The sequence below is a fragment of the Mustela nivalis genome, assembly GCF_964662115.1.
Source record: "Mustela nivalis genome assembly, chromosome: 9".
Classification (NCBI taxonomy): domain Eukaryota; kingdom Metazoa; phylum Chordata; class Mammalia; order Carnivora; family Mustelidae; genus Mustela; species Mustela nivalis.
Window position 1 is genome coordinate 104,067,965 of NC_139028.1, and position 72,089 is coordinate 104,140,053.

The 72,089-nt window shown below is 35.7% G+C and overlaps 4 protein-coding genes and 1 pseudogene across 5 annotated transcripts; all 5 read left to right on the forward strand.

Annotated features, from left to right (window-relative positions):
• Positions 1-1,560: 1,560 nt before the first annotated feature.
• On the forward strand, positions 1,561-2,490 carry LOC309872942 (olfactory receptor 4A47-like; the record flags this gene model as incomplete). The annotated part of the gene is made up of 1 exon (XM_082747908.1): positions 1,561-2,490. The coding sequence occupies one exon, from the start codon at positions 1,561-1,563 to the stop codon at positions 2,488-2,490; it is 930 nt and encodes a 309-aa protein (XP_082604034.1).
• Positions 2,491-18,440: 15,950 nt separating this feature from the next.
• On the forward strand, positions 18,441-19,370 carry LOC309872934 (olfactory receptor 4A47-like; the record flags this gene model as incomplete). The annotated part of the gene is made up of 1 exon (XM_082747901.1): positions 18,441-19,370. One exon carries the CDS (start codon positions 18,441-18,443, stop codon positions 19,368-19,370), a length of 930 nt encoding a protein of 309 aa, XP_082604027.1.
• Positions 19,371-30,374: 11,004 nt separating this feature from the next.
• Positions 30,375-31,292, forward strand: LOC309872966 (olfactory receptor 4A15-like; the record flags this gene model as incomplete). The annotated part of the gene is made up of 1 exon (XM_082747932.1): positions 30,375-31,292. One exon carries the CDS (start codon positions 30,375-30,377, stop codon positions 31,290-31,292), a length of 918 nt encoding a protein of 305 aa, XP_082604058.1.
• Positions 31,293-47,469: 16,177 nt separating this feature from the next.
• On the forward strand, positions 47,470-48,389 carry LOC309872964 (olfactory receptor 4A47-like; annotated as a pseudogene). The gene has a single exon. The product of its transcript is annotated as an olfactory receptor 4A47-like (transcript).
• An 11,395-nt stretch (positions 48,390-59,784) lies between these two features.
• LOC309872968 (olfactory receptor 4A15-like) lies at positions 59,785-60,702 on the forward strand (the record flags this gene model as incomplete). The annotated part of the gene is made up of 1 exon (XM_082747934.1): positions 59,785-60,702. The coding sequence occupies one exon, from the start codon at positions 59,785-59,787 to the stop codon at positions 60,700-60,702; it is 918 nt and encodes a 305-aa protein (XP_082604060.1).
• Between the last annotated feature and the right edge of the window lie 11,387 nt (positions 60,703-72,089).

A 72,089-nucleotide genomic window follows, 5' to 3' on the forward strand; every position in this document is an offset into this window, starting at 1 on the left:
TGGGAAATGACTAGCTGTTCCCTTCTTGTGTAAGTATGGGGTTTACTTGTCTTTTTGATAAATTATCCTAATGTGCCAATTTTTTGTTTTTCTTTGCAGACCCTGGAATTCCTAGGAAGTATTCTACAATGTAAATAAAATCAACCTTTGAATAACTGGAAGGCTCCATGGAGTAAATAGCTGGAGAGTCGATTGAAATTAATATATCCTCAAGTAATAATGCAGTTTTTTTGCCCTCTCTTGTCAAACTGGATGATAGAAAGATCCCAGGGCCTTGCGAATGAGTAAAATGTGTTCCTTCAGATTGTGGATATGCCTACACAAGTTAAGACAAACAAAAAATGGCAGAGACCAGGCTTTGCATTGTATAACTTTTCTTTATTATGTAAATGTAGATTACTTTGTTATAAAGCCAAGTTGGATTCTAATCCTAGTTTTATCACTTAAAACTGTGTGACATTGGAGAAGTTAATAGGGATTACGGTTCCTGTCATTGTAATGTAAGATGTGATTCATTAAGTTGTGAGTGAGTGATTGGAATCCACCGTAGTATTGTGAGCAGTGGAGCGATACATCAGAATCAGATTTAAAAAGGACCATTTGGCTGCATCAGTACAACAAACTGAAGGAAGACAGAATGCCAGGTGAAAGATGCGGCAGGATCCAGCGTACAGTGAGAGAGAAGTGAGGGGAGAAGGGAAATGATTATGTTCGTGATATATTTTAAAGGGAGTAAAAAGGATTTGTTAAAGGTATCAGTATGTGATATCAGATCAAGAAATACATGAAAGACACTGTGATATTTCTTGTCTAAGCAATGATGTGGAAAGTGGTACCATTTCGTGAGCTGAAAACGCCTATGTTTATCATAGAAAATTAAAATTTAATTTCATAAGTCCTGGAACGATATCCAGTTGGAGATATTCGTAGGTAGAGATATCATATATATGAAGTTCAAAAATTAAGGGAGAGGCACAACATTGGCATGCTTTCCCATTTATTGGTCAGGAAGAGGAGACATATCCAACCAAAGACCATAAGAAGGAAATCTCAGTGTGGGATGAGACAGTCGAAGGCAGTGATCTTCCATTCCTAGTTGATCCATTCACTTTAAATATGTCAATTACCCTAAATGGGTCTCAAGTATTTCACTTTTGTAACTATGCACCTTTGTGTGGAATTCCTTTGCCTTCTTTTCTTGTTTTTCTTCTTTTCCTTTGAAACTCAGCTAAAGCGTTGCTTCTCTGGGAAGCCTTCCTTGACTGATGTTTGGTAATGTATTCCTACCCCTGATCTTTCATTGTGTGGTTATTTTTGTAATGGCACTTATTTCATTGGTGATTAATATGTATGCTATCACCAAGGGTTAGGAAACCATGGCTTGTTCAACTGGAAATTATAACGTCCATTACACACTTGACACAAACAGATATGCCTTCCACATTCTTTTAATTGAATGAGTCAATAGAAGATTAATCTTGTAATGCATTTAAAAGATTTCCCCCTTGTTTTGTAGATCACTTCCTTCTAATAGGAGAAGTCAGCTCCTATGCAGACTAGATGGAACCAAGAAACAATGTAACTTACTTTGTCCTCTTGGGCTTCACCCAGGATCCAAAGGAACAGAAGGTCCTTTTTGTTATGTTCTTGCTCTTCTATATTTTTTCTGTGGTAGGAAACATGCTCATTGTGGTGACTGTAAGTGTCAGTAAGACCTTGGGCTCACCTATGTATTTATTTCTTGCTAAATTATTATTTATGGATGTCATTTATTCATCTTCTGTTAGCCCTAGATTGATTTCAGACTTATTGTCTGGAGAAAATAGAATATCCTTCCATGCTTGTATGACTCAGCTATATACAGGGCATCTTTTTGGTGCAACAGAAATCTTTCTTCTGCTGGTGATGTCCTATGACCGCTATGTGGCCATCTGCAAGGCCTTGCATTATTTGGTGATCATGGGGCAGTGGGTATGTGTTGTGCTGCTGGTAGTGTCCTGGGTGGGAGGTTTTCTGCATTCAGTAATTCAGGTTAGTACTGTTTATGTGCTTCCATTTTGTGGTCTCAATATCACTGACCATTTTTCCTGTGACATGTACCCTTTATTGAAACTGGTCTATACTGACACGTATGTCATTGGCCTGTTAGTGGTGGCCAATGGAGGGCTGATATGCACTAATTTGTTTGCATTCTTGCTTATCTCTTATGGTGTCATCCTGCATTCTCTAAAGAACCTTAGTCTGGAAGGGAGGTGGAAAGCCCTCCAGACCTGTGGTTCCCACATCACTGTGGTGGTCTTCTTCTTTGTTCCTTGTATTTTCATGTATGCAAGACCTGCTAAGACCTTCCCCATTGACAAATCATTGAGTGTGTTCTACACAGTCATAACCCCCATGCTGAACCCACTGAACTACACTTTGAGAAATTCTGAGATGACAAATGCTATGAAGAAGCTCTGGAGAAGAAATATCATGTCTTTTATTCGATAAGTGTATCATCCACCACGAAGAGAATTATTTTACATTGGATCCCATTTTCAGAATATGTAAAAGTCTTCTTAAAATGACTAAGACTCTTTGTTTCAAGTGAATTAAGTTAAAGAATGGATAGGATGATTGTGCTATAATAACATTTCCCTTCTTGCTAGAATGTAAGGGCTATAGTGTCTTGTTGATCACTTTATTTATAAAGGTGTAATACCTTTTTCTCAAGGAGTTACCAATGGGTAATAAATTAGTGAGGAAATTTTTATATGATTACAATAATTTTTAATTAAGTTATGTTTTAAAATTTGTTTTCTGAGATGTGTTTCATTTTTCATTAGATTCTTGTCATTTAAGGTAATCTTTTTATTATACTCTTTATAATATTTAATAAAGTATGGACTATCTTGTATATTAAGTTTCTGCTGCCTTAGATATAAGTGTTTTTATAAGAAAAACTGAAGTGTAATGGATAATAAGGAGTACAAGAGTAGATCTCACACAATTGGAAACAATGTTGAATAAATTACCTACTTCTCTCTCAGTGTGGTCTCTATTCTTCCCCAGAGTTAGTCTTGATCTGTTAAAGACTCATGAGGTAAAAACTGCAAATGCATTTCGATTTAAATATATGTATGTAATTTTTTCTCTGTGTATTTAAATGTTTGCCCTTCTTTGAAAGTTTGGTAGAATTCCCCAGGGATTCAATCAGGTCCTGGGTTCTTGTTTTTTGGGAGGTTTTTGATCACCGCTTCAATCTTGTTACTAGATATTGGTCTATTCACTTTGTCAATTTCTTCCTGGTTCAATTTTGGGAGTTTACAGTTTTCCAGGAATGCATCCATTTCATCTAGGTTGCTTAGCTTATTGGCATATAACTGTTGATAATAACTTCTGATGATTGTTTCTACTTCCTTGGTGTTCGTTGTGATCTCTCCCTTTTCATTCATAATTTTATAAACTTGGCCTTTCTCTCTTTTCTTTTGGATTAGTCTCACCAGTGGTTTATCGATCTTATTGATTCTTTCAAAAAACCAGCTTCTAGTTTCATTGTTACGTTCTACTGTATCTCTCATTTCTACCTCATCCATCTCAGCTCTAATCTTGATTATTTCCCTTCTTATATGTGGAGTTGGTTTGATTTGTTGTTGATTCTCCAGTTCTTTAAGGTGTAGAGATAGCTGCTGTGTTCTGGATTTTTCAATTATTTTGCCCTTATTGTGCAACTTCTTTTGTAAACATAAACCTTTAAGTTGGCATAGTTTTGCTTATTTCTAAATTTTTAACTCAAGTATAGTTATCATACAACATTACAGTAGTTTCAGGAATATAGCATAGTAAGTCAACAATCATGTGCATTAGAGATGCTCATCATGATAAGGGTAGTTTTGATGTGTTACCATACAAAGTTGCTATGTTGTTTGTGTTTGTGTTTCCTATGCTGTCCTTTTCATTCTTGTGACATATTTATTTTATCACTGAAACTTTGTACCTTTCATCCCCCTCACCTATTTTTGCCTATCCCTTCATCCCCCTCTGTTTTGGCAATGACCAGTTTGTTCTCTGTATGTTTAAGTACATTTCTGGGTTTTGTTTGTTTCACTGTTTTTTTTTTTTTTTTAAATTCCACATATAAGTGAAATCTCTTGCAGCATTTTGAAGATATTTTGTACTAGTCCATAAGATCTCTTAGTTTTTCTTGTACTCCATATTACTCATTTATAAACATTTACTAAAATAAATGTATTCATTTCTTTTCATGTTTTTACTAACCTTTTCCTACAAAAATATATGTTTATGAACATGTGCAAGTATGCATTTCTATGAGTGGAATTGTTGATGTATGTATTTAAAACAATGATCAGATAGTTAAATGTCAGTATTCATAGTTATTATCAAACTGTCATGCTTGAGATTGTAGTATTAGCTAAACTGCTTCTCACAATCTGTGAGAATATTTGTGTCCACATTCTCAACAAGCTATATCTGATAAATATTCATGGCAGAAAATAATCTGATTAAAATGTAACCTTTTTTGTTTTATTGAGTTTATCTTTAATATGATTTATTTTCGTTTTTCTGTGAATCACCTATAAATGTTTTTACATATTTCATTCAATCGATCTTTTCCATAGTGATTTTTATAATTGATTAGATTCTGAGGAAAGGATCCTTTTATTGTTGTGTATGCAACAATTGTCTTTCTGGCTTGTGATGTGTTTTTAGCTTTTGTATAATTTGTAAAATCCTTTTGGCATGCAAAAAATGGTCATAAAAGAAGTTGCTGTGGCTGATATTGAAGAGATTACTGCCTGTGTTTTCCTCTAGGATTCTGATGGATTCCTGTCTCACGTTGAGGTCTTTTATCCATTTTGAGTTTATCTTTGTGTATGGTGTAAGAGAATGGTCGAATTTCATTCTTCTACATATAGCTGCCAAGTTTTCCCAGCTTATTGAAGAGACTGTCTTTTTTCCACTGCATATTTTTTCCTGCTTTGTCGATTCAATTTTGTTTTGGATTGTTATTTTGAAAGATTTTTCCACTTCACTTATACCAAAATATTCTTAAACTGTTTTTCAGGAGTTAATTTTTCTTGTTTCCTTTTTTAAAAAATTTCTTTTCAGTGTTCCAGAATTCAGCAGGTAATTTTTAAAGCATTTTTGAGGTTGTATATCTTACATTAAAACTTTAGACTCATCTGAAAATTTTTGGTGCAGGCATTGAAGAAGTATGGAGGAATAGTCAGTTTTATGAATTTTAGGTTTTCTTAAAAAAATTTGCATACTTTTCTTTTTGCCATTGATGTGAATCCTGAGTATTATATTCTAAAGTGTAATTTTTATTTGGATCCAAATCAGGACTCCTGTTTCATTCATCTCTTTGTTCATGTCCTCACTGATACACAACATTATTGCTTTCATATATAACATATTTGTGTTACACATAGGTTTGCAGATGACCACATGGATGCTCAGCAAAAACATAAATCACACACTTCCTGAAAAAGATGGTATCTTTTCACCATAACAGAATTCATTGTTTATGGTGCATAAACATGCAATACGTGCCCTCCATAATACCCACCACCTGGCTCCCCCTACCTCCCATCTTTCACCCCTTCAAAAACCTCAGATTGTTTTTCAGAGTCCATAGTCTCTCATGGTTCATCTCCTCTTCCAATTTCCCTCAACTCCTTTCTCTTGTCCATCTCCCCATGTCCTCCATGTTATTTGTTATGCTCCACAAATAAGTGAAACCATATGATAATTGACTCTCTCTGCTTGATTTATTTCACTCAGCATAATCTCTTCCAGTCCTGTCCGTGTTGCTACAAAAGTTGGATATTCGTCCTTTCTGATGGAGGCATAATACTTCATAGTGTATATGGACCACATCTTTCTTATCCATTCATCCGTTGAAGGACATCTTGGTTCTTTCCACAGTTTGGCAACTGTGGCCATTGCTGCTATAAACATTGGAGTATAGATGGCTCTTCTTTTCACTACATCTGTATCTTTGGGGTAAATACCCAGGAGTGCAATTGCAGGGTCATAGGGAAGTTCTATTTTTAATTTCTTGAGGAATCTCCACACTGTTCTCCAAAGAGGCTGCACCAACTTGCATTCCCACCCACAGTGGAAGAGGGTTCCTTTGTCCACATCCTCTCCAACACAGGTTGTTTCCTGTCTTGCTAATTTTGGCCATTCTAACTGGTGTAAGGTGGTGTCTCAATGTAGTTTTAATTTGCATCTCCCTGATGGCTAGTGATGATGAACATTTTTTCATGTGTCTGATAGCCATTTGGATGTCTTCATTGGAGGTATCTGTTCATGTCTTCTGCTCATTTTCTGACATGATTATCCGTTTTGTGTGTGTTGATTTTTAGAAGTTCTGTATAGATCCTGGATATCAGCCTTTTGTCTGTACTGTCATTTGCAAATATCTCCTACCATTCTGTGGGTTGCCTCTTTGTTTTGTTGACTATTTCCTATGCTGTGCAGAAGCTTTTGATCTTGATGAAGTCCCAAAAATTCATTTTTGTTTTTTTTTCCTTTGCCTTTGGAGACATATCTTGAAAGAAGTTGCTGTGGCTGATATCAAAAAGGTTACTGCCTATGTTCTCCTCTAGGATTCTGATGGATTCCTGTCTCACGTTGTGGTCTTTTATCTATTTTGAGTTTATCTTTGTGTGCAGTGTAATAGAATGGTTGAGTTCCATTCTTCTACATGTAGCTGTCCAATTTTCCCAGAACCATTTATTGAAGAGACTGTCTTTTTTCCACTGGATATTTTTTCCTGCTTTGTTGAAGATTATTTGACCATAGAGTTGAGGGTCCATATCTGGGCTCTCTACTATGTTCCACTGGTCTATGTATCTGTTTTTAGGCCAGTACCATGCTGTCTTGGTGATCACAGCTTTGTAGTAAAGCTTGAAATCAGGTAACGTGATCCCCCCAGTTTTGTTTTTCTTTATCAACATTTCCTTAGCAATTCGGGGTCTCTTCTGATTCCATACAAATTTTAGGATTATTTGCTCCAGCTCTTTGAAAAATTCCAGTGGAATTTTGATCGGAATAGCATTAAAAGTATAGATTGCTCTAGGCAGTATAGACATTTTAACAATGTTTATTCTTCTGATCCAAGAGCATGGAATAGTTTTCCATCTTTTTGTGTCTTCTTCAATTTCTTTCATGAGTGTTCTGTAGTTCCTCGAGTACAGATCCTTTACCTCTTTGGTTAGGTTTATTCCCAGGTATTATGGTTCTTGGTGCTATAGTAAATGGAATCAATTCTCTAATTTCCCTTTCTGTATTTTCATTGTTAGTGTATAAGAAAGTCACTTGGGGTGCCTGGGGGTTAAGCTTCTGCCTTCAGCTCAGGTCATGACCTCAGGGTTCTGGGATCGAGCCTTGCATCAGGCTCTCTGCTCAGCAGGAAGCCTGCTTCCCCCTCTCTCTGCCTGCCTCTCTCCCTACTTGTGATCTTTCTCTCTGTCAAATATGTCAAATAAATAAATACAATTTTTAAAAAAGCCACTAATTTCTGTACACTTACTTTGTATCCTGCCACATTACTGAATTGTTGTATGAGTTCTAGTGGTTTGGGGATGATTTTTCTTACAAAAAAATGCAAAGCAGCATTTCAGGGGGGACATAGATGAAGAACAGTAGATATCTAGAAGGCATAACTCTCACAGGCAGAAAATGGAAGCAGTACTGAAGTTCATGAAAGATGACTTGTTGAATGAAAAAAACCTGCTCGTGGATATCAGTTCTCAGTACTGGAAAACTTTAACTGTTTCTAAATTAATCTTCTTAAATTCAATCTTGTTAAAAATAATAACTGACTTTTGTTTTATATCTCAACTATTTTAAATTTACTTTAACTTATATATAACACATTTGTTTTATGTATGTTAACACATACTTCATGAGATGAGCACTCTTTCATTACTATTACTTTTCAGATTAATGCCTATTCTTCCATATTACCTTTCAAAAACAAGTCTAAAATAAAATAATACGTTTACATTGAAATATGATAATATGATAAGTAACTTGAAAAGAGGTTGATAAGTTAAAAGCAGATGAGAATAGTTTAGTCACAAAACAAGTCATATATTATTTTTAGGAGATGCACTTAAGGATTCATTTAGGAAGAGGTTTTTTTTTTTAAGGTTTATTTATTTTGAGGGAGAGAGAAAGAGAGAGATAGCTTGGGGGGAGGGGCAGACAGAGAGGGAGATGACGACTCTCCACTAGAGAGGGGAACCTGATGTGGGGCTCAGTTCCAGGGCCCTGGGATCACGACCTGAGTTAAAGGCAGATGTTTAACCGACTGAGCTACCCAGGCACCCCTAATTTAGGAAGCTTTCTAGTAATAAGAACTGTTATTCATGAGTGGGTCTTTTCATTCAACAAGTCATCTTTCATGACCTTGGGTACTGCTTCCATTTTCTGGCTGTGTAACTCATCCTTTCTAGTATCTGCTGTTCTTCATCCATGACCCTTAAAATGCTGTTTGGCACCTTTGTTGTAAGAAAAACCATCTCTTTCAGGAAGTATGTGACTGAAGTCTATGCTGAGCATCCATGTAGGCATCTGCAAACCCCTGTACAATGAAATCATAAAGAGTGGCAGGGATATGGCTTCCTCTTTCAGGTGACATGTACTAGAGGCTTTGTCCTTGCAACCATTCAGGTCCTCTTCACAGTGTGGCTACCTGTGTGTGGCTCCACTGTCATAGACCATTTGCGCATGACATAAATCTTTGGCTGAAACTCATCTGCATTCATACCCTTGGTGTCTCTGTTGCTGTCAAAAGTGGGTTCATCTGCTTGTGAAAATTTTCCTCTTGATTGTCTCCTAGTTGGTTATCATATGCTCATGGAAGACCTATAGTTTGGAGGGGAGACACAAAGCTGTGTCCACTTGTGTCTCTCACATCAGTGTGGTGGTTCTAATATTGCATCCTGAATATTTGTATATTTGCACCCAATCACCACGTTCTCCACTGATCAAGCTGTGACTCTGTTGTATAGCATGATAATTCCCTTGTTAAACTTAAACCTGCACACTCAGAAATTTGGAGGTGAAAATGCCATGAGGAAGTTCTGGGGTAGAAAAGGTAACTTTGAGAGATATCCACCACTTTATAAAATAAATTTGTATATTAAATAGAATAGAGAAAAGAAGATAATTGGTACATTATTTGTTCAAAGTATGTTTATTTTGACATATACACACTTTGAGGAAAGGTCCAGGGAGGAAATAATTTACCATTATACAAATATCCTATTTTGGTTTATGTATTATCCAGTTGATGGTCAAAGTTCAGTGTGCTGGGAGTATTAGTTAGAGTTCTTCTACAAAGCAGATTGTCAAGACACAGATCTGGAGATTTTAATTTACCAGTTTTGCTGTTAGATGACATACCTACTTTTTATACAGGTGTATGTTTAAAGCCAGTGATATGTGATATAGTGTAGCCATGGTGCTGTAGTTTATGCTGACAGCTTGCACTTATTAATAAAGTGAACTTAGTTTTTATTTCTATTTATTTTTATTTTTTTAAAGATTGTATTTATTTACTTTGTATTTATATCATTTGACAGAGATCACAAGTAGGCAGAGAGGCAGGAAGACAGAGAGGGAGAAGCAGGCCCCCTGCTGAGTAGAGAGCCCAATGTGGGACTCTATCCCAGGACCCTGGGATCATTACCTGAGCCAAAGCCAGAGGCTTAACCCACTGAGCCACCCAGGCCCCCCTCAACTTAGTTTTTAAATGTAGTTTTTAACTTGTAGTAAAATCCAAATAACAAAAATTGAAGTTTTAATCATTTGTATTTGCAAAGTGTCAGTGGCATTGAGTCAATTCACATTGATATGATGATTAAGTAAGTTATTTGACATTTGTAATGCAGACACCAATGCCATCTGTCACCAGAGCCTTTTCATCTTCCCAAAGTGAAATTCCACATTCATTGGACATTGATTTCACCTTCCTTCTCTTTGGGCCTTAGCAAACACTGTTCTTTTTTTTTTTTTTTTTTAATTTCTGTATCATTGATTTCTCCTCTAATCTTTATTATTTCTCTTCTCCTGCTGGCTTTAAGCTTTATTTGCTGTTGTTTCTAGTTCTTTTAGCTGTAAGGTTATGTTGTGTATTTGAGACTTCTCTTGCTCCTTCTAGAAGGGCTGTATTGCTACATACTTCCCTGTTAGGACCACCTTTGCTGCATCCCAAAGGGTTTTTTTTTTTTTAATATTTTATTTATTTATTTAACAGAGAGAGATTACAAGTAGGCAGAGAGAGAGAGGAGGAAGCAGGCTCCCTGCTGAGCAGAGAGCCCGATGCGGGACTCGATCCCAGGAGCCTGAGACCATAACCTGAGCCGAAGGCAGCGGCTTAACCCACTGAGCCACCCAGGCGTCCATCCCAAAGGTTTTGAACTGTTGTGTTTTCAGTTTCATTTGCTTCCATGTATTTTTTTAAATTCTTTTTCAATTTCCTGATAGTCCTATTTGTTCTTTAGTAGGATGCTCTTTTAACTCCATGTATTTGTGGTCTTTCCAAATTTCTACTTGTGATTGACTTCTAGTTTTCTAGCATTGTGGTCTGAAAATATGCATTGTATGACTTCAGTCTTATTGTATCAGTTGAGGCCTGATTTGTGACCCAGTATGTGATTTATTGTGGAAAATGATGCATATGCACTTGGAAGAATGTGTATTCTTCTGCTTTAAGATGGAATGCTCTGAATATATCTGTGATATCCATCTGGTCCAGTATGTCATTCAAGGCCCCTTTGTTTCCTTGTTGATCTTCTGCTTGGATGATATGTCCTTTGCTGTGAATGGGGTGCTAAATTCCCCTGTTATTACTGTATTATCATCAATGAGTTCTTTAATTTTGTTATTAATTTGTTTACATATTTGGCTTTTCCTAAGTTGGAGGCATAAATATTTAGAATCATTAAATCTTCTTGTTGGATGTACCCCTTTAGTATGGTATAGTGTCATTGTTGTTTGGTTAAAGTTTTTGGTTTAAAATCTATTTGCCTCATATAAAGGTGGTCACTTCAGCTTTCTTTTGATGTCCATTAGTATGTAAATAGTTCTCTGCCTCTTCACTTTGAATCTGGAGGTGACTTTTGGTCTAAGATGAGTCTCTTGTAAACAGTATATATATGGGTCTTATGGGGTGTTTTTTTGTTTGTTTGTTTTTAATCTATCTAACACTTTATATCTTTTGTTTGGAGCATTTACTCCATTTACCTTCAGAGTAATTTTTGATACATGTGTATTATGCTATTTTATTTCTTATTTTGTCATTGTTTATGGAATTTCTTCATTTCTCTAGTTTTTGTCTCTTTTGGTCTTTCTTTCCCAGTCAAAGTGTCTCCTTTAATATTTCTCACATGCTGGTTTAGTGGTCATTAACTGCTTTGGTGTTTGTCTGGGAAACTCTTTATCTCTTTTTCTGTTTTAAATGACTACCTTGCTGGATAGAGTATTCATGGCTGCAGATTTTCCCCATTCAGCATGGTGAATATAGCATTTCCATCTCTTCAGTCTTGCCAACTTTCTGTGGAGAGCACTGCTGTTAACCTTATTGCCCCTCCAATTGTCAGTAAGGGACCTCTTTTGTCTCATTGCTTTTAGGATTATTCTTTATCTCAATATTTTGCAAATATAACTGCAATATCTTGGTGTTGGCTTGCTTTTGTTTAGATGGAGGTTCTCTGTGCCTTCTGACTTTGGCTGTCTGTTTTGTTCTCTAGATTTGGGAACTTTTCAGCCATAACCTTCTCAAATAAACCTTCTGTTTCCTTTCTTTCTCTTCTTCTTCTGGGACTCATATGATATGAATGCTATGTTTGATGGAGTCTCTGAATTCCTTGTCTATGCTCATGATCCAAACATTTTTCTTTTTCTTTCTTTTATTGTTTCATTATCTTCCATAGTTCTGTCTTCTATATCATTTATTCATGTCTCCGCTTCTTCCATTCTTGTGGCCATTACATGCAGTCTGTTGTGAATCTCAGTTACTGTATTTTTCATTTCAGCCAGATGGTTAATTAGCTCTTTTATCTCTGTGGTAAGGGTCTCCCTGATGTCTCCTATGCTTTTTTCCAAGCCCAGCTAGTATACTTATGATTATTGCTTTAAACTCTCCATCAGGCCTATTACTTATATCTGTTTTGATTAGATTCACAGTTGTGATCTTTTCTTGTTCTTTCTTTTGGGATGCATTTCCCCATCTTGGCATTTTGAGTAGGTCTCTGCTTCTTCTTTGTGTTAGGAAAGTCTGTTATGTTTCCTGTTCCTGAGAGTAATGGCTTTAAGTAGAAGAGGTCAAATAACGGCGAGGGTCCAGTGCTTCAGGAAGTATTTTTGATGTGTGCTGCATGTACTCTGCTACTGTGTTTTGGCTGCTCTGTTTCTCAGGTCAATTGTATGTAAAGGTTCTATTTGCCTGCAGAGGGGACTGTTTGGTCCTTGTTCAGAGTTTGGTGAGTTTTAACTAGATAAGATTTGGTCTACTTGTTAAAGGAGACCTGATTATATTTTCACTATAAGTGAAGCTTTGAAGAACTCTGTGGTCAGTAGACATGGTGAATGCAGGGGTTTCTAAGGGTCTTCTGGGGAAGGGTCCTGCTGCACTAGTCCTTAGGTACACTTATCCAGGAAAAGTATTACTGGCAAGTACAGAAGAGGGAGACTTGGTGTAAGCAGTTTAGGCAGTCAGTGCTGGCAATGTGCTATTTACTGAAGCTGGTCAATGCTGAGAGGTGGGGGAGGGAAATGGCACTAGCAAGCTCTTTGCGCCTAGAGAGGGGAGTCCATGCTTGCTGCTCTCACAAAAGCACATTAAAAAGATCAAATAATTTTTCCCTCATGTGTCCCAGTGTTTTCTAGATCTCTCATTTCACACTGTCTCTGGGTTGCTTGCCTGCCTTGAGCAGCACAATTCACCTTAGGCTCTAGCCCAGCCAAGCTTTCGCATCTTTTAAAACTCTAAACTTTTAGAACCTGGAGTGAGAACCTTCACTTGTTTTCTGGAGGATGGTGTCAGTGTGCTGGGACTCTTGCAGGTTTGATCCAGAAGGGCAATCGTGACAGAATGCACGGGCATGGGACTTGGAGAAATGCAGGCTAAAGAGCCAATGTCCAGTGTAGCCACATCTAGCAGGTCTCTGTGCCTTTGCTGATGGGTGGAGTAAGGAAATGGAGGCTGCAGAGTCTTTTGTTCCCAGAAAAGCAATGCAACCTCTCAGAGATGTGCACTAAAAAGTAAAAATAGTCTCTCCCCATGCCCGTAGATGATCCTCAGATTGTGCTGTCTCGCCTGGTTACCTGCCTGCCTCTTCTCCAGGAGTTGGCCAACATACTCAGATACTGTCCTAGCCAAGCCCAGGGACCTCTGAAACTCCAGCGTTTGAGGCCCATTGGTTGCCAAAACTTACCAAAATCAGCCACTCTCATTTTCCTTACCAGTGGCTTTGGGGAAGTGTGTGTATTCCTGTGTGCTCTGCTCTCTCTCACCATTCCCTGCAACTAGCACTCCCTCCCCTCTGCAGCACCTGGGATCATTTTCAGCATGAAACATGTCTTCACACTTCCTGCCTTCCTTTATATGGCTTCTTTTCTCCCTTCAGCTGTGTATAATTTCTTCTATCAGTCCTCAGGTCAATTCTTGGGCATTCAGAATGATTTGAAGGTTATATGGATGTGTTCCATGGATGAAGCGAATTTAGGGTTCTCCTACTATTCTGCCACACCAGGTACTCCAACTTACAGTTTTAACCATTTGTAAGAGCATAGTTTAGTGACATTGAGTCAATTTACATCATCATGATGGTTATTACTTTAATTTAATTTAATTGACATTTGTGATGCAAGCACCAGTACCACCCACCTCCAGAGCCTTTTCATTTTCCCAAACTGAAATTCCACACTCATTAAACATTAACTCCCCAATCCCTCTCTCTGGGCTTTAGGCAGCCACTGTTCTGTTTTCTTATTTCTTATGAATTTGGCTACTTTAAGTACCTGTGTGTATGGAATCATACAATATTTGTCTTTTTGTGACTGTCTCATTTCACTTGGCAGAGTGAATTGCAGGATATCGATGTCTTAATATGTGTCAGAATTTCCTTCATTTTTAAGAATGAATAATAATCCATTCTGTGAATATACCTCATTCTGTTCATACATTTATCACATTTTGTACACACTTTGACTGCTTCTACTTTCTGGCTATCATGAAAAATACTGCCATGAAAATGGGTATAGAAATACCTATTTGAGACTATGATGTCCATTATTTTGTGTATATACCCCACAGTGGAATTGTGGATCATATGATTTTTTTTTTTTTTTTTTTTTTGCTTATCTTTTCAGGAAGTACAATAGCATTTTCCATAGCTGCTACATCATTTTGCATTCCCACCAGCGATGGAGAGTTGTTCTGATCTTTCCACTGTCTTACGTGTGTTACAATTTTTACATTTTGTAGTCATAACTCTCCTGTTGGGTGTGAAATAGTATTACATTATGGTTTTGAAATGCATTTCCCTCATGATTAGTGACATTGAGCATCTTTTTATGTGCTTATATGGCATCACATATCTTATTTGGAGAAATGCCTATTGAAGTCCTTTGCTCATTTTTAATCAGGGTGTTTTTTTTTTTTTCTTTTTTATGTGTGTTTTTGAGATGTGTGTTTGTTATGTATTCTGGATACCAGCATATTATCAAATAAATCAATTTCAGATATCTTATCTCATTTGTGGGATGTCTTTTCTCTCTGTTGATAGTGTGTTTTGATGTACAAAAGTTCTTAAATGTGATAAAGTGTAATTCATGTGTTTTTTTCTTTTCTTGTCTGTGGTTTTGGTGTCCTACCCAAGAAATCATTATCAAATCCAAAGTTATAAAGTTTTCTTCTAAGAGTTTCATAGTTCTAGGTAGTAGTTTAGGTCTCTGATCTATTTTGATTCAATTTTTGTGTATGGTGTATGTGATTAAGGGTTGAATTTCATTCTTTTGCAGGTGGATATCCAGTTTCATGGTACTATTTTTGGAATCATCTGTTCTTTCCCAATGAATGCTCTGTCACTTGTGAAAATCATTTGGACACACAGGCAAAGGTTTATTTCTAGGATCTGTATTTTATTCCATTGTTGTATCTGCTTTTTGATTCCCATACCTTTGTAGTTAGTTTTAGAACCAGGAAGCCCTCCAATTGTTTGTTTGTTACCCTAGGGTTATTTGGTTGCTTGGCATGCCTTGAGTTTCCACCTGAATTTTAGGATAGATTTTTCTATTTCTGCAAAAACATTTCTTTTTTATTTTAGTAGGAATTTCTTTGAATCTGTAGATTGCCTTAGCTAACACTACAACTTAGTACCATGAACCATATAAATTCATGAGTGTCTTTCCTCCCTTTAATTTGTGTCTTCTAGAATATCTTTCAACAACACTATGCAGTTTTTCAGTGTAGGAGAATTTTGGGTCCTTGTTTAAGCTTATTCTTAAGTATTTTGTCTTTTTGATGTTCTAGTAAAAGAAATTGTTTTCTTAATCCTCTAGGGATTATTAAATGGTCGCAGAGAAATTCAATTTATTTTCTTGATTAAAAAAAAAACTCAAAAAATTGGGTATGGAAGGAATGTACTTCAATACAATAATGGTAATATATGACAGAGCCACAACTAACATCGCACTCAGCAAAGAAAGGTTGACAGCTTTTCCACTATAATCAAGGAAAAGATAAGAGTGTCCCTGTTCACCAATCCATTTTACAATAACATTGGAATAAAATCCCTATGAAATTTTCAGTCTTTTCTACATATAGGTCGTGCCATCAGTGAAGTAAGAACACATTACTTAGAATGTTCACTTAATTTTACTACCTAAAATAGTGTTTCTGATGGTAGCTACTAACTTTATATCTCAGCTTTAACATGACCTTTGAAGAAAGGCCTTCCCTGGTCACCTTTTCCATAGCAGTAATCTCCCTGAGTATACTTTGTTTGCTCTGGTATTAGCCATAGTGAAGACTATATTTAGTTTAGTAAATTGTCCCCATATTTGCTGTCTGACTCTATTATAAGAATATAAGGTCCATGCATGAAGGAACTTTTACATAATTTTCCTATTTCTTTAGTTACCATTCATAGCACGGTTTCTGGAAGTAGATTGGAGCTCCAAATTAAATAAATTAATAGTTTAATAGTTATTTTATATATAAACACATATCTAGAACATCTAACCACACTTTAGGGCAGGATAAATTTACTATTAAATGAAAGAAAAGAAAAACTTACTATGACAAGTGGGAAAATATATGAAAATTTTTTTCCCTAACACAGTATGACTGGGTTAAAATTTTATTCTTGACTGGCAGTCATCTTACAATCATTCTAAAGCTATATTTTTATGTTACATCTTTCTGACCCTAATTATGTGATTTGGCCTCCTAGTATTTTTATAGAGATATTTTTTAGAGTTTTTCTGGAAATTCCCAGTGAATTTAATTAAGGAAGAATCAGTCTTGGACACTTTCCAATTCTAGGCCTAACGAGGAATGTGGTTAGAAGGGATAATATGCCCAGTGTTCTTTGCTCATATTGGGAAGAATATGCTATGCTCCTAAAAAGTGGTACACATTTTTGAGGAGGTTTCTGTTAGGTTTAAAGCATTATCTAATGAAAAACACAGGAATGTTTCTTAAAAATACCAGGTCTACCAATCTGAGCTAAAGCAAAAGGACAGAGTAAAGATGAATAAAGATTTGAATGTTATTTTCCTATTTAGAAATTAGTACGAAAGAAATTACTTGAGAAAAATCTCCGTTGGAAATGTCTGGTTGCTATCTTTTTATGTAAGGATAGGATTTCCTTGTCTTTTAGATAAATCATCCAAAGTTTTTGTGCTAAATTTTTGTTTTTCTCTGTGGAACCTGGAGTTCTTAGGAAGTAATCTACAATATAAATAAAAGCAATCTTCTGAATAACCGGAAGACTCCACGGAGAGAATGGACAGACAATTGAATGAAATAAAATAGGTCCTCAAGTAACAATGCAGCTTTCTGTCCACTCTTGTTAAACTGGATGACAAAAGATTTCTAGTTTCTTGTGAATGAGTAAAAAGTGTACCTTCAGATTGTGGACTTGTCTTCCTAAGGTAAGACTAACAGTAAAGTGGAAACCAGGCTTTGCAATTGTGTGAGTACCTTTATTATGTAAAAGTTAGATCACTTTGAATAAAGCACAATTGGGTTCTAACTCTAGTTTCACCACTTCAAAATGGGTGAACTTGGGAAAAATAGATGTTCAGAATCTCAGTTTGTTCAACTGTGGAATGGGGATTACAGTTTCTGTTACTGTAAATATGAAATGTGATTCATTAAATTGTGAGTGAGTGAGTAGAATCCACTGCCGATGTTGTGAGCAGTGGACTGATCAGATCAGTATCAGTGTTAGGAAAAAAAAAAATTGGTGGAGGCCAGAATGAAATGCAGATGTCTAGTGCAGTGGCCAGAAGTGGGAAGAGAAGGGAAATAACCAACTTGGTGATCTATTTCAATGGGTCTAATAAGATTTGTTAAAGTTATCAATATGTGATATGAGAGCAAGAAAGGCATGAAATGCATGGTGATATTTCTTGTTTGGAAAATGATTTGGAAGGTGGTACCATTTAGTCAGATGGTAAACACCTACATTTGTGACTGAAAATTAGAAGTTTAGTTTTATAATTTCTGAATAATATCCAATTGGAGATGTTCAGAGTTGGAGATGCTGCATATATGAAGTTTAAAAATTAAAGGAGAGACCCAACATTGGAAAGGTTCCACATTTACTGGTCAAGGAAAGAGGGTATATCCAACCAAAGAAGAAGTCTAAGAAAGAAGTCTCAGTGAGGGAAAAAAAAAATTCAGGGCAGCAACTTCTATTCCTAATTTGTTCCACTCACTTTGAATATGTCAGTTACCCTGAATGGGTCTCAAGTATTTCACTTTTGTGACTTTATAAACTGTGCACTCTTGCATGGATCCATTGCCCTCTTATCCTTCCACTTCTCCTTTAAATCTCAGGAAGGCGTGCTTCCTCTTGGAAGCCATCTTTGATTGCTGTTTTGTTGATATATTCTTACCCTTGACCTTTGCACTGTGTGACTACCTTTATATTGGCACTTATTTCATTGAATATTATTATATATGCTATCATTGAGTGTAGGAAACCATGACTTGTTCAACTTGGAAATCACACTGTCTGTGACACAAATAGGTACTCCTGACTATTTTTTTTTTTTTTTACAATCTTTTACACAATCTTTTAACTGAATGAATCAATAAAAGATTAACCTTATAACACATTTAAAGGCTTTCTCCCCTGTTTTGTAGATCACCTGATTCTAATACAAGAAGTCACTCCCATCCAGACTAGATGGACCCAAGAAACAATGTAACTTACTTTGTCCTCTTGGGTCTCACCCAGGATCCAAAGGAACAGAAGGTCCTTTTTGTTATGTTCTTGCTCTTCTATATTTTGACTGTGGTGGGCAATGTGCTCATTGTGGTGACTATAGCAGTCAGTAAGACCCTGGGCTCTCCTATGTACTTGTTTCTTGCTAATTTGTCTTTTATGGATGTCACTTATTCCTCTTGCATTTGCCCCAGATTGATTTCAGGTTTGTTGTTTGCAGAAAATACCATATCCTTCCAATCTTGTATGACTCAACTATTTACTGAACACCTTTTTGGTGGCTCAGAGGTCTTTCTTCTACTAGTGATGGCCTATGACCGTTATGTGGCCATCTGCAAGCCCTTGCATTATTTGGTGATCATGAGGCAATGGGTGTGTGTTGTGCTGCTGGTAGTGTCCTGGGTTGGAGGTTTTCTGCATTCAGTAATTCAGGTTAGCACTGTTTATGGGCTCCCATTCTGTGGTCCCAATGTCATTGATCATTTCATCTGTGAAATGTATCCCTTACTGGAACTCATCTGTACTGACACATATGTCATTGGCCTGTTAGTGGTGGCCAATGGAGGGATGATCTGCACTATTGTGTTTATGTTCTTGCTCATCTCTTATGGTTTTATATTGTACTCTCTAAAGAACCTTAGTTCAGAAGGGAGGCGAAAAGCCCTCCAGACCTGTGGTTCTCACATCACTGTGGTGGTCTTCTTCTTTGTTCCATGCATTTTCATGTATGTACGACCTGCTAAGACTTTCCCCATTGACAAGTCATTGAGTGTGTTTTTTACAGTCATAACCCCCATGCTGAACCCACTCATCTACACTCTGAGAAATTCTGAGATGACAAATGCTATGAAGAAGCTCTGGAGTAGAAATGTTATATCTTTTAGTAGATAAGTATATTATCTACCACAAGAAGAATCTCTTTACATTGGGTCCATTTTCTGAGAAAGCTGAAGTATTCCCAAAATGATTCTGAATTCCCTTTTTTTTTCAAAGTAATTAAGTTATTTATAATTAAAGATTGAACTGGATTATTGTGTTATAATAAATTTTCCTTCCTGCTAGAATGTCAGGCTCATAATACCTTGTAAGACTTCATTTAAGGGTGTAATGCCTTTATAGCAGGGATTCAACAATAGGTAATGAATTAGTGAGGAAGTTTTTATATGGTTATATTAAGTTTTAATAAGCCTGTATTTTTAATAGGCCTGTGACATGTACCCCTTTATGAAATTGGTTTGTACTGGCACATATGTCATTGACCCATTAGTGGTGGCCAATGGAGGGACGATTTGCACTATTTTGTTTGTGTTTTTGCTCATCTCTTACGGTGTCATCCTGCATTCTCTAAAGAACTTTAGTTCAGAAGGGAGGCAGAAAGTCCTCCAGACCTGTGGTTCCCACATCATTGTGGTGGTCTTATTCTTTGTTCCATGTATTTTCATGTATGTAAGACCTGCTAAGACCTTCCTCATTGACAAGTGTATATTTTAGAGTCATAACCCCAATGCTGAACTCACTGATCTAACACTGAGAAATTATGAGATGACAAATGCTGTGAAGTAAGTGCATCATCTATCATGAATGAAGCATTTTAACATTAGTGTCAATCTCCACAAATGTTAAAGTCCATTTTACTATAAATGCATTTACAGTCATAGTCAACAAATAATGTGCAGTGAAAGAGTCAAATATTTATAGAATTTTACTAATTCATAATTAATTGCTATGTTTACTTTTGTTACTTTTTGTCTCATTCATAATTCGATTTCTGGTCAGTATCTTGTTTTTTATCTTCTTTCTTTTCATTGTTAAAATATTTCTTTTATAGAGACTATCTTCTCTATTTAATTTCTTTTCATATGAAGTTTTTGTATAACATTTTACTTTTAAGATATACCTGAGCAAAAAATAGATAAAATAAATATTAAAAATAGAATCCTTACAAAGAGGAAATGGTATGGAATGAACATTTTATCTGTCCCTCACCAGTCTCCCTGTTCTTCTATATGCATCATTGTACTAAGATTGTTATTGGTCCTAAGATTATCCAATTAATAATCTTTGCTAATAAAAAATCACATTTTTATGTATGTGTTTATCTTTGTGTCTAACCTTTGTAATTACTACTTGGCCTCCTGAAGATCTTTCCATACCAGTGCACAGATAGAACTCATTATTAGATTCCTTCTACTGCCTAAAAATTCTTAATAAAGATATAGCTACATTAGTGTTTCCAGTACTTGTCCTGTTTTCCTGAATCTTTTCCTATGATAAAAAGCTTTGCAGTGAAGTCTTTTAGAGATTTTCTAATTATGAGTTTTTAGCAGTGCAATTGTTTGATCAATTGGTAGATATATTTAAAATTGCTGTTGTTCATAGTTATTGCCAAAGTGCCATCCATAAGCTTATACCAAACTATGCTACTTCCCTCAGTTTAGAGTTTGTGCACATTCTCAACAACAAGTTCTTGATGAATATTTTTAGTATTTGAGATTATGGTTGCTAAAAAAATTATATTTCATTTGTTTACTGTAATTGAAATTCAGTAAATATAATTGAATTTGATTCATGTATTTAAAATTACTTGTATTCATCTTTTGTGAATTATCTATTATTGACATTTACATGTTTTGTTTGATTGCTGCTCTTTTTTATATGAATTTTTATGACATAATCATGCACTAAAGACATTATCCCTTTCACCATTGTGTAAGTATTTTTCTAGTCTATGATTTAATTTGGATGTTATTATATTGTACAGAATATCTTTAGCCATGTAGAAATACTTTTATATATACATAATCAAATCTATTAATATGTTCTTTGACCTTGTATCTTTCTCAGAAAGACTTCCCTATTTCAATGTTAAAAAATATTCTTCCACATGATTTTCAACATTTAATTGTTCAATTGTTTTGTGGTGTTATATGCTGAATTTTTGATCCATCTACACTTTGATGTAAGTTCTCAATTAGGGATTAAATTTTCCTTATTTTTCTAGGTGGGCATTTGTAGAGATATATACTTATTTTGTCCTGCCATTTAAGACATAATGTAATTACACTTAATTTGGAAGGCACTTAGATATCTGATAAGCTTAGTACTCCTTCTTACCATTCCTTATCAGAGCCATATTTATTCTTTAAACATATTTATGTTTGAAAATAAAATTTTAATAGGACACTCTAGTAAAAGTTATGTTTAGTTTGTTTTCAGTATGAGTTGATTTAGGAATAGTTACTAGCTTTAGAGAATTAAAAATTCTCATCCAAAAACTGGGCAGTTCTTTTCATCTAACAAGATTTCTTTGGTGTTCATATAGACCCAGTATGTTTCTTTGTAAATTTAGTCTTTTTGAGTAAACTTATTTTATGTTGTTTGCCAATAGAATCTTATCTTCTACTTTCCAAGTGTCTGTTGTTTCAATGTGGAAAATCTGCCTTTTTTCACTATTATAAAAGATGTAATCTTCACAGTACATCATTCATCCTTTTTAGTCTAAGTTCTGTACATTTTGAGACATACAGTTATGTAACCACATCACAACCAATGTACAAACGTTTCATCACCCCAAATAATTCCCCATGCATCATTGTACTCCCCTTCTACCCTAGCCTCTAACCCTATGCTGACAAATGCTGATCCCTTTCTATTCCTATCATTCTATCTTTTCCAAAATGTTATATAAATTGAATCATACAGTATAAAATTCTTTTTTATTCTAGCTTTTTGAGGTATAATTGACTAATTGAAATTGTATATATTTAAGATGCAATATGTGATGATTTGATATATGTATTCATTGTGAAGTGGTTACCATTACCAAACTAATGAGAACATCTATTACCTCACATAATTTTTTTTTCTTCATGAAGGCCACTTAAAATGTACTCTTAGCAAATTTCAAGTAAACAATACAGTATTATTAAGGAGAGCCAACATGCTGTATATTAGAGCCTTAGAACTTTTTCATCTTTAAAAAAAATTATTTATTTGAGATAGTGAACACGAGAGAGAGAGAGAGCATGAGCAGGGGGTAGGTAGGGGCAGAGTGAGAGGGAGATGCAGACTTCACACTGAGCAGGGAGCTGATGAGGGGCTTGATCCCAGGACCCTGGGATGATGATCTGAGCCAAAGGCAGAGGCTTAACTGACAGCCACCCAGGTGCCTCAGAATTTATTTGTCTTATAACTGAATGTTGGTAGTTTTTGAACATTTCTCCAACCTCCAGTAACTGGTAATAATCATTCTCTTCCCTGCTTCTATGAATTTGACTTTTTTTTAAAACTACCACATATAACTGAGATCATGTAGTATTTGCCTTTCTGTATCTGGCTTATTTCACTTAACATTCTACTTCACTGATGTCTCAGAAAGCAAAATTTTCTTTTTTTATAGCCAAAGAATATTCCATTACTTATTAATGCCCCATTTTTTGGTCCATTCATCCATCAATAGATTTTTTTTTAAATATTTATTTATTTATTTATTTATTTATTTATTTATTTATTGTAATTTGTCTATTGCCCAATGTGGAGCTCGATCCCAGGACCCTGAGACTGTGACCTGAGCTGAAGGCAGATGCTTAACCCACTGAACCACCCAGGACCCCTATTGGGAAAAATACTCAAAGAACATTGGGTGCAGATATCTCTTCAAAATACTGCCATCGTTTCCTTTGGATATATGCCTAGATGTAGGATTGCTGTTTCATAGGATAGTTTTACTTTTAACTATTTTAGGAATTTCCACACTGTTTTTCCTAGTGGTCACATCAGTTTATGTTCCCACCAAAAGCATACAAGGGTAAACTTCTCTGTGTCTTCACTAAAACACTTCTTTTATAAGGGCATTTATTTCATGCCCTCATGATCTAATCATCTCCCAAAGGCACATCTCTTAATACCATTACATCAGACATTAGGATATGAAAATATTAATTTGGTGGTATGCAGACATTCAAACAGTAGCTCAGGTCCAATTTCACTCTTTTGCTTATTGATATCCGGTTTTCCAGCACAACAAAGTGACTTTCCTTTCTCCATAGTGTATTCTTGGTTCCCCTTTTCAGAGATTAGTTGACTGCATATACATGGGATTATTTCTGAGATTTCTAGTCTCTTCCATTGGTCTGCACACCTGTTTTTATGTCAGAATCATAACCTTTTGATTAGTCTACTTTTGAAACGTATTTTGTGATATTGCTAGCTTTATTCTTTTTCAAGATTGTTTTGGCTATTTGCGGTCTTTGTGGTTCCATATGAATTTTTTTTTCAGTGCCATTAAAGTTTTTTTTTTTTAATTTTTTATTTTTTATAAACATATATTTTTATCCCCAGGGGTACAGGTCTGTGAATCACCAGGTTTACACACTTCACAGCACTCACCAAATCACATACCCTCCCCAATGTCCATAATCCCACCCCCTTCTCCCAAACCCCCTCCCCCCAACAACCCTCAGTTTGTTTTGTGAGATTAAGAGTCACTTATGGTTTGTCTCCCTCCCAATCCCATCTTGTTTCATTTATTCTTATTCTACCCACTTAAGCCTCCATGTTGCATCACCACTTCCTCATATCAGGGAGATCATATGATAGTTGTCTTTCTCTGCTTGACTTAGGGATTTTATTGAAGCTGTAGATACTTTGGATAGTATGGAAACTTTAACAACTGTATTCTTTCAATCCATGAACACAGGTTATCTTTCCCTTTATTCATATCTTTAATATCATTCATCAATGTCATTTCATTTTAAGGGTGAAAATCTTTTATTTCCTTGGTTAAACTTATTCCTACATATTTTATTCTTTTTTATGGCATTGTAAATGAAATTATTTTCTTAACCTCTTTTCTGGATAGTTTGTCTATTATTATTATGTATAAATGCAACTGGTTTTTGTATGTTCATTTTGTATTTTGTAAGTTTGCTGAGTTTTTAAAAAATTAATTCTAGCAATTTTTGGTGGAGATTTTAGGGTTATTTATTTATAAGATCATGTCTAGTATGTAGTATTTTAAATCTGGGTTCTTTCTTTTACTATAATGCATTGGAGACTTATGTGTAATGTGTTTATCAATAGTTCATTCATTTTTATTGCTGAATATTATTCCATCCTATGGCTATATGAGAGGTTTATTTATCCCTTTTTCAATTAATAGGTAGTTTGGTTGTTTCCAGATACTTGAAATAATGAGCAAAACCACTATATACATTCAGTTAAAGGGTTTTTTTGCATGAACACAAGTTCCCATTACAATTAGGTAAATTCTTAGGAGTAGAAGAGATGGATTTTATGGTAGCTGTATGATTTCATAAAACAGCTTTAAACTATTTTTCTAAAGCATAGCATATTACCAGCATCAAATAACATTTCTAGGTTTTCTGTCAGAATGTGGCATTATCAAGTTTTTAATTTTGCCTTTTGAATAGTCAGTAGTGTTATCTTCTTGTGGTTTTAATTTGCATTTCCCAAATAGTTAATGATGTTGAACAATTTTCATGTGCATTTTTTGCCAATTGATGTATCTGTTCTGGTGAAATATCTGTTCAGTTCTTTTGACCATTGTATACTGAGTTGTTTATTATTATTGAAAGTTGAGAGTTAGTGTATTCTGAAGACAAGTCCTTTATCAGATATATAATTTGCAAATATTTTCTCACCATCAGTGTGTTATATTTCATTTAATAAAAATGTCCTTTAAAGAGAATCATTTTTGTGTTATGGAGTTCAAGATATCACTTTTTAAATTGACTATGCCTTTATTGTTATACCTAGACAATCTTTGTCTAATTCAAGGTCACAAAGATCTTCTCTTATGTTCTCATCGAGAGGTTTTATAGTTTTAGGTTTACATTTAGCTCTATGAACCATTTTGGATTAACTTTATTTATGACTTGAGGTATTGATCAAGGTTCACTCTTCTCAAATAGATACCCTTTTGTTGCAGCACCACTTGTTGAAATGGCTATCATTTCTCTATTGAATTGCCTCCATGCACTTATCATAAGTCATCAAATATGAGGGTCTGTCTCTAGACTATTTGATTTCATTGACCTACATATGTATCCTTTCTCCAATACTAAATAGTAAGTCTAGAAAGCAGGTAGTCTAACTTCTTCAACTTGTTCTTTTCAAAATTAAATTTGGCTATTCTATTATTTTACCTTTCTTTTAAAAAAATATTTTATTTACTTGTTTATTTTTGAGAGAGATCACAAGCTGGGGTGTGTGAGGAGGGACAGGCAGAGGGAGAAGCAGTCTTCCCACTGAGCAAGGGGCCTGAATCTGGACTTAATTCCAGGACCTTGGGATCATGACCTGAGCTGAAAGCAGAAGCTTAAGCAAACAGCCACACAGGAGTCCTGTTATTTTACCTTTTTAGATAAATTTTTGAATCAACATATTTTTATAATGTATAAACAATTAGTGGGATTTTGTTGAGAGTTGTGTTGAATCTATAGATCATTTAGAGAGGATATGATATTTTAGCAGTAAATAGCCTTCCAATTACTGACTGTGGTATATCTCTCCAAATACTTTTCCTTTGATATTTTGCATTAATATTTTGTAGTTTAAGCATATGACAGCATATATTTATGTATTTTATGCCTAAGGATGTCATGATTTTTATTATTAAAGTGACACATTAAAAAGTTTCAAATGTTTTTTGTTAGTTTATAGATACATGATTAAGTTTTTGGATCATGTATGTATCTTATGACCTTACTAAACTCACTAATTAATTCTAGTAACTCTCTTTGTAGATCCTTTGAGATTTTCTAGGTATGAAATTATTTTGTCTTTGAATAGGGAAATTTAAAAGATTAGTCTGATCATTTTTCTTGTGATGCTCTTGTTTCCAGGTGTAAGGGTTATGCTGGATGAATAAAATGAGTCAGGGAGTATTTTAATATCTCCTTATTCATGAACATATTTATGTAAGATTGGTACTACACTTTGATAAATTTTTATATAGGATAATTGATAAATTTGTATGGGGGTGAAATTTTTGTTTTAGGAGGGGAAGGATTTTAAAGAATTTATTTATTTAACAACATTAGATTATTCCAGTTCAGAAATATTATTATTATTATTTTTTAAGTAATCTCTATACCCAACATGAGGCTTGAATTCACGACCCTAAGATCAAGAATCACATGCTCTACTGATGAGCCAGCCAGAAACCCCAGTTTATTTTAGTTTTTAATTATTTTTCTGTGTCTATTTAGAAAGTTGTATCTTTCATAACAGAGCTCCACTTTCTTAGATGGCATAAATTCATTTATGATGCTCTGTTGTTGTCATTTTCAGATCAGCAGAATAGAGGGATGGAGCTTTCTTAATTCTTGATTCTTACCCTTTGGTTATAGTTCAATCCTAGCAATATGGTTCTATCCATTTTGCTAGGAATGTATCAGTTTTATGAATCTTTGAAAGAACAACTTCCTGGATTTATATATTTTGTATACTCTATGTTGTATTCCAGTTTCTATTCAACTAATTTCTCTTTCTATGGTTTCTATATTTTATTTAGTTTTTCCATTCTACCCAGTGTTCTCTGGGTTTATTTTGGTTTTCCTTTGCTCAGGTTCTTAAGATAGAGGCTTGACTTCATTTCATGTCTCTTGGTTCCTAATACTTCTATTTACCCCTATCCATTTCTTTCCAAGCACTCCTTTAACTGCACCCAGTGTACACACTCACACACACACACACATTTCGTTATCATTCTGTTGAAACTTCATTTTAAAAACTATTCACTGAGATGTCAGGGTTCCTCAGTCAGTTAAGCACCTGCCTTTGGTTCAGGTCATGATCTCAGGGTGCTGGGATCTAGTCCCTCACTGGGCTCCTTGTTCAGTGGGGATTCTGCTTCTACCTCTACCTGCTGCTCCCTCATGCTCTCTCTCTCTGGCAAATAAATAAATAAAATCTTACAAAAATAAAAATAAAAACTATTCACTGATATTTCTTCTTTAATTCATGGTAATTTAAATTTATGTTGTTTAATTTGTAAATAATTGGGAAACTGTTATATTTCTGTTGAATTTCATTATATATATTCTGTATGATTTAAGTCCTTTAAAATGCATTGCAATTTGTTTTTTGGCCAAGTGTAGTGTGTATTTTGGTGAACATTCTCTGAGCACTCTGAGGTAAGTAGAAACCTCCCACAGTGTTTTCTCCCTCCCCACTCCCATACTAACACAGGCTCTATCAACTTGTCTATGTGCCCTTATGTGACAAACTCAAAACTCTTCCCCTTAGGGGAGAATCTTGCTTTATCCACATTTTGGACAACTTTTAAATGGGTTAGACACAATTTACTTTTGTGATGCCATAGAAGTCAGTTTAGGTATCTGTGTACAAAGACATAGCTTAAGTGTAACCAGAAGAGCTATGCCTATTTTGAAAGTCATGCTTGAAAGAAGAGAGTTTTGGGCGCCTGGGTGGCTCAGTGCATTAAAGCCTCTGCCTTTGGCTCAGGTCATGATCCCAGGGTCCTGGGATCGAGTCCCACATCGGGCTCCCTGCTCAGTGGGGAGCCTGCTCCCTCCTCTCTCTCTGCCTGCCTCTCTGCCTACTTGTGATCTCTGTCTGTCCAATAAATAAATAAAAATCTTTTAAAAATATGAAAGAAAGAAGAGAGTTTTTACATATTTTATTTCTGTCCACACTGGACATTTCTCTTTTGGTGTTTCAATCTCAAGTTGTTCTTTTGTGATTTCTCCCCAAGAGGAAAAGTTTAAGTCCTGTTGTACATGGTTATTATCCTGGTGGCATCTCTGGAGATGCAGGTCTACACTCACAATTATGATGAAGGTCCCAATGAATTTAATTAGGGAAGAATCAGTCTTGGAGATGTACCAGTTCAATGACTGAACAATCTGTGTAGTAGTTCAAATGCAGGTAACGTGTCTACACACCATTGTCTTGATCTAGGAGTCTTTGGATCAGTGTTCAATGACCGGCTTTATCAGGAATTGAAAGGAAGGACTCAAAACATAATGAAGTATGTATATGCAATTATTCTCCATACAGGGAATCCAAGGTTTAACTATGCTTTGTGAAGACAGACCAGTATAACTGACCACATAACCACATAAACTTTTCTAACAATTCACAACTTTCTCTCCTGCAAAGTTAAACTTTTTTTAAAAAACGATTTTTTAAAAATTTGTTTGAGAGAGATCTAGTGGGTGAATGAGACAGAGAACTCACAAAGAGGGGGAGGGGGCAGAGGCAGAGAGAGAGAAAAAAAAAAAAACCTCCCTTTTGAACCAGGAGCCCTACTTAGGACTTCATCCCAGGACCATGGGATAATGACTTGAGCAGAAGAAAGACATGTAAGTGACTGAGCCGCCCAGGTGCCCACTTGACCACCTTCTTGTTCTTCTTCTTTAACTTAAAAATTTGGTTTAACATTCTTTTGTTATTGAGACAAATCTGCTATCAATGAAGATTTGGGGTCTTTTTGTTCACAACCAGTATTCAGACTTGTTTAGATTATACGGCCTTTGTATTCATTTGAAAACCCTAGAAATTTGAGGTAACGTTTTTCTGAAAGACTGAAGTGAATAAGACTTTCTGCAAACATAGAAAGCATTGTTCACATGGAAACAGTTCAAGATCCTGTGATGATGCATGTGTTTTCTTGATCTGTGTGCACAGAGATGGTATCAATGCACAAAAGAGAAGGGAGAAGGGATGCAACCTTGAATTGAAAGGTGTTTCAGCATGCAGGTATCCTAGGAAGTGTAATTAGATGTAAGACTCCAAAATAGACTTTATATTTTACATCTTGGTGGTGTTGGGATTCAGTCTTTTAAAAGTTCTGCTGAGTGAATCTGATAACAGCTATATTAGCGATTCTTTATAGTTATTAGAATATGTGGGAATTAGCTCAGTTCTGTAATACTCTTTTTTGGCTATTTTTATATATAAAGATACAGGATAAATGTATTTTCTCAAACAGTTATTTTTAGAAACTAGTTTCAGGCCTAGGGATATTTTAATGGGCAAGATATTTATAACTCTATAGATGCTTTCAATTGATATGTTCTCTGAGCATTGTTTGCTGATCTGTGGAAGTTAGAGGGTGGTGTAGCATCCACAAACTTGAATGAGTGATTTTGAAGAATCCCAGGTCACACTTTCATAATCAAGCTCTTATTTCAGTTCCTATGTTTCTGTTTACAGATATGTTTCAGCATATAGGATATACTTGTTGGTTATTCCTATAAATACTTCTTTAAGTGATTTACCCACTTGCCATTAGTTTCTTTGTCTTCTATATTTTATTTGCTTAAATCTATGCGTGTATTTTGATATTAACTCTGTGTATATCCTCTGAAATGCAAGTCCTTTCTCCCATCTACTTTTATCTATTGATGTCATGGTATCTTTAAAGTCCTTGAGATGTTCTGATATCATAAAATGTATCAATTTCATTTATGAGTTAAGAAGATTCCAGAAGTTAGAAAATCATCTCTTGTGTTAGCTGGGAAGTAAATACAAATCTTGCTGTAGTTTTTCATTAAATAAATACATTTAAAAATTTTTATATGAAGAATTCACTACATGTACAATTTTACTAGCTTCCAGTTGGAAAATTGGTTGTGCTCCTCCATTTATTTATACTGTGTCCTTTCTCCACAATGTTTCTAGTGACTTATCTCTGCTTGAATCAGCAAGAGTGGTGAGGTTAGGGAGAATGTTTTCATCCACCTTGTATTCTTATAATTTCTGAAAGTACTGGAGCATAAGAAACTGCAATGCTTATTAGGTAAATGAATAAACAGATTGTGTTAGATTTCAGGAAGTCAACAGTAATTATCACATTTATAGCTAATTTTTTCTTGAACTGTGAAATAAGGAGATGCAAAAGAACATATGGAACACAGGAACAATGTGACTGAGTTTGTCCTGTTGGGGCTCACCCAGAGCCTTCAAGGTCAGAAAATACTATTTGTCGTGTTCTTGATCATCTACATTGTGACGATGGTGGGCAACCTACGCATTGCGGTGACTGTGGTGGTCAGTCCATCCCTCGATGCCCCTATGTACTTCTTCCTTGGTTACTTATCATTTATGGATGCTGTTTATTCTACTACAGTTACTCCAAATATGATTATAGACTTACTCTATGAGAAGAAAACCATTTCATTCCAAGGTTGCATGTCCCAGCTCTTTATAGGGCACTTATTTGGTGGTGCTGAGATTTTGCTCCTGGTGGTCATGGCCTATGACCGCTATGTGGCCATCTGCAAACCTTTGCATTATTTGACAATCATGAATCAACGGGTGTGTATTTTGTTGTTGCTTTTGGCCTGGGTTGGAGGTTTTCTGCATGCTGTTGTTCAGCTTCTCTTTGTTTACAACCTTCCCTTCTGTGGTCCCAATGTCATCGACCACTTTATCTGTGACATGTATCCGTTATTAAAACTTGCGTGCACTGACACCTATGTTATTGGTCTCACTGTAGTTGCCAATGATGGAGCAATCTGTGTGGTCATCTTTACAGTGTTACTCATTTCGTATGGGGTCATTCTGCACTCCCTGAAGACCCATAGTCAGGAAGGGAGGCGCAAAGCCTTATCCACTTGTGGCTCTCACATTACAGTGGTGGTCCTCTTCTTTGTCCCTTGCATTTTTATGTATGTGAGACCTCCTTCTACTTTACCCATTGATAAATCCTTGACTGTGTTTTACACAGTTATCACCCCTATGTTAAACCCTCTGATCTATACTCTGAGAAATGGAGAAATGAAAAATGCCATGAAAAAGCTGTGGACCAGAAGAAGAAAATGATGCTGAAGAGAAATTATCACCTTTTTTCAATGAAGAGTTACTCCATCCAGGAAAGAATTATTTAATTATTTATTTGTAATGAATTTCTCCTCAGGTTTAATGAATTTGTGTATGATGAAAGCATTTAAGGTGTAAATATTGTAACGATCAAAAAAGATTTCTAAGATTTTCATAAATTGTTAGGAAAGTAGGTCTGTAGCCTTTGGGCATAAAATGTTTCTATTGAAACTATAGGTTTGTGTTCTATGTGATGAGTTTTGCTATAATAAATACTGTACCTTTATTTTCATTACTGGGCAATTTTCACATGCTTCTCTTTTATCCAATTGTTCTTTTTCAGAATTAATAGTGCTCATTATATATTTCAGAGAAAGATTTTAAGAATTGGGGCATAAACATTTGGTCATTCCTCTCATACAAAGACAACTCATAGTTAATACTTGAAGTATATATCTTATTTTTGTAACTGCAAGATGGTTAAGTATATAATTTTGTTCATATTACTTAACTGATAGGATTGAAAAGGAATTCTTCTTCCGTGTTATAATATTACTCATAAAGAAGTTATGGCAAGGAAAAAACCCAAACAAAAGACCTAGATATGATAAGTAAGATTTACTTATTTTTCTATGTGGCAAATCCTATTATCTCCTCATGTGGAGCACCTTTGTTCGGTGTTGTATTTTCATTGAGATGATCCATTAATCTTCCCTTGTAGTTTAGAATATTTGATAATATCTCTGCTATTTTTCAGTATCACCATCTGTACTTTTGCTTACAGCATTTCATTGCCTTCTTTAGGGACCTTGGCCCTTCCTTTCATTTATGGAATTAACATAATCCATAGTTTATGAGCTTTGGGTATGCAATACAGACCCTGACACCAGATATTTTGGGTGATATCATTTGTAAGAAAGATGTTGACAATATGGCATGCACTTTTACCTCTTCTCTTAATGGAATGCAGATTATTGAGTAATAAAGAGTTCATAATATGTATTGATTTCTTTAACAGAGATCCCTTTCATAAGTCTCCCTCTCTCTGAATGAAGTTTGAAAGAAAATGTTATCTGCCTCTAACAGTGTAGGAAGCATGTAATCAAAGAAACTCATGTTTCTGCCTCCCTTATTTAGTATGGATTTATGGGGTGCCCTGGCTATGGGGAATAGAGCATTTTCACTCATAAGTCACATTGTATGAGAAACTTTATATCCCAACTTATATCAATTATTATTACATGGAGATTTCTTATGTCATCTCAAATTCTTCCCAAATAAGATACTATCATTAAATAGTAGTAAACAGAAGTTTTATCATCAAGTTATCAGTTTTAGATGTGGCTATAGACTGAATATTTGTGTTCCCTCCAAAATTCATTAAATTCTTTATAATACATGATATTTGGAGGTGGGGTGTTTGGGAGCTGATTAGGTCATGAAGGTAGAGCTCTCATGAATGTGGTACTATCTCTTTAAAAAGAGATACCAGTCAACAAATCAAAGAGGCAATCCTTGGAATGGGATAAGATATTCACAAATGACACTACAGACAAAGGGCTGATATCCAAGATCCAAGATGGGGCTGATGTCCCATCCAATAATGGGCAGAAGACATGAACAGACACTTCTCCAAAGAAGACATACAAATGGCTAACAGACACATGAAGAAAATGTTTGTCATCATTAGCCATCAGAGAGATTCGAATCAAGACCCATTGAGATACCACCTTATACCAGTTAAATGGCCAAAATTTACAAGGGAGTAAACAACAAGTGTTGGAGAGGATGTGGAGAAGGAGAACTCTCTTACACTGTTGGTGGGAATGCATGGTGGTGCAGCCACTTTGGAGAACAGTGTGGAGATTCTTCAAAAAACTAAAAATAGAGCTACCCTATGACCCTGCAATTGCACTACTGGGTATTTATCCCACAGATACGGATGTAGTGAATAGAAGGGTCATCTGTACCCCAATGTTCATAGCAGCAATGGCCACAGTCCCATAACTGTGGAAGGAGCCAAGAAACCCTTCAACAGATGAATGAATAAGGAAGATATGGTCCATACAGACAATGGAGTATTCTGTCTCCCTCAGAGACCATGAGGTCTCTTGTAGCAACTTTTGTAGAAACACGGACAAGATTGGAAGAGATTATGCTGAGTGAAATAAGTCAAGCAGAAAGAGTCAATTATAATATGGTTTCACTTACTTATGGAGCATGAGGAATAACATGGAGGACATGGAGGAGAGGTGAAGGGGGTTCGGGGAAATTGGCGGTGGAGACGAACATGAGACACTGTGGAGTCTGAGAAACAAACTGAGAGTTTTGGGGGGGGATGGGGAGTTGGGTGAGCCTGGTGGTGGGTATTATGGAGGGCACATATTGCATGGAGCACTGGGTATGGTGCATAAACAATGAATTCTGGAACACTGAAAAGAAATAAAATAAAATGAAAAAAAAAAGAAAATCTATAGTAATTTCAACTTAAGCATATACTATGAATGATAAAACAAATTCACTGTTGAAGAACTGTATGATTCATTCTTATTCTAAATAAAAGCAACATTAATTACTTACAAAAAAAATGACACCATAGACCTCACTTGCTCTTTATGCAATGTGAATACACAGCAAAAACAGTTATCTATGAACTAGGATGCAAGATCTCACCAGATATGGAATCTGCAAACGTCTTGATCTTGGACTTCCCAGACCCCAGAACTGTGAGAAAGAAATGACTTTTGTTGAAGCCAATCAGTCTGTGGTATTCTGTTAAAGTGGCCCAAATGAATTTAGACATTTAGTTAATTTCCAAATGTGTACTGTTATTGCAAGTGATGAGATAAAAATCTTGATTAATTGTCTATGTTAATTATTCTATAAGTTCTTTTAAGCCACAAAAGTTACTTAACTGTCTTTATACTCTGTATTTGCACAATGTGTGACATAGAATCCACTCCATGAACTTTGTCAGTACTTGCATTCTTGAATTCTTGATCTCTTGAAGAGTTTTTACTGATGAATTTTCATGAACTCTTTCTACATTAAATATATACATTTGCTACAATAGTCTTTGATATTTGCTCAAAACATTTACCTTATTTATGTTGTAATTATGTGTGTTTTTCTATAATGATGTTCCCATATTCCTTAACTTTTGATTTCTTCTATCTCATCACTCTTGGAAAATTTCATTTACTTTCATTTAGTGAATTTATAAATTTTATCATCTGTTTAAAAAATAAAAATAACTCTCAAAAATGTTTTCTTTTCAAGTGATTCAGGGTTTATTTTTGCTTGTAATAAGGACAAATCTAAGCCTGTTTTCCTTAAACAGGAAAAATAATCTTCCAAGGTTATTATTAATTTTAGTAATAATTTAAAATTTTCTATTTAATATGTCAAATTTTATACAATTAGTGTGTTAATTTGTGGCCCATTTCCCCTCCTCCTGTGCTTCTCCCTCCTCCTCCTCCTTTTCCTTTGGTGTATTTCCCTACCACTAACATTCTATATCAGTAGTCAAGGATTTTAAGGTGTTTATACCTTGTAGGAATAATCTTCTTTAATTACTCAGCCTTTTCAAGTCTTTTGAAATTTCTCCATATTTATTTTTCCTGATAAACCTTAGGATTATTTTGTAAAGTTTGAAATCTTCCCATAACTCTATATTTAGAATTTCATGACTCACCACATTGATTTTGAGGAAAATGGCATGTTTTCATATCTTGTTTTCCCATCCAGAATGAGACATATATTGTGAAGGCTTGATCAATGTCTAAGTAAATTTGTAATCATTTCCATAGAATGTACATAAATCTTGGCTTTTGGTTTTATTAATTAGATAGTAGCTTGTCTTATTTACCTTTGATTAATATTTTCTTTTTTTAAATTTAAATTCAATTAGTTAACATAAAGTGCATCATTTATTTCAGATGTATTTATCAGTTGCATATAACACCCAGTGCTTTTCACATTCATGACCTCCTTAATGCCCATCTCCCAGTTACCACATCCCCCCAGTGACCTCCCCTTCCATAACCCTCAGTTTGTTCACATTTCCAATGAGCTGATCAGAAAGGGCTCAGTGTCTTTTGCACAATACTCAGAGGCATGTGTGTTTGTTTGCATTCAAAATTCATAGACCTACATTTGACAATACACAAGTAGGTATTCAACCACAGATATCTCTATCTGACCTCATGTAGCGCTGTATAATTACAGGTTATATATAGGTACATTGTTCAGTGATCTGTAGGTATATATCCAATTTCATAAATGTATCTATATGTGAACACAGAGAAGTCTGTTTCCAAAAACATATGGATAAGTATCTGACTACACATATGAATGCAGATGTATATACATAAATATTTGCTATATCACACACAGTGTATATGACTACACACAGGGATATATCTTGCCATGCAGAAGTCTTTGTCTAACCATATGCTAATTTTGGGAGCACACGACTGAATCATTCTGTTCCATGTGACATGGACTGAGGTTCCTCTCTGGTATTCAGCTGATTAGGGGCTTTTAGGGAGTGTTTAGGATGACTTTATTCATGTGAGCTGTGCCTTGGCAGAGATGGCTAGAAGGTTGGAATTTTCTACCTCCTTCTCCATGTAGCCTATCTCTCCAGTGAGTATGTCAGATTTGTAAAATGGCAGTTTCTGGCTCCCAGAAGAATGAAACAGAAGGGATTAGGCCAGTTCATATCGCCTTCCATCCTGATATGATCTTGAAGTTCAGGATTTCAAGTTCTAAATCCAGACTGCTTATGCACCAAAGGAAAAGGTAACCTATGGAATGAGATAAAATATTTGCAAGTCATATACCTCATAAGAGATTAATATCCAAAATGTAAGAGGAATTTATACAACTAAATAGCAAATGGAAATCAAAACAAAAATTGATTAAAAAATGAGCAATGTGCCTAACTTGATATTTTCCAAAGAAGACATACAGATGGAAGGTTGCTCAACATTACTAATCATAAGGGAAATGCAAATCAAAACCACAATGAGAAACCATCTTACATCAGTCAGAATGGCTAAAATTAAGAAGAGAGGGAACAAAAATTGTTGACAAGGAAGTGGAGAAAGGGCAACCCCCTGGGGACAACCTTCTGGGAAATAGAAATCAAAAGAACAGTACAACAGATCAACAAAAGTAGGAACTAGTTCTTTGAAAGAATTAATAAGATTGATAACCCCCTGGCCAGACTTATCAAGGAGAAAAGAGAAGGGACCCAAATAAATAAAATCATGAATGAAAGAGGAGCAATCACAACCAACACCAAAGAAATACAGTTTTAAGAACATATTTTGAGCAGAGATCAGAGATCTGCTGTGATCTTTCCTATTTCTCTTCTGTTGGGTTTAGGTTTTCTTCTCTGTTCTTTCTCCATCTCTTTAGGTGTAAAGTTAGGTTGTGTATTTGAGACCTCTCTTGTTTTTTGAGAAAGACTTGTATTGCTATATACTTCCTGAGGGTCGCCTTTGCTTCATCCCAAAGATTTTGAACAGTTGTGTTTTCAGTTTTATTAGTTGCCATGATATTTTTAAATTCTTCTTTAGTTTCCCGGTTGACCCATTCATTCCTTAATAGGTAGCTCTTTAGGTTCCATGTATTTGAATTCTTTCCAACTTTCTTCTAGTGATTGAGTTCTAGTTTCAAAGCACTGTGGTCTGAAAATATGCAGGGAATGATCCCAATCCTTTGGTACTGGTTGAAACCTGATTTGTGACCCAGGATGTGATCTATTCTGGAGAATGTTCCACGTGCACTAGAGAAGAATGTGTATTCTGTTGCTTTGGGATGGAATGTTCTCAATATATCTGTCCATCTTGTCCAGTGTGTCTTTTGTTTAGACGATCTGATCATTTCAGTGAGGGGTGTGTTAAAGTCCCCTACTCTTATTGTATTATTGTCGATGTGTTTCTTTGATTTGGTTATGAGTTGGTTTATATATTTGGCTGATCCCATATTAGGAGCATAGATATTTAAAATTGTTAGGTCTAATTGTTGCACAGACCCTTTAAGTATGATATAGTATCCTTCCTCATCTCTTATTGGAGCCTTTATTTTAAAATCTAGTTTAGCAGATATAAGGATTATCACCTCAGTTTTCTTTTGATGTCCACTAGATTTTAAATTGTTTTTCACTGTGTTACTTAAAATCTGGAGGTGTCTTTGGGTCTGAAATCAGTTTCTTGCAAATAGCATATCAATAGGTATTGTTTTTTAATGCTTTCTGATACCCTGTGACTGAGATGCCATTACCGCTATTTCTGCTTCTGTACCTTCGCTTGCTAACCCATGAGGAGATGGAAAAATACCAGCAGACTTTCTATAGACACTCTGTAACCACACATCCCCCTCCCAGAATTGAACCTGACAGAATGGCCCGGACCCCTCCCCCGGCTCTGGGCCAAGAGATAACAGCCATCTGACCAGAGAAACCCCCACCCGGAATTGGACACAGAATAACTGCTCAAGGACCCTCCCCCCCATCCGGCTCTGGGCTGAGAGCTAACAACCGTCTGGTGCCCTGCGGCTTGACAGGAAGACCCTGGTCAATCCTGAGCTGACACATACCCTAGTGGCGCCAACTCAGCAGTTTGAAGAATGACCCTTCGTTTGAAGAGCCCTTTGCCCTAACCAATAATCCGTTCCCAGCCTTTTCCCACTCTGTAGTGCGCCAATCATATTATAGAGTTCCTTTTTGATTTTCCCGCAGTATGTGGCGATTTGTTACAAGATACTATGATGTATGATAAGTCCCTGCCTCCCCAAAAATAGTGTATAAAAAGTGTGATCCTGAGCTTGGGACCTCTTAGCGTCACTGGCAACAAGTGCGCGGATATCTGGGTTTGAACTCGTAATAAACGACCCTTGCTGTTTGGCTTTGACTCTGGACTCTGGTGGTCATCTTTGGGGGGGGGTCTCAAAATTTGGGCACAATATGACTTTTGATTGGAGTCATTTAGCCCATTTACATATAGAGTAACTATTGAAAGATATGAATTTAGTGCCATTGTATATCCTGTAAGGTGACTGTTATTTTATATTGTCTATATTCTTTCTGGTCTATGTTACTTTTAGGCTGTCTCTTTGCTTAAAGAACCCCTTTCAATATATCCTGTAGGGCTGGTTTGGTGTTTACAAATTATTTTATTTTTTGTTTGTCTTGGAAGTGTGTTTGTTTGTTTTTTTTAAAATCTCTCCGTCTATTTTCAATGACAGCCTCATTGGGTATAGTATTCTTAGCTGCATATTTTTCTTATTTAGTGCTCTAAATATATCATACCAGTCCTTTCTGGCCTGTCAGGTCTCTGTGATTGGGTCTGTTGCCAATCTAATATTAGTACTGTTGTATTTTACAGACCTCTTGTCCCAATCTATTTTCAGTATTTTCTCTTTGTCACTGAGAGTTGTAAGTTTTACTATTAGATGATGTGTTGACCTATTTTTTTTTATTTTGAGGAAGATTCTCTGTGCCTCCTGTATTTTGATGCCTGCTTCCTTCCCCAAATTAAGGAAGTTCTCTGTTATAATCTGCTCCAATGTATCTTCTGCCTCTGTCTCTTTTCTTCTGTGATGTCAATTATTTTAATATTGTTTTGTCTTATGGTATTATTTATCTCTCGAATTATTCTGTAGTGACCCAGTAGTTGTTTATCTCTCTTTTTTCTCAGCTTCTTTATTCTCCATCATTTGGTCTTCTCAATCACTAATTCTCTCTTCTGCCTCATTTATCCTAATGATGAGAGCCTCCATTTTTTATTGCACCTCATTAATAGCCTTTTTGATTTCAACTTTTTAAGATTTTAGTTCTTTTATTTCTCCAAAAAGGGATTCTCTAGTATCTTCTATTCTTTTCTCAAGCCCAGCTAGTACTTTTATAGTCATCATTCTGAACCCTAGTTCCAACATCTTATTAAAGTCCATATTGATTAGGTCCCTGGCAGTAAGTATGGCCTCTTTGTCTTTTTTTTTTTTTTTTTTTTAGGTGAGTTTTTCTGTTTCACCATTTTGTCCAGAGAAGAATAGATGAATGAGAGAACAAAATGATAAAAGTGTAAGAATAACCCCAGAAAAATATACATTATACCAATCAGAAGAGACCTGCAACTGTGAGAAAAAGAAAGGAAAAAAAATGATAAGGCTGGTGAATAGAACAGAGCCACACACTAGATCTTGGGTTTATATTGGTCTGTTAGAAATAACTGCCTCCCAAAATTTTAAAGATATAAACCTTGTATGTATACACAAAAATAAGGGTAAATATGCTAAAGGGATGGAATATGACTATAAAGATGAACATTAAAAAAGTTTTTAAAAAAAGTAATTGTTGAGTTAAGAAGTTTGTTGATAAAAGAAGGAAAAAAATTAAAAAAGAAAAAAAAAAAGGAGAGAATGTGATCAGGCTGGAGACTAGAAGAAAACCATACACTAGTATTTTTGGGCATATTTGGTCTGTTAGAAGATACTGTATGCCAGAATTTTAAAGAAAGAAAAAGTTACATACAAAAATATATACTTGTATATTTATATTTTTGTATAAATGTAAGTATAAAACTCTGCTTATATAGTTATATATGAAAAATAAAGTTACATACAATGAAGGGATAGAAGATGAGTGTAAAAATGAAAATTTAAAAAATATTTAAAAAAGGAGTTGATAAGATGGTTAAAATAAGAAAGAAGAAAAAGAAAAAATAGAAACAGAAAAAAAGTAAAGAAAGTTAAAAAAAATTTACTTTGAAGGGCTTAAGAATCATGAGAAAAAAGTCATGAATTCTATATGCTGTATTCCCCTACAGCACATTGCTAGAGTTTAGCAGTTCTCATTGATTGGTAAACTTGGTCTTGGCTGGATGTTCTTGCTGATCTTATAGATGAGCAGCCTGTTGCAGTGACTTTCAAGTGTCTTTGCCCAAGGTGGAACTTCACCACTTTTTCCAGGGCCATGATAAGTATTGGGAATACTAATTCCCATGCTAAGAGAAGTATTAGTAAGTATTCCCATTCCCATTCTTCTCGGGTTTGCTCTCTGTAGCTTTTGTGCCCTGAAATCTCTCTGTATGGCTTTGGGGGTTAAGAATAAAAATGGCATCCTCCTAATCTCTGGGCCTGAAGGCCCCAAGAACTGGGTGCACCACTCCTCAGTTAGCCTGCAAAGAAAAGCAGTCAATATCTCCTATCTCTTTGGTCTCTAGCTGCACTGCATGCTCACTAGGCCTATAACCAAGCATTTCTCTTTCTGGCATATGTCCCCATTTAGAGTCTCCAAACCCTGCAGAGTCCTACAGTGCACTCATGTGCCATTCCTCTGGGGTAGGAAGGGGAGGCTCCCTGGATTGCCTGCTTTTGGGGTCTCTGCTCAAAGAGTAGTCGCCCAACTGTGCTGTGGATCATGGTTTATGGCAGCCCCAAGCTGAGAACCTCCTCCTGGGTTTGCAGCCAGTTTCTGGGTTCCAAAACTTGGGAGCTCTACCACACTCAGTCACTTCCAGTTGTTCTGTGACCGTGAGGGTTGTGAGACCACACTGTCCCAGAGAGGGTTCTATTCAATACTTAGCCACTGGAATGACATACCTCAGCAGAGCCTACTTGTAGAAGTTCCAATTTTGTTCTCCACTGCTCTGTCACTTGCTGGCAGCTGCCTCCCTCGTTGCAGTCTATCTTTCCAAATATCACCTTGGATTCACTTTTCCACACATCCTACCTTCCAGAAAGTGGTCACTTTTCTGTTCATTGAATAGCTGCTATTTTTTCTTTAATCTCTTGTTGAGTTTGTAGGTGTTCAGAATGGTTTGAAAATCATCTACCTGAATTCCTGGGACCAGGTGAAACTTAGGTCTCCTACTCCTCCACCATCTTGCTTCTCCTCCTCAAGTTATTTTTGAGTCTTTTTCAGAAGTTTGTGAAGAAATTATACCCATTTTATCTAAGGTATAAAATTTATTAGAATAATTATTTTTCCAGAAAAATCATTTATTAACCTTTCAAAGTCTGAAGCATCTGTATGAGTTTATTTCCTCTTTAATTTCTGATATTGGTATTTTATCTTGATCACTATTGCTAGAAATTTACCAGTTGTAGAATAATAGTACAAGTTTTGACTGTTGTAGTTTGTTCTCTTTAATGTTTTATATTGTAGTGATTTTTTTAAAATCTTTCCATTACATCTTTTTTTTTTTTTTAACTTTGACATTGGTTTAGTCCTCTATGTCTAACTTATGATAAGAGTTTAGTTCTTTAGGATTTTTTTTTAACACAGCATAAAACTATGCATACATTTATGTAAATTGAAAACAAGTAGCTTTTTGTGTGGCTTAGCACATCAAAAAGATCTTCAGCTGGTTCTTACAGGTACTTAATGATTTTTATCTATGATACTTATGACCTAGAAAATACAATATACAACCAAATGTGGAAATGAAGATGCTCAGTGGAGCTCATCATAAGCTGTGGGAAAATTAGTAAGAGTGGAAGCCTTCAGAGACTTGATTTAGAAACAGGCTCTTGTTGGAAAATAATTTGTTTCTTGTAGAAACAGTCACTCAATTGATACTGGACTGAAATTAAGGATTGAATTAATGAACTGAAAATTATTATGGTGTCAGTTGACATAGATTCAGGCCTTGGTCAACTGCATCCATCCCAACACAGAACTACAGAACTGTGACTACATATCTTTTTATGAATTGCAACTTCAACCTCAGTAACTTCCCTCATCCTAAGGCCTTCTGCATCTGAACTTCAGGGCCTCTTTGTAGTGATGCTAACAGCTAGAGATAGGACTTCCTTGGCTGAGGACATGACTGATAAGTGAAACTGAGACTGGTTATCCTTTCACTTTGGTGTCAATGTGATTTGCCTTATTTAAATTGTTTAGCCATAAGAAACTCACAGTTTATTATTTAATATATTTTTTCCTGTTCAAATTAGAGGCTTTTCACATATTTGGGTGTCTGCCACTATTTCTTGGCAAGAACCTAGTATTTTTTTTTCTCTAGTTATTGTTCTAGGGGAGAACACTGTGCAGAGGAGGATACTTTATTTGAATCTATTCCAAATATTCTAATCTAGTCTGTAATGGCCTTACAATTTCTTTCATTGAAAAACAATAGTGGTGTGGAAAGCCATAGGCTGTGTCTGTACATATAAATGGAAGGATTATTTTCCTCATCCAGTGGCCCAAGAGATTTCTGAGAATTCAAATGTCTGCCGAGTCTGGAGTTTCTCTTCACCCCCTAAATGTTTCCTTCATATATGTTCTTGTGTATAGACATCCCTCATTGCTTGTGCAATCATCTGGAGGGGCCCAATTCACTGAGATGAAGCTGGAAAAAGGTAGAAACCTGCCTTCTATTAGAGAAGAAGTGGCCTTAAGGATACATTTTGAATGACTGAACAGGTGAAAAGTTCTCCTACTATCTGAGAGATTGCTCAGTTATTGATTGTCCCAGAAGTTAAATTTCACCAACTTTCTTATTAGGACAATGTCCTGGGACAGGAATGCTATCCTAATGATATAAGTAAAAGACTTTTGGTTGCCTAATTGTATGGACCAAGGAAAGATACATTGAAATAACTAAATTGAGATTTTAAAAAAATAGGGCAAATAATAGCTTGTCCAAGTTAATTTCTATGAATTAGGCTAATTTTTATATAGTCATCTGAAGAAACTATACTTACTTTGTACAGCTGTCCTCATATTTATTGTGTCACTCTATGAGAAATAAGATCCATATGGGAAAGATTTTTCACATGATTTTTTCCCCCCATTTTCTTAACTATTGTGTCCTTACTCATAGTATGGTTCTTGGCATTAAATAGGTGCTCTAATATAAAACAATAATTAATAATTGAATAGTTATTACATCTATGTTGGTAAATAATTTTTTAGTATATCTATTCACATTTCAAGGTCATTAATAAAATGAATGTAAAATGAAACAAAAGAAAATCTTGTTATGGCAAGTGGGGAAATACATGATGATTCAATCGTCACTTGACTACAATGCCTTGGGTGGTATTTTATTCTTCACTGGCAATAGTCTCATAATTGATCCAAACCTATTTTTTTCCCCTCATGTTACATCCTTTAGACCTTAATAATGTGATTTGGTCTAGGAGTGCTAGTACACGTATTTGGGTGTCTGTCACTCTTTCTTGGCAAGAACATAGTCTTTTTTTCTCTAGTCATTCTTTTAGGGGAGAATACTGTCCAGAACAGTTTAATTTATTTGAATTAATTCAAAATATTATAATAAGCTAACCTGTAATGGCCATACATTCTCTTTCAGTGAAACTTGTAGTGATGTGGAAAGCCATAGGCTGTGTCTGCACATATAACTACAAGGTTTATTTTCCTGATACAATGGCCTAAGAGATCTCTGAGAATTCAAATGTCTGCCCATGTTAGAATTTCTCTTCATCCCCTAGATGTTTCCTTGATAATTTTCCTGTATATAGACATCCCTCATTGCTTGTACAAACATGTGGAAAGGTCTGATTTTCTGGGATGATGTTGGTGCAAAGTAGAACATCCCTTCAACTGGGTAGGAAGAGGCCTTAGGTATATGTTTTCTATTTAATTTAATTTTTATTTTTGTTACTTATTTGAATTCAATTAATTAACATAAAGTGCATTCTTGGTCTCTGAGGTAGAGTTCAGTGATTCATCATTGCATATAACACCCAGTGCTCATTACATCAGGTGCCCTCCTTAATGCCCATGACCCAGTTACCCCATTCCCCCACCATTTCCCCTCCAACAACCCTCAGTTTGTTTTCCTCCATATTGTTTCTTATATTTGACATATTAGTGAAGTCATATGGCAATTATTTTTCTCTGACTCATTTTGCTTAGCATAATACCCTCTAGTTTCATCTACATCATGATAAATGGTAAGATTTCATTTTTGATGGCTGTGCAATATTCCATTTATTCATATACCACATCTTCTGTACCCACTCATCTATTAATGGAAATCTGGGGTTTTCCCGTACTTTGGCTATGGTGGACTTTGCTTCTATAAACTTTGGGATGCATGTGTCCCTTTGCACTATGTTTGTATCCTTTGGGTAAATACCTACTAACACAAGTCAGGAAACCACAAACGTTGGTGAGGGTATGGGGAAAAGGTAATCCACTTACTAAGCTGGTGGGAATGCAATCTGGTACAGCCACTCTGGAAAACAATATGGAGTTTCCTCAAGAAGTTAAAAATAGAGCTACCCTATGACCCAGAAATTGCACTACTGGGGATATATTTTGAATGACTGAACAGGTAAAGATTTCTACTACCTGAGAGACTACTCAGTCATGGTCTTTCAGGAAGTTAAATTCCAGCATTTGTCTTAATAGGCAAAGAGAAGGTTAATGTCCAGGGACATGAATAGTAACCTAGTACTCTAAGTAAAGGACATTGTGGTTGCCGAAGTTTACTGAGTTTTATTTTTCATATTTTTAGGACAAGTAATATACTTGGCCATGTTAGTTTCTACTAATCAGGTTAGTTCTTAATAGTCATCTGAAGAAGACTACACTTATTTTATTAAATTGTTCTCTTATTTTTTCTGTGACTATATGAGAAATAAAATCCACGCAGGAAGGACTTTACATGTGTTTTATCCCTTGTTTATTAGTTGTTTTGCTCTCACTCATAGCATGGTTCCTTGCATTAAATATGTTCTCTAATATAAAAACAAAAATTAATAATTTAATATCTATTACACCCATATTGATAAATAAGTATTTAATATATCTATTCACACTTTAAGGCTGATAATAAAATGAGTGTTAAATAAAAAGAAAGGAGACCTTGGTATGACAAGTGGGGATATGGGGATATACATGATAAATTAATCTTCATTGGAATAAAATGCTTTGGCTGATATTTTATTTATGCCTGGCAATAGTAACATAATTTTTCCAAACCTATTTTTTTTTTCATGCTACATCCATTAGACTTTAATTATGTGATTTGGTCTAGTAGTACTATTATGTATAGATATTTAAAAAAAATCTATGGAAATATCCAGTGAATTTAATTAAGAAAGAATCAGCCTTGGGACACTTTCCAACTCTGACTTTATGACATATTTGGTCAGATGGGATGAAACGTCTCATGATCTCTTTCCCTATTGGGAAGAAGGTGTTACACTCTTAAGAGGTGACACATTTTTAGGAGGTTTTTGCTAGGCTGAAAGCACACTTCCCAAAAAAGTACAAAAACATCTCTTCTCCAATTTTGAACTCAATTGGTGTGGTCATACCAACAGGATAGAATGAAAGAATGAACCAAGTGAATGTTTTCTATTTTGAAGTGAGTAGGGAAGAAGTTACCCAAGAACAATCTCCTTGAAAATGGCTGGTTGCTATCTTCTTATGTAAAATTAGATTACTTGTCTTTTAGATAAATTATCCTAAGGTAGTAAAGTTTTATTTCCTGTGTGGACCAGGGAATTCTTTTTACATAACCTACCATGCAAATAAAAGCAATGTCCTGAATAATCAGGGTGGAAATGGACTGACAACTAAATGATATAAAATGTACCCCATGAAGAAAATGGACTGATAGCCAAGTGAAATAAAATATACTATCAGGTATTAATGAAGCTTTTTACTTTCTTTTGTTATACTGGATAAAGGAAAAATTCCAGTCCCAGGAATGAGTTAAAAAGTTTTCCTTCAGCTTGTGAACATACCGTCACAAGATAAGGCTAACAGTATATATGGGAACTAGGCTTCCAAGTGTGTGAATTTTTTTTTTTTTAATTTTTTTTTTTTAAAGATTTTATTTATTCATTTGTCAGAGAGAGAGCGAGCGAGAGCGAGCACAGGCAGACAGAGTGGAAGGCAGAGTCAGAGGGAGAAGCAGGCTCCCCGCAGAGCAAGGAGCCAGATGTGGGACTCGATCCCAGGACGCTGGGATCATGACCTGAGCCGAAGGCAGCTGCTTAACCAACTGAGCCACCCAGGCGTCCCTGTGTGAATTTTTTTTTATCATGTAAAAGTTAAATTACTTTGAAATAAAGGGAACTTAGATTTCCATTCCAGTTTAATCACTTAAAAATGGGTGACCTGGGAAAAAGAATTAGATGTTCTGAGCCTCAGTTTGTTCAACTATGAAATGAAGATTACAGTTCTTCATTACTGTAAAAATGAAATGTGATTCATTTAGTTGTGAGTGTGTGATTGGAATCCACTGTAGGCATTGTGAGCAGTGGAGTGATTCTAATCATCTTTATAAACAGATCATTTGAGCTGCCTTATGAGAATGAATTAATGGAGGCCAGAATGAAAGGGAAGAGATGTGGCAGGAAGCTAATTTAGGGGGCTGGAGAATTTGTGGTTGGAGGAAAATGATCAAGTTTGTGAACTATTTTAAATGGGAGTTAATCAGAATTGTTAAAAGTATCAATATGTGATATGAGAGCAAGAAAAGCATGAAAGACATCATGACATTTCTTGTCTGAGTAATGACTTGGAAGGTAGTACCATTTAGTGAGATGGGAAACACCTGTGTTTGTTGCTGAAAATTAAAAAATTTAGTCTTATTAGTTCTGAATTAATTTTGAATTAGAGAGGTTCAGAGTCAGAGATATTATATATGTGAAGTTCAAAAATTAAGGGAGAGACCCAACATTGGAAACATTCCACATTTTTGGTCAGGAAAAGGAGGCATATCCAGCCAGAGATCTCAAGAAAGAAGTCTCAGTGAGGGAAGAGACAATCCAGGGTGGTGATCTTTCACTCCTAATTTGAGCCACTCAGTTTGAAAATGTCAGTTACCTTTAATCAGTCTCAAGTATTTCCCTTTTGGAAGCATTTCTTCCTCTGGGAAGTCTTCTCTGATTGTTATTAGTTTGACATATTCCTACCCCTGAACTTTACATTGTGCAACTGTTTTTATACTGACACTTTTAACGTTGGTGATTATTAGGTATGCTATCACTGAATATAGGAAACCATGGCTAATTCAATTTGGGAATCACCTCTATGAAACATTGGACAAAAACAGGTACTCCTGCCACATTTTTTAATTGAATGAATCAATAAAAGGTTAATCTTATCATGTATTTAAAAGTTTTCTCCCTTGTTTTATAGATCAGCTTGGTTCTAATATGAGAAGTCATCTCCTATTCAGACTAGATGGAACCACCAAACAACGTAACTTACTTTGTCCTCTTGGGGCTCACTCAGGATCCAAAGGAACAGAAGATTCTTTTTGTTATGTTCTTACTCTTTTATATTTTGACTGTGGTGGGAAACCTGCTCATTGTGGTGACTGTAAGTAATACCTGGGGCTCACCTATGTACTTTTTTCTTGCTAACCTATCTTTTATGGATGTCATTTATTCCTCTTGTATTTTCCCCAGATTGATTTCAGAGGTTTTCTTTGGGAAAAGTACCATATCCTTTCAATCTTGTATGACCCAGCTCTTTATAAATCATCTTTTTGGTGGCTCAGAGGTCTTTCTTCTGCTAGTGATGGCCTATGACCACTATGTAGCCATCTGTAAGCCCTTGCATTGTCTGGTGATCATGAGGCAATGGGTGTGTGTTGTGCTGCTGGTAGTGTCCTGGGTTGGAGGTTTTCTGCATTCAGTAATTCACGTTAGCACAATTTATGGGCTCCCATTCTGTGGCCCCAATGTCATTGATCATTTTTTCTGTGACATGTATTCCCTATTGGAACTGGTCTGTGCTGATATGTATGTGGCTGGCCCGTTAGTGGTGGCCAATGGTGGAGTGATCTGCAGCATTGTGTTTGTGTTCTTGCTCATCTCCTATGGTGTCATCCTGCACTCTATAAAGAACCTTAGTGCAGAAGGGAGGCAGAAAGCCCTCCAGACCTGTGGTTCCCACATCACTGTGGTGGTCTTCTTCTTTGTTCCATGTATTTTCATGTATGCAAGACCTGCTAAGACCTTCCTATTGACAAATCATTGACTGTGTTTTCTACAGTCATAACCCCCATGTTGAACCCACTGATCTACACTCTGAGAAATTCTGAGATGGCAAATGCCATGAAGAAGCTCTGTAAAAGAAATATATCAAATAGCAAATAAATGCATCATCAAGATCATAGTTTATCATTAGAGCCAATTTCCTCAAATGTTAAAGTCCATTTTAGTGTAAATGCCTTTACATTCTGAGTCAATAATTTGTAATGAAGTAGTCAATGCAGTTTTATAGTTGCATGAATTGTTATTTATTTTTAAGTTTTTTATTCTGGTAAAATTAATATATAATGTTTTCTTATTGTCATATACACAATAGCATGATTTAACAGTTCTATACATAGTGGTCACCATGAGTAAACTCCTAATCTCCATATGGGCTGCATATTGATGAATTTTTGTAGTTACCTTAATTTAATTAATTGTTATGTTTAGTATTATTACTTATTTTCTCACTGTTATTTTCATATTTAGTTGGGTTCCTGTCTTTTTTTTTTTTTAACATAGAGTGCTTTATTAGCTTCATGTGTGCAATATTATAATTCAACAGTTCTATTCATCACCAAGTGCTTACAACAACAAGTGCACTCCTTTATCTCCATCACCTATTTAACCTATCCCCCCTTCTTCTCTGGTAGCCATCAGATTGTTCTCAATGATTAAGAGTCTGTTTCTTGATCTCTCTCTCTCTTCTACCTTTTCTCATTTATTTTGTTTCTTAAATTCCATATGTGTGAAGTCATATGGTATTTGTCTTTCTCTGACTGACTTATTTTGTTGGCACTATACTCACTAGCTTCTTCCATGTTGTTGCAAATGGCAAGATTTCCCTATTTTTTTATGTTAGATACACACACACACACACTCTCACACACACATATACATACACACTTGGAAGCTTCCATAATCTGGAAGATTTTAAAGAAATATGGTACAAATGTCAGGATAGATTTATCCTTTTAAATTAGTGTGTATTTGTGTATTCTTTGGGTAAATACCCAGTAGTGCTATTGTTTGATTGTTGCCTAATTTTATTTTTAAGTTTTCGAGGGACCTCCATACTGTTTTAAGATGGCTGTAGCAGTTTGATTTCCCAGCAGCAGTACATGAGTGTCCCTATTTCTCTACATCCTTGTCAACATCTGTTTCTTGTGTTGTTGATTTTAGACATTCCAATGTGTGAGGTGATATCTAATTTGTAGTTTTGACTTGCATTTCCCTGAAGGTAAGTGATAATGAACATCTTTTCCTGCTGGCCATCTGTATGTTTTTTTTAGAGAAATGTTCATTCGTGTAGTTTGCCCACTTTAAAACTGGATTATTTGTGTTTTGGGGGGTGTTGAGTTTTATAAGTTCTTATATATTTTGGATACTAGCCCTTTAGATCCCTGTTTTATTTTTGTTCTATTTATTGCACTAGTTAACATACTGAATGTTATGTAGACCATTATCTTTATTTTGTTTGCATGATATATGAAATTCTTAGTGTATTTTACCTTTTAAGTAAAAAATAAATTATAATAGATTATAATAAATACTAAAAAATGAATCTATACAAAGTGAGAAACATTGTAGAATAAACCTTTACCCATCCCTCACCAGAATCTCTATTCTAAGATTGTTCAATTAGTAACCTTTGGTAATAAAATATATGTGTGTTTTTGTCTAAATGTATAACTTTTGCATTTACCACTCAGTCTTCTGAAGATCTTTACATACTAGTCTATATAGATATAACTCATTCTCAACTTCCTCAATGTACTTAAATCTTCTTTATGAAGATACAGCAAAATTCATGTTTCCAGTCCTTTTCATGTTTTCCCCAATTTTATTTTGTTGTAGCCAATAACTAGGATAAAATTCTTTTGAAAAATTTTAAGTATGAGTTTTTGGTTCAAATAGTATTTAAATATTGTATTTAAGTATTTAAATATTGATGTTTGTAGTTATTGGTGATATTTCAAAAAGTCAAGAATGTTGTTTTTCCAGCAGTAATTTAGATGTTTACACTCTTTTTTCCTTAATATATTAATGTGATTATCTACATTGAAGGATTTTATTGTATGGGATTGTTATAGCATTTCTGCTTTATTTTTATAAATTAAATAGCCTATAGGTTCTGTTTTTGTGTAATACTTTCTAGGTTCGATATCAATTTATAAATAGAGCTTTATGAGGCCATCCTTTAGAAGCCATCCTAATGGCTCCTTACCCCCAGCCATTTCTCATCTCTCTGTTAGAATTAATGTTTTCTTTTATACTTATGGTAGCACTGTTGACCAGCTAATATTTTATCCATTTCACTTTAAAAATTTTGTTTCATTATTTGTTCTCCCACTAGAATGTATTAACAGCAGTGTTAGTGCTGGGCATGGTAAATAATTGAGTGAATGGTTTATAGAGAGAATTAGGAATCTGATTTTTTAAAACTGATTTTTAATCAGTTTAAGTAGCACTGGCATGATATTTTATTTGAAAACTTGTGAGTAAAATTGCACTTGGCATTTATCGTTCATCTTTTTTGTGGGAATTTTTTGTTAACACATTATGTGTGTTTATTCTCCTGTTCCTTATAGACACTATGAGGTTGATACTATACTTGGACCCATTTTGTGGTGTACAGTGGAGGTTCATTGGGGTTAAGTAGGTTCCCCATGGCCACCAACCTGTGAGAGTGTCGATGCCAAAGTCAATCCCCAGACTTAAGTCTATGTTACTAATCACATCTCTACAGCTGCTTTGTTGATGGAATTCTCCCACAAAGGCATCTCAGGTTGGTGTTTCCTTGATGGTTAGTTTTTCTGATCTGATTTTATTTATTTATCAACATGTAATATATCATTTGCTTCAGAGGTACAGGTCTTTCATCAGTCTTGCACAATTCACAGCACTCACCGTAGCACATCCCCTCCCCAATGTCCATAACCCAGCCATCCTATTCCCCCACCCCATGACCCAGAAACCCTCAGTTTATTTCCTGAGATTAAGAGTCTCTTTTGGTTTGTTTCCTTCCTGATCCCATCCTGTTTCATTTTTTCCCCTCTCTACCCACAAGACCTCTTGCCCTGCCTCTCAAATTCCTCATATCAGAGAGATCATATGATAATACGATAATTGTCTTTCCCTGATTGACTTAGTTCACTTAGCATAATATCCTCTAGTTCCATCCATGTCATTGCAAATGGCAAGATTTCATTTTTTGATGGCTTCATTATATATATATATATATATATATCACATCTTCTTTATCCATTTATCTGTTGATGGACATCTAGGTTCTTTCCATAGTTTGGCTATTGTGGGCATTGCCACTATAAACATTTGGGTGTGCATGCCCCTTCAAATAACTACATTTGTATCTTTAGGGCAAATATTCAGTAGTGCTATTGCTGGGTCATAGGGCAGCTCTATTTTTAACTTTTTCATTGAGTGTACTTGCTCTTTTTAAAATTTTTTTAAAAAAGATTTTATTTATTTATTTGACAGACAGAGATCACAAGTAGGCAGAGATGCAGGCAGAGAGAGAGAGGGAAACAGGCTCCCTGCTGAGCAGAGGGCTCAATGTGGGGCTAGATCCCAGGACCCTGGGATCATGACCTGAGCTGAAAGCAGAGGCTTTAACCTACTGAGCCACCCTTGTGCCCCTATTTTCAACTTTTTGAGGTTGTTTTCAACTGTTTTCCAGAGTGGCTGCATGAGCTTAATTTCCACCAACAGTGTAGTAGGGATCCCCTTTCTCCACATCCTTACCAACAGCTGTAATTTTCTGACTTGTTAATTTTAGCCATTCTAATTGGTATGAGGTGGTATCTCACTGTGTTTTGATTTGTATTTCCCTGATGTCGAGTGATGTTGAGCACTTTTTCATTTATCTGTTGGCCATTTGGATGGCTTCCTTGCAGAAATGTCTGTTCATGTCTTCTGCCCACTTCTTGATTGGATTATTTGTTCTTTGGATGTTGAGTTTGACAAGGTTTTTATAGATTTTGGATAGTAGCCCTTTATCTGATATGCCATTTGCAAATATCTTCTCCCATTCTGTTGGTTGTCTTTGGTTTTGTTGACTATTTCCTTTGCTGTGCGAAAGCTTTTGATCTTGATGAAGTCCCAATATTTCATTTTTGCCCTTGCTTCCCATGCCTTTGTTTCAACATCTGAAAATCAATCAATATGACAAAACACTAATAAAAGAAAGAACATGAACCATATGATACTCTTAATAGGTGCTGAAAAAACATTTGACAAAGTACAACATCCTTTCTTAATCAAGCCTCTTCATAGTATAGGGATAGAGCATACATACCTCAGTATCATCAAAGCCATCTATGAAAACCCACAGTGAATATCATTTTCAATGGGGAAAAGCTGAGTGTTTCCCCTAAGGTCAGGAACATGGCAGGACTGTCCACTATCACCACTGCAATTCAACATAGTATTAGGAGTCCTAGCCTCATCAAATTCTCACTCTTTGCAGATTATACGATATGTTATGTGGAATATCCAAAATACTCCACCCCAAAGCTACTAGAACTCAGACAGGAATTCAGTGAAGTGTCAGGATATAAAATCAATGCACAGAAATCAGTTGCATTTCTATACACCAATAATAGCAAGACAGAAGAAAGAGAAATTAAGGAGTTGATCCCATTTATAATTGCACCGAAAACCACAAGATACCTAGGAATATACCTCACCAAAGAAGCAAAGAATACATACTCAGAAAACTATAAAATGCTCATGGAAAAAATTGAGGAAGACACTAAGAAATGGAAAACTCTTTCATGCTTATGGATTGGAAGAATGAATATTTTGAATATGTCTATGCTACCTAAAGCAATCTACATGTTTAATGCAATCTCTATCAAAATCCCATCCATTTTTTCAAAGAAATGGAACAAATCATCCTACAATTTATATGGAACCAGAAAAGACCCTGAATAGTCAGAGGAATGTTGAAAAAGAAAGTCAACTTCGGTGGCATCACAATTCCAGACTTTAATCTCTATTACAAACCTGTAATCATCAAGACAGTATGGTACTGGGACAAAAACAGACACATAGATAAACAGAACAGAACAGAGAGCCCAGAAATGGACCTTCAACTCTATGGTCATCTAGCCTTCGACAAAATAGCAAAGACTATCCAATGGAAAAAAGATAGTCTCTTCAACACATGGTGTTGGAAAAATTGGACAGCCACATGCAGAAGAATGAAACTGGACCATTTCTTTATATCACACACAAAAATAGTCTCAAAATGTATGAAAGACCTCATTGTGAGATGATAATCCATCAAAATCCTTGAGGAGAACACAGGCAGCAACCTCGTCAACCTTAGCCACAGCAACTTCTTCCTAGAAACATCACCGATGGTTAGTTTTTCATCCATGTTACTTATTTCTCTTAAAGATATCAATCCATTGATATTTCTTTTTCTGTCATTGTTAGTTCCAGTAAATTATGTTTCCTTAGATAATTGTCCATTTCATTCAGGTTCTTGCCATTATTTGCATAAATTGAGTAATTAGTATCTGGTGATTCTTTTTTTTTTTTTTTTTTTTTTTTTTTACTGTGCTGTAGTGATATTTATAATTTTTAAAATTTATAAACAGTAAGTTAGCATAATTTCAAACTTATGTAGCCCTGATTATTCCAAAATATGAACAGGAAGTTTGTAAAGGGTCAGGGATTTTCAAATTTCGACAGCCAAGGTGTTACCTTTCTCTAGTTTCAACTGACATTTACCTCGAAAGAGTCAAATGTCCTCTTGAGCACTGTAAAATAACAGGACAGACAGTTGTGTGTACCATACACTTTGTGAGTGCTAGAAATTCTGGCAGAGATGTTGGCCAGAGAAGAGACAGGAGCCCTGCAGGAATTAAGAATGTGCCCCATCCTCACCTCCCACGGTGAAAGCAGTAACATCATGCTGACAGTCACAAGAATTCATCCGATAATCTTATTTTGGTTTTAAAGATGTATGTATGTATGTATGTATGTATTTGGGGCAAGTGTGGGGAGAGGTGGAGGGAGAGGGAAAGAGAGATTCCCAAGCAGATTTCACACTGAGCAAACCCGAGACAATGCTTGACCCCATGACCTTGAGATCATGATCTGGCGTGATATCAAGAGATGGACATTCTACCAACTGAGCCATCATGGTGCTCCCGATTCTGCTTCTTGGCTAGGATTCATGTCTTTTCTTCACTACTTTCAACTAGTCTCTACGTCAAGGGTCAGAGGTAGCCTTGAACATTCTTATTCTCACTGTATGTTGTATTTTGATTATACCATAAAGCATTACATAAAGAGGAAAATTCTGCTTTTAAAATCACCATGAGGGGCACCTGGGTGGCTCAGTGGGTTAAAGCCTCTGCCTTCCGCTCAGGTCATGATCCCAGGGTCCTGCGATCGAGCCCCTCGTCAGGCTCTCTGCTCAGTGGGGAGCCTGCTTTATTCTCTCTCTGCCTGCCTCTCTGCCTACTTGTAGTCTGTCAAATAAATAAATAAAAATCTTAAAAAAAAATCACCATGAAATAAGTGAGGTGGTTTAGGATTTCTTTATTCAGCATGATACTGATTTTGGATTTAAGACTTACATTTTTATTATATATTAGGAAATACCCATCTATGCTCATAATATAATAGTACATTTTGCTGGGTTTGGCCAGCAAACCCTGAAGCAGCAAATAAGATTGCTCCAGATACCTTAGTAGGAGAAAGGAGAGCGCCTGGAAGCAGACACTTTAGGGGCAAAGGTCCCAGGCCAGACTCTGCTTCTACTTTTATTGTGAATGTTATCAATCCAACAATGGAATAAGAAAAGAAGGAAGGTATGGGAGGCTGTAATACTCCAGACAGTGATTGGGAGCATTGTGTGAATAGAACAAGCTGTGCTCCTGATGGATATGCATGTAGGGAGTGCCTGGAGCATGTGACTTCCAAAGATAAGTGCTTCTCCTAAATCAAGCATTTATCTCTGGATGAGTGCATTGAGCCACAATGAGGATCTGGTTAGTTAGAGCCCCTGGAAAGCCCCTTTGCTTTTCTACTAGTCTGATCGAGGGACTCATGGGTTTATTAAATATTATCTAGCCAAACACTATGAATTCCCACATTTTTTGAAAGTGAGATAGAATTAACTATGTTTTAAGAGCTTAGAAATACAATCATGTGTTTTTTTTTTCCTTGACCTATTTTCATCTGATATAGGTAAATTTAAAAATATAAATTATCATTGTACTGGGAAGGTTCATTCAGCACAAGAAGGGGTAACAGGGTCTAAATTTACCCTTCTGCCTAAAACATCAAACAAGATGGAAAATATGCAAAATACTGGTTTTCAAGACTAGACATCAGAAGGAGTGATCACTGAGAGATGAGAAAAAAAACAAGTTGAGTCCTAGAATTGTCCCAGCTTTGCACTGAAAAGTTTTCATGCTGCAGCACAGACAGGAATATTTAGGAAATCCTGGACAGCCTTTGAGTTGAGGGCAAGGAACTGAGAGTCCTACAGCAAGGCACCAAGGGAGCTAGAATGCAGAGGGTGATATTCTGGAGAGGATAGAGCTAGCAAGGCAGAGAGACTGAGAGAGAGATAGAGAGAGACAGAGACAGAGAATGGAAGTAGAGTGAGTGGGAAGGAGAGGGAGGAATGAGAGAGAAGGGGGAAAAGGGAGAGTTAGAGGAAAGGAGGAGGAGGGAAGGGGAAAGGAGGAGGAATGGAGAGAGAGAGGACAGAGGAGGGAGGAAAAAAGGAGGGAGAAAGGGGAGAGAGAATAAGAGAGATAGAATATGAGAGGGTACTTGAGAGAGATGAGAGGGAACTTGAGAAGAGAGCATGAGAGATTAGTGAGACTATGTGAGAGACAACAGGAGAGAGAAAAAGAAAAGGAAAGAATCAGTGCTGGAGAGCTGCAAGGATCCTCCTAGATTGTTCATCAGAGTAGCGATCAGTGTGTGCATGTGCATTTGAGGAAACTGCTTGGGGCTGGGTGGTGATTTACCTGGCTGCATTAGGGAGGATTGTCCAGTGTTCCCTGGGTCAGTCACAGAGGCTGGTCTCTCAGCGGGACAACTTGGGCAGATTCTGGCTCATAGGGCGGGACACTGGCTGAGGTTTTAGGAAGATCTTGCGTCAGTAATGGGACACAATTGTCCCTAAACTGAGCACTGTTCCAAACCTGTCGAATAAACCATAACAATAAGAATAAAGAAAAAATCTCCAAGGAAAACATCCAAGAGAAACTAGTGTGTTTAGAATTTTATGTCTCTGATAACATGAGAGATTGGTCTGATTATTGTTCCTGTGATGCTCTTGTTTCATTCTGGTTTAAGGGTTATGCTGGGTGCCCAAAATGAGTCAGGAAGAATTTTAAGTTCTCCTCAGCCCTGAGCCATTTATATTAATCCTACATTTTGATTAATTCTTATATAGTATCATTGGTAATGTTATATGGGAGTAGAATTTTGTTTAGAGAGAAGAAAGGTATCAAATTGTTTATTTACTTTAAAGTATAGGTAATTCTAGGTTTTAATTATTTTTCTGTGTCTCTTCAGAAATCTACATCTTTCTTAACAGAGCTCCACTTTCTAAACAGGCAAGGATACTGTCATAAATTCATTGTTGATATTCTTTTATTATCTTTTTCAGATATGTAAGTATATTGATAACACCATCTTCATTCTTGATTCTGATCTTTTGTTCTTTCTATTAGTTTTTCTTCACTCATTTTGCTAGGAACATTAATTTTGTAAATCTTTCAAAGAGCCAATCTGGCTTTATGTATTTTCTCTTTTTTTCAATAAAATTAAATTTCAATGATTTCTGTCTTTTATTTACTACTTCCTTTCTACAATGTCCTCTCAGTTTATTTTGCTTTCTTGTTTTCAACTTCTTGAGATGAAATGTTAACTCATTTCTTACACTATCTCTTGTTTCCTAATACTTTTCATTAAAGCTACTTATTCCATTCTACACACCCCTTTAAATAATTGGGAAACACTGTTATATTTGTGTTGGATTTCACTATATATATTCTGTATGATTTAAGTCCTTTGAGATGCGTTGCAACTTGTTTTTTGTTTGTTTGTTTGTTTGTTTTTTGCTAAGTGGTGTCTGTTAGCACTCTGAGGTAAGTAGACTCCTCCCACAGTATTTTCACCCTCCCCACTCCCATACTAACACAGGTTCTATATACTTGCCTGTGTGTCCCTATGTGACAAATTCAAGATTCTTCCCCTTAGGTTAGAAACTTGCTTTATTACATTTGAGACAACACTTAAATGGATAGTATGAAATTTGCTCTCATGATATTCTGGAAGTCAGTTCTAGGTGTCCATGTGCAAAAACATAGCTTAAACCTAACTGAAATAACTTTGCCTATTGTGAAAGTCATGTTTGAAAGAAGAAAGGTTTTACATATTTTGTCTACACTGGACATTTCTCCTTTGGTGATTCAATCTTAAGTTGTTCTTTGGAGATTCTACATCCCCCCCCAAACAGCCCCCAGAGGACATATTTCTTCAAGTCCTGTTGTACATGGTAATTATCCTGGTGGCATCTCTGGAGATCCAGGTCTACCCACAAAATTATGATGAGAGTCCCAATGAATTTAATTAGGGAAGAATGACTCATGGAGATGCACCAATGGAACGACTCAATAGCGCTTGCTGTGGTTCAAATGAAGTTAAAGTGTTTACAGACCTTTATCTTGATCTCAAAGGGTATTTGGATCCATGTTCATATGACTGGCTTTTTCAGGAATCAAATGATGGAATCAGAACTTAGTAAAGTGTCTAGGTGAACTTATTCTCCATCATTCAGGGAATCCAAACTTTAACTATGTTTGTGCAGACAGACCAGTATAAATTATTAAGTGACTGTCATAAAGGCTATTTCACTATTTTACTTATATTGACAATGAAAAAAAATCTTTATTTAAGCAATTCACAATTTTCTCTCCCACAAAGGTGTTTGTTTGTTTTTTGTTTCTTTGGTGTTTTTTTTTTTTTTTTTTCTGGTCATGAAGATGTTGGTTTAACATTTGTTATTATGGCAAATTAGGCTAACAAAGATTTTAGTTCTCTTTGTTCACAGCCAATGTTCAGACCTTTTTAGATTACAGGGACTTTTTATTCATTTTGAAAATCCCAGAAATTTAAGAAGTAACCTTTATCTGAAAAACTGAAAAGACTTTCTGCAAACATAGAAAGTATTGTTCACATGGAAACAATTCATGATCCTGTGATGATGAATGTGTTTTCTTGGTCTGTGTGCTCAGAGATGATATTAGTGCACAAAAGAGAAGGGACAAGGGACTGCAACCTTGAATTGAAAGGAGTTTCAGCATGCAGGTAACCCAGGAAGTGTAACTAGTTGTAAGATTCCAAAGTAGACTTTATATTTTACATCTTGGTGGTGCTGGGATTCAGTCTTTTAAAATTCCTGCTGTGTGAATCTCATAATCAGCCATATTAGTGATTCTTTATGATTATTAGAATATATGGGAATTAGCTCAGGTCTGTAATACCACTTTTGGCTATTTTCATATATAAAGATACAGAATAAATGTACTTTCTCCAACTTCTCTAACATCAGTATTTTTAGAAACTAGTTTCAGGCTTAGGGATATTTTTAATGGGCCAAATATTTCTAACTCTATAGGTGGTCCAAATTGATATGTTCTCTGAGCATTGTTTGCTGATCTGTGGAAGTTTAGAGGATGGTGTAGCATGCTCAGACTTGAATGAGTGATTATAAGGAATCCAAGGTCACATTTTCATAATCAAGCTCTTACTTCACTTCCTATTTTTTTGTTTACAGTATCATAGCATATGTCTGTTGGCTATTCCTATAAATGCTTCTTTACATGATTTACCCACTTGACATTGGTTTCTTTGTCGTCTATATTTTATTTGCTTAAAGCTCTGTGTGTATTTTGATATTAACTCTGTGTATGTCCTCTAAAATGCAAGTCCATCTACTTTTATCTATTGATGTCATGGTATCTTTTTAAAGTTCTTGAGATGTTCTGATATCATAAAATATATCAATTTCATTTATGAGTTAAGAGGATTCCAGAAGTTAGAAAGTCATGTCTTGTGTTAGCTGGGAAGTAAATACAAACCTTGCTGTAGTTTTTCATTAAATCAATGCATTTAAAAATTTGTATATGAAGAGTTCATTACATGTACAATTTTACTAGCTTCCAGTTGGAAAGTTGGTTGTGCCCCTCCATTTATTTATTACTGTGTCCTTTCCCCACAGTGTTTTTAGTGACTTATCTCTGCCTGAATCAGCAAGAGTGGTGAGGTTAGGGAAAATGTTTCCATCCATCTTTTATTCTTATAATTTCTGAAAGTACTAGAATGTAAGAAACTACAATGCCTATTAGGTAAATGAATAAACAGATTGTGTTATATTTCAGGAAGTCAACAGTAATTATCACATTAATAGCTACTTTTTTCTTGAACTGTGAAATAAGGAGATGCAAAAGAACATATGGAACACAGGAACAATGTGACTGAGTTTGTCCTGTTGGGGCTCACCCAGAGCCTTCAAGGTCAGAAAATACTATTTGTCGTGTTCTTGATCATCTACATTGTGACGATGGTGGACAACCTACTCATTGTGGTGACTGTGGTGGTAAGCCCATCCCTGGATACCCCTATGTACTTCTTCCTTGGCTACTTATCATTTATGGATGCTGTTTATTCTACTACAGTTACTCCAAATATGATTATAGACTTACTCTATGAGAAGAAAACCATTTCCTTCCAAGGTTGCATGTCCCAGCTCTTTATAGAGCACTTATTTGGTGGTGCTGAGATTTTGCTCCTGGTGGTCATGGCCTATGACCGCTACGTGGCCATCTGCAAACCTTTGCATTATTTGACAATCATGAATCAACGGGTGTGTGTTCTATTGCTGCTGTTGGCCTGGGTTGGAGGTTTTCTGCATGCTGTCGTTAAACTTCTCTCAGTTTACAACCTTCCCTTCTGTGGTCCCAATGTCATTGACCACTTCGTCTGTGACATGTATCCATTATTAAAACTTGCATGCACTGACACCTACATTATTGGCCTCACTGTGATTGCCAATGATGGAACAATCTGTGTGGGCATCTTTACAGTCTTACTCATTTCCTATGGGGTCATTCTGCACTCCCTGAAGACTCTTAGTCAGGAAGGGAGGCACAAAGCCTTATCCACTTGTGGCTCTCACATTACAGTGGTGGTCCTCTTCTTTGTCCCTTGCATTTTTATGTATGTGAGACCTCCTTTCACCTTACCCATTGATAAATTCTTGACTGTGTTTTACACAGTCATCACCCCTATGTTAAACCCTCTGATCTATACTCTGAGAAACGGAGAGATGAAAAATGCCATGAAAAAGCTGTGGACCCGAAGAAGAAAATGATGCTGAAAAGAAATTTTCACCTTTTTTCAATGAAGAGTTGCTCCATCCAGGAAAGGATTATTTATTTGTAATGAATTTCTCCTCAGGTTTAATGAACTTGTGTATGATGAAAGCACTTAAGGTGTAAATATTGTAATGATCAAAAAGGTTTCTAAGATTTTCATAAATTGTTAGTAAAATAGGTCTGTAGCTTTGGGTATAAAATGTCTTTGTTGACACTATGAGTTTCTGTTCTATGTGATAAGTTATGCTATAGTTAATACTATACCTTTATTTTCATTACTGGACAATTTTCACTTGCTTCTCTTTTGCCCAATTATTCTTTTTCAGAATTAATAGTGCTCATTACATATTTCTGAGAAGCATTTTAAGAATGGGACCTTAGCACTTGGTTCACTCCTTCCTTACAAAGACAACTCCTATTAATACTTGAGGTATATGTCTTATTTTTGTATTTGCAAGATATTTGATTGTATAATTTTGTTCATTGCTTAGTGCATAAGATTGAAAGGGAATGCTGTTTCCAAATTATAATATAAATCATAAAGAAGTTAAGTGAAGAAAAAATATGAACAAAATACGTAGATATAATAAGTTAGATTCACTTATTTTTCTGAGAAGGGAATCCTATTATTTCCTCATGTGGAGAAGCTTTGTTTGGTGTTATATTTTCACTGGGATGACCCATTAACATTCCCTGATCATTTGGAATATCTGATAATATCTCTGTCATTTTTTTAGTATCCCCATCTCTTCTTCTGCTTACAGTGTTTCATCGTCTTTTTTAGGGAACTAGGCCCTTCCTTTCATATGTGGAATTACCATAATGCATAATTCATGACCTTCAAATATGCAATATGGAACCTGACAGTAGATATTTTGGATAATATCATTGTAAGAAAGATGCTGACAACATGGCAAACCATTCTTACCTCTGTTGTGGATGGAATGCAGATTATTTGGCAATAAAGAGGCCATAATATATATTGATTTCCTTAATGGATACCTCTTTCTTAAGCTTCACTCTCTCTGAATGAGGTTTGAAAGAAAATATTATCAGCTTCTAAAAGTGTAGGAAGCATGTGGACAATGAAACTCCTGGTTTTGCCCCCTTATTTAGTCTGGATTCATGAGGTACTCAGGCTTTGGGGAATGGAGCCTTTCACTGTTAAGTCACAGTGTATGAAAAACTCTATATCCCTGTTTTAGCTCAGTTAGTATTACCTAGAGATACTTTATGTCATCTCAAAGTCTTCCCAAACATGACGTTATTCCTTCATTGATAGTAAAAATTTGATTTTATCATCTTTTGGGTGTTGCTGTAAGCTCAATATATGTGTTCCCCCTAAAATTCACGAGAAAAATCCTATATACTACATGGTATTTAGAGATGGAGGGTTTGGCAGGTGATTAAGCTATGAAGGCAGGCTCTCATGAATGGGTCTAGTGTCTCCTTAAAAAAAGATACCACAGGAATACCTGGGTGGCTCAGTCTGTTAAGGGTCTGCCTTCAGCTTAGATCCTGACTTAAGGGCCCTGGGACTGAGTCCCTCATGGAACTCCCTTCTTTTCTTCTCTCTCTGCCCCTTTCTTTGTCTCTCATAAATAAATAAATAAAATCTTAAAAAAAAAAAAAGGATAAAAAGAGATACCCTGGGGTGCCTGGGTGGTTCAGTGGGTTAATCTTCTGCCTTTGGCCCAGGCCATGATCCCAGGCTGGGTTTGAGCCCCACATCAGCGGGGGAGCCTCCTTTTCTGTCTACCTGCTGTTCTTGCTGCTTATTCTCTCTCTCTTTTTCTCTCTCAAACATATAAGTAAAATCTTTAAAAAATAAGTAAAAAGAGACAGCACAGACTTCACTTGCTTTTTTTTTTTTTTTTTTTTTTTTTTGCCATGTGAGAAAACAGAAAAAAAGAAAGTAATCTATGAACTAGGAAGCAGGCTCTCACCAGATGGTAGAATCTGCAAGTGTCTTGATCTTGGACTTCAAGACACTTGCAAACCCCAGAACCATGAGAAATAAATGAGGCTGAAGCCAGTCTATGGTATTCTGCTATAGCAACCCAAATGGACTTAAATAGACATTTAGTTAATTTCCAAATTTTTAGTGTTATTTCAAGTATTGAGATAAAAAATCCTAGTTAACTGTCTATGTTCATTGGTCTGTAAGTTCCCGTAAGGCAGAGAACATTACTTAATTGTCTTTGTACTCTGTATTTGCACAATGTCTGGGACATTGAATCCACTCATGAACTTTGTCAGTTACTTGCATTCTCAAATTGTGGAACTACTGGAGTGAGAATTTTGAGTCTTTTTTTTTTCATTATATACATTTGCAACAAACATTTCATCTTCTTTGATATTTGCTACAGTATGTTGTTTTATTATAATTATGGGTGTTTTAAATAAGGATGTCATCTTTTAATATTCTTTTACTTTGATTTCTTCTAGCACATCACTTGGGAAATGTCATTTACTGTCATTCAATGAAATTATAAGTTTTAATATCTTTTTAAAAAATAACTCCCCCAAAAGTTTTCTTTTCAAATGATCTAGGATTTATTTTGGTTTGTGATGAGGATATATCTAAGCTTGTTTTCCTCTAACAGGAAAAATAATCTGCCAAAGTTATTAATTTCATAATAATTTAAAATTTTTCTATTTAATATGTCAAATTTTATACATTAAGTATGTTTGATTTGGGGCCCATTTCCTCTCCTCCTCTTCTGCTGTCTCTCCCTCTCCTCCTCTTCTTCTTTCTTTTCCTTTGGTGTGTTTTCCTATGACTAACATTCTATGTCAATAGCCAAGGATTTTAACGTGTATTATACTGGGTAGGGATAATATCCCTTAATTTCTCAGCCTTTTCAAGTCTTTTGCAATTTCTAAATATTAATTTTTCCTGATAAACTTTAGGATTATTTTGTGAAGTTTGATCTTCCCATAAATGTATATTTAGTTTTATATGACACTCTGCATTGATTTTAAGGAAACTGGCATGTTTTCATATCTTATTTTCCCATTCAGAATAAGACATAAATTGTGAAGCCTTGATCAATGTCTCAATAAAAATTGCAATAATTTCCATAAGTATATAAATCTTGCCTGTTGATTTCCTTATTTAAGAAGGAGCTTGTCTTATTTACATTTGAGTCAATTTTCAATGAGCTAATTAGAAAGGGTTCCATGTCTTTGCTGGAATGAGAGCACAGATTTTATAGGCACTGGTGTTTGTTTGTATGCAAATGGTCATAAGCCTACACTCACCAATACACAAGTATGTATCCAACCACAGAAATCTGTATCTGATCTTATGTAGCTCTGTATAACCACATGTAGTCAATGATCTGTAGTTCTGTATCCCACTTCATATATGTGTCTACATGTAAACATACAGAGACCTATATCTAACAACAAAAGTGGGAGTATTTGACGACCCATAGGAATACATGTCTTATATATGTGTCTGTGTGTGTGTGTATTATTTGATATGATCATACACAGGTCTATATCTATCTACACACAGGGCTATTTTTACACACAGGTCTGTATCTGACTGATATGAATTTGTTGAGGACTTGATTGAACAATTCTTCAGTTCTGTGTAGCATGGACTGAAGTTATTCTCTGGTATTCAGCTGATTAGGGTGTTAGGAAGTGTTTAAGATGACTTTACTCATGTTAGCTGTGCCTTGGCAGGATGGAGAGAAGGCTGGTATATTCTGGCTCCTTCTCTTTCCCCATGTAGTCTGTCTTTCCAGTAAGTATGTGAGACTTGTAAAATAGCAGTTCAGGGTTTCCTGAGGGAAGACACAGAAGGGATTAGGCCAGTTAAGATCTCACCCCATCCTGACATGATCTTGAAGTTCAGGATCTCAAGTTCTAAAACCACACTGCTTCTGCACCAAAAGGAAGGCAATCTGTGGAATGGAAGAAAGTATTTTCAAGTCATTTATTTTATAAGGAGTTAATATCCAAAATGTATGAAAAATTTATACAACTAAATAGGAAAAAAGCAAATAAAAACAAGAAACTGGTCAAAAAATTGACAAAGGGTCTGAATAGATATTTTTTAAAGAAGACATACAAATAGTCAAGCAGAACATGAGAAGGTGCTCAATGTTACTAATCATCAGAGAAATGCAAATCAAAACCACAATGAGATATACCTGTTAGGATGGATGTTACAAACAATTACAAGATAATGTGCTGGAGAGGATGTAGATAGAAGGGAACCCTAGTTCACTGTTGTTGGGTATGTAAAGTTTTTCAGCCACTGTGCATAATGGCATGGAGATTCTTCAATAAAGTGAAATAAAACCACAATATGGTCCAGAAATGCCCCTTCTGTGAGTATATCCAAGAATATGAAATCAGCATCTCAAGGAGATATCTGCACTCCTAAGTTCATGGTAGTATTACTCACAATAGCCAATATTGGAGCAATCTAACCGTCCACTGATGGATGAATGGAAAAAGAAAATGTATATACAAGAGAATATAAGAGAAAGTCATTCAGCTATCAAAAAGAAGACAGTCCTACCAACTTCAGCACCATGAGAGACATTGAGATCTCTCTTTCTCTTTGCTTTCTCTTGAAGTGAAATTGTCAGACAGAGAAAGACAAATACTCCATGATCTCATTTATGTGTGGAATTTAAAAATCCAATGTATAGGAGGCAAGAACTGAAGGGTAGAGGAAAATGGGAAATATTTGTCAAAGAGTACTAGCTATAAGATGAGTAAGTTCTGGGGAGCTAACATATAGCGGGGTTCAGTACTTAACAACAGTTTATTATAGAAATAGTTGCTGAGAGAGTGAATCTTAAGTGCTTTCATTCCACCTAAAAATTTTGGTTGTGAGGTGCTGTTGTATCAACCAACCTTATTGTGGTAATCATTTTGCAATATATGCATATATCAGATCATTATGTTGTACATCATAACCTTATACAATGTTATATATCAATCATATTTTAATAAAGGTGAGAAAACATAAATAAAGAAGCACCTAAATGATAAACAAATGAACAATAACATTTTATTTTATTACTTTAAAAAAGAAACTCTATAAACTAGAAACATGCTATTTCTTCCATATGCCCTACATAGAATTTGAGGGTGGACAATGTAACCAAGGGTATTGGTCTACAAGGAAAGGCCATATGCTTCCTTTTGTGCAATTATCATAAAAATATCTATATGTTTTTATTAAAGTTTATATAAGGGTCTCACCCAGAAATACTTGGAGACCGGTTCCTCTCAGGTTTGGGCTGAAAGAAGTCCATGGGATAACACCCTTATATATTAGACATTTTTTTAATGGTTAAGAGACTATTAGACATACCTTAAATCTTTCTGAAGTGTTCACTAGGGTCTTATATCGACAACTTTGAGATTATATTTATTTTGGTACCGTTTCTCGCTTTCAGAGCTTTTTGTTTTTTTGGAGAGGCTGGGAATGAGACTCAAGAACTACTTGAATCCAGTAGTTCTGGTCTCCCTTCATGTTTTTCCTGAATTCTGCTTGAGAACTTAACAGGTCCTCTTTTAATTCATCTCTCTTTATCTATTCTTCAACATACCATACGCTGCTGAGAAAACAGCTGGCACTTCAGTATTCTATTTGGAAATGTTAGTCAAATCCACCTGCTTATTCAGGGATATTTCCCATTTTCCGCACTCTTATGGGTGAACGATAGTCACCTTTTGTGGCACGTGGTAACACAAGTCACTTTTTCTTCAATGTCCAAACACAGTTCTTCCCGTATTTTAAGATTTGCCTTACAGAAGCCTTGACACCTTTCCAGCTTCCATCACTTCTGGTGCCAAAACCAACACCACATGCTTTACATTTTGTTATGGAAGCACCATACTTTCAGGTTCCACTGTTTGTTTTGGTTATCTTTTGCTACATGGCATATGACTCCAAAGTTTTATGACATAAAATAAAAGCTATTTTAATTTCCCTCAAAATTTTGTGGAGCAGCAATACAGGCAGAGGTTGGCTGGGTATTTTTTCTGGCTTCACGTGTCATGAGCTGAAGTCACTCTATGGTATTCAGCTGGTAACGGAGTGGTCTGCAGGATTTGGCACAGTTTTACTCATGTTCAAAGTGTCTTGGAAATGAGGACTAGAAGGAACTCACAGAGTCCTTCTCCCTATCCAGTTAGAAACAGTACTACAAGTAGGACAGTCAGACTTTTTACAAAGTGCTCTGAGATCTCAGTTGTAGAAAGCGAAAGGAGTCAAGCCAGTTACAGGCTACCTCCAAAAGGAGCATCATGTCACTTTCACCATTTTCTACTGGTCATGGAAGGGGCATAACCTGCCCAGATTTGAGGTGATGGAGAATTAGGTGATGATGCTTGGTGGGGAAGTCCACAATTGAGGGCAAAGACATATTACAGAAGGGCATGTGGGATGGAGGATATTGTATCTATTGTTGTGAAACACAACTGTCCACATCTCTAAAAGGGCATGCTGGGAGTTTCACATAGATTGTGTTGAATCTACAGATCACTTTGAGTGCATAACATTTTAAAAATATTGAATTTTCTAGTTCTTGAACACAAGGTATTAATTTATTGGAATGTTCACAAAATGTTGTTTTGTTAATATTTATAATTTTTAGTGGAGGGATGTTGTTTATATTTTCCTAAGAAAATTTGTTTTCAGATACTGATGTTAAAGGTTTTTAACATTTTGTAATTTTTCAATTTTTATGAATACATAGAAATGTAATTTAATATTTTATTTTGATCTTGTGTCCTAAAAACTGACTAAATTCACTTGTTAATTCTAGTAATCTGTGTAGATTCCTTAGGGTTTTCTATGGCACAATCCCATTTACAAAAATAGGACAGGGACAACTGGGTGGCTCAGTGGGTTAAAGCCTCTACCTTTGGCTCAGGTCATGATCCCAGGGTCCTGGGATAGAGCCCCATATTGGGCTCTCTGCTCAGCAGGGAGCCTGCTTCCTCCTTTCTCTCTGCCTGCCTCTCTGCCTACTTGTGATCTCTGCCTGTCAAATAAATAAATAAAATCTTCAAAAATAGGACAGTCAATTTCTTGGAAAGATACAAGAGTATTTAGCTTTTTGATTTAGTTTTTAGTCTTTTTACAGAAGCTTGTATTTTTTCTTTATTTTACCCATTTTCTTAAGGTATCAAATTTATTACAATAATGTTTTTCATAAGAACCATTTATTACCATGTCAAAAACTAAAGCATATGTATAATTTCATCTGCTTTTTAATTGTTGATATTGGTAATTTTCTCTTGATCACTTTTGCTAGAAATTTATCATTGTAATATGAAAGTATCAATTTTTGCTTATTTTGATTATTTTATGTTTTCTATTGTATTGATTTTTTAAAATTTATTTATTTTTTTCAGCATAAGAGTATTCATTGTTTTTGCACCACACCCAGTGCTCCATGCAATACGTGCCCTCTCTAAAAAGTCTATGGACTTTTTCAGAGTCCATAGTCTCTCATGGTTCACCTCCCCTTCCAATTTCCCTCAAATCCCTTCTCCTCTCCATCTCCCATTGACCTCCATGCTATTTGTTATGTTCCACAAATAAGTGAAACCATATGGTCATTGACTCTCTCTGCTTGACTTATTTCACTCAGCATAATCTCTTCCAGTCCTGTCCATGTTGCTACAAAAGTTGGGTAATCATCCTTTCTGCTGGAGGCATAATAGTCCATAGTGTATATGCACCACATCTTCCTTATCCATTCATCCTTTGAAGGGCATCTTGGTTCTTTCCACAGTTTGGCAACCATGGCCATTGCTGCTATAAACATTGGGGTACAGATGGCCCTTCTTTTCACTGGGGTACAGATTTACCCCTTCTTTGGGGTAAATACCCAGGAGTGCAATGGCAGGGTCATAGGGATGTTCTATTTTTAATTTCTTAAGGAATCTCCACACTGTTTTCCAAAATGGCTGCACCAACTTGCATTCCCACCAACAGCGTAAGATGGTTCCCCTTTCTCCTCATCCTCTCCAACACATGTTGTTTCCCGTCTTGTTAATTTTGGCCATTCTAACTGGTGTAATGTGGTATCTCAGTGTGGTTTTCATTTGAATCTCCCTGATGGCTAGTGATGATGAACATTTTTTCATATGTCTGATAGCCATCTGTATGTCTTCATTGGAGAACTGTCTGTTCATATCTTCTGCCCATTTTTTTATATGATTGTCTGTTTTGTGCGTGTTGAGTTTGAGGAGTTCTTTATAGATCCTGGATATCAACCTTTTGTCTGTATTGTCAATTGTAAATATCTTCTCCCATTCCGTAGGTTGCCCCTTTGTTTTGTTGACTGTTTCCTTTGCTGTGCAGAAGCTTTTGATTTTGATGAAGTCCCAAAAGTTTATTTTCACTTTTGTTTCCTTTGCATTTGGAGAACGGTGTAAGAGAATGGTCGAGTTTCATTTTTCTACATATAGCTGCCCAGTTTTCCCAGGACCATTTATTGAAGAGACTGTCTTTTTTCCACTGTATATTTTTTCCTGTTTTGTCGAAGATTATTTGCCCATAGAGTTGTATTGATTTTTGATCTTTCTTTCATTACATTCCCCCTCCTTCCCCGGCTTTAATTTATTCTTCTTTTTGTAACTTCTTAAATTAAAAGCTTAGTTGCTTTTAAAGTTTTATCTTTAACATAAGTATAAAGCTATACATAAATTTAGGTAAGCTGAAATAAGCAACTTTTTGTGTGGTTTAGCATGTAAGGAAGATCTTCAACTGATTCATACAGGTATTTAATCACTCATTATCAGTGATCCTTATGAAAAAGAAAACACAGTTCACAACTCAAGATATGTGGAGATGAAGATGCTCAGTGGAGCTCACTGTAAGCTGTGGGAAAACAAATAAAAGTGGAAGCCCCTGGAGTTTTGGTGTAGAGGCAGGCTCTTGTTGGAAAATAATTTGTTTCTTGTAGAAACACTCAGTGGATATTGGACGAAAAATAAGGGATTGAATTAATGAACTGAAAATCATTACAGTGACATAGATTCAGGTCTTGGTCAACTGCATCCACTCCAACACAGACCTACAGAACTGTGACTACTTCCCTTTTAATGAGTTTCAATTTCGACCTCAGCAGCTTCCCTCATCCGAAGGCCATCTGCTTCTGAACCAGGGCCTCTTAGTAGAGATGCTAACAGCTAGAGATAGGACTTCTTTGGCTGAGAACATGATTGGATTACTGAAACCAACAGTGGTTATCCTTTCCCTTTGGCTTAAATGTGATTTGCCTTCCTTAGTTTTGCTATATGAAACTCACAACTTATTATTTGTTTAATCTTTTTTTGTATTCAAATTAGAGACTTCTCACGTATTTGACTGTCTGCTACTTTAAAAAAAAAAGATTTCCTTTATTCATTTGAGAGAGAGAAAATGAGAGAGAGCACAAGTGGGTTGAGGGGCAGAGGGAAAAGCAGACTCCTGCTAAGCAGGGAGCCGGGACTCCATCCTGTGACTCCAAGATCATGACTTGAGCCAAAGGCCATTGCTTAACCACTACTACCTGACTAATTGTTCTTGGCAAAAACTTAGTCTTTTTTTTTCTCTAGGGATTGCCCTGCAAAGAAAACTGTCCAGAGGAGTTTACTGTATTTGAATTTGTTCCAAATATTCTAATAAGCTAATCTATAATGGTCTTACATTCTCTTTCATTGAAAACAGTAGTGATGTGTAAAGCTATAGGCTGTGTCTGTGCATATAAATGGAAGGACTATTTTCCTGGTATAAATGCCCAAGAGATTTCTGACAACTCAAATATCTGCCTAGGCCGGAGTTTCTCTTCATTCCCTAGATGTTTCCTTGATATATTTTCCTGTGCATAGATATACTTCATTGCTTGTGCAAACATATGGGAGACTCCGGTTCTCTGGGATGAAGCTGGGGAAAGGTAGAAACATGATTTTTTATTATGGAAGCAGCCTTAGAAATATGTTTTGAATGACTGAATAGATAAAGAGTTCTCTTACTATGTGAAATATTGCTCAGTCATTGATCTTCTGGGAAGCAAATTCCAGAATTTATTTTGTTAGGCACAGAGACATATTAATGTCCAAACACATGAATGAAATACTTTTTGGGTTACCTCATCATAACTGCCTAATAAGAGATTCATTCAAGTAACTAGTTTAAGGTTATTTAAAAAGTTGAGGGTTTTTGTATCAGCAGATAAGGGTTTGGCCAAGTTAACTTCTACTAATTAGGCCAATTTTTGCATAGTTTTCAAACATAGCAGCTTTTTCTTTCCCTGATGACATTTTCCCAGCAAGTGAGTAGTTCAACTATCTTTGCACAGTAAATATTTATTGTATTTAAGTGTGTTTATATTCTAGACATCCACATGGATAGTTTTGCACTCATCTGAAAGACTGAGATGATAGGAAGCCTGCATGGAAATGTGGAAAATGTGACCACTTGGAACCATTTCTAGATGTACTGATTAACCACACATTATTATATGTTCTATGGGCACACACAGATATGCAAATTATCTACAGTTATCCACACTGAAGGAAGCACTGATTTTAAAGACCAAAGAAAAGACCCAAGAAGTTAGTCTTTAAAACAGCCAAGGTATACTCAATGAAAATTCATGTGATTTACTTAACTATAGGTAGTGTCTTATATACCATATATTTTCATTGGAGGAATTCTGAATTAAGCTAGCAAAACTGAAATTAGCTAGTGTATATAAATGTATTTGGTTTTAGTATTGTAGCCTGACAAATGTTTATTGTCCATTTGACAAATAACAAAGGGGAAAAGGTAAAACATTAAAAAAAAATTTTTTTATTTATTATGAGAGAGAGAGAGAAAGGGAGAGAGAGAGGGAGAGCACACAGGTAGGGGGGCAGAGGGAGAGAACCTCAAACAGACTTTATTTTAGTTTAAAATGAACTAATGGATTTATAAATAACCTTGGTTCATGGGCTATTATATTTTACATAATATGCCAATATTTATAATTACCATTAGATTATTTAAGAATTGCATATCATATCAAGTATGTTGGAATATAAAGGAATACATATTCTCTTCTGGAAGCTTGATGTGGGCTGATATGTATTAATCTTAAATTTATTACAGAAACCATATTTGTATATATTTATGAAGAAACTCATGTTCAGGTAAGTAAGTTTTGGCCACTTAGACATAAAGCTATAATTATAAAGTACTATATTATTTTGTATCATGGGATTTTAATTGACCTTTTAAAGACATATCTATAAAAAACTATGTAAATTATACTTTTAAAATAGAGCCATGTTAACTCAGTGGTTTTAGTTATTAAAGTCCCGGAACACCATCTGTCAGTTTTTATAATATCAAATCTTCGATGACTTAAAC